Source organism: Equus przewalskii, chromosome 4 (genome assembly GCF_037783145.1).
Source record: "Equus przewalskii isolate Varuska chromosome 4, EquPr2, whole genome shotgun sequence".
NCBI lineage: Eukaryota > Metazoa > Chordata > Mammalia > Perissodactyla > Equidae > Equus > Equus przewalskii.
In genome coordinates this window covers 100828500-100899698 of record NC_091834.1, presented here as the reverse complement: position 1 = coordinate 100899698, position 71199 = coordinate 100828500, and the positions used below count along the sequence as shown (strand labels likewise).

Below are 71199 nucleotides of genomic sequence, written 5' to 3'. Positions count from 1 at the left end.
AAATATACACCAGTATAACTCCTCTGCTTAAAACCCTTCAATTTCCTCCCATTACACCTAAGATAAAACCCCAACTGCTTACCTTGGTCTCCAATGCCTGACCCAGTGGTTCAAAACTCTAGCTGCATTATTACAATCATCTACGGAGCTTCAAGAATTATTAATGCTTAGGCCCCATCCTGGACCTATTAAATCAGAATCTCTAGGTGTGATGCCCATCAAAATTTAAAAGCTCCCCAGATGAATCCTATGTACACCCAGGGCTGAAACACATTGCCCTAAACGATCTGCCTCCTGTTTACTCAGTGCACACAGCCGGCTGCCCTTCCTCCTTCCCCTCAGTGTCCCTAGTCCCTTTGAGCCTTCGGGACTTTGCACTAGGTATTCTTTCTGCCTAGAAAGCTCTTCCTCAGATCTTCTCACAGCTGGATCCTTCCTGTTATTTAGTCTCAGCCTAAATATTAGCTCCTTTATGAGAACTTCTCTGATAGCCAATCTAAAATAAATCATCAGATAGCACTTATATTTTTACCAAAGCGCTTAAATGGATTTTAATGTTATCTTTCTTTATCCACTAAAATTTAAGCTCCAAGGGAGCTTACATGAATTGTTCACTGCTGTGCCTTCAGGATGTAGACATCAAGCAAATAGTAAGTGTTCAAGAAATATTTGTTGAATGAAGGAATAAATAAGCAGGCATGCTTGGAAACTAGCTGGCTCGAGGCTGTCTTCCACAGTTGAGGAATAGTGTTTATTTCCCTTTTGTTTTATGGGCTATTCCCTCCAGAAAGGCTGGGCCCCAGCATTGCGGCACACTTCTGCAAAGGATGCTGACGGGCAGGATCTACGTCAGCCCCAGACCCACAGATGGTCCCAAACCCTTATGTTAACTATTTACTCTACCTCCCCTCCCTTGTCTTCCCTCTAACTTTTCACCAGAATTGACAACAAATTCAAATTGACTGATTTAAATGATATTTAGTTTCCACACCAAGATCGTGGCAGACAGGTTAACAAAGAGAAAAGTGACCGGGGGATAATGGGCAGGAGAAAGCAAAAGAGAAGAAAATCCATCTATCAGATAGCCAACTTTGGACTGGAAACAGTTTTCCAATGATCTCTGTATTAAACATGGAATGCTTCCCAAATAGAGAAACACAAAACAACTTCATAGTTCCTTCAGCCTAACTGACTGACCAAGATTATCCCTTACTACTAGGCTAAGGACTAGTGAGACCACTTTCCATCTAGAAGCGAAGGTATTACCTTTGGGATATCCCCTTTAATACCCGGGGGCAGCCGCAGGATCCAGAAGTTCCTGTTTCTCAGCAGATTCTCCAGGTTCTCCAGCCGCCTCTGCAGCAGCCCGTACTCCTGCAGCAGGGTCCCCAGCACGGCCCACTTGCCATCCAGCTGGTTCCCAAGATCGGCCACTGTCTTTTCACAGCTGGCCAGCTTCTTCTCTGCTGTCCCTGTCCGTCCTTCTAGATGCAGGAGTCGCCGGCTGTGGACCTCAACCTTTCTCTCTATAGCCTGCACGGCGGCCACCACTGTCCACAGGGAGATGGCTGCAGTCTGCAGGTGTGCCTCATTTGCTGCTGGGGGCGTGGGAAGAGGAAGGGGCTGCAGGGACGTAAGGCATTCGGAGTCCCATTCAGAAGTCTGTGCGCAGTGGAGAGATGAGACAAGACACTGAGTGTTAGAAGCAGCCCTAATCCAAAATAAAATCAGATAAGGACCGCTTAACTGGCCAACTGAGATTAATCTAAATACAGTTTTAGTACCACCTGTATAAGCCTCCTCTTTATGGAGCTCATCGACATCAGGAGCCAAGAGAGCTGCTTTGGTGGTTCAGGGATGGATTAGGCAAGACAGCGAATGAGTGAAGCTGGATCAAGAACCAGCCCGGCATACTCCCTGGGATGCAAAGCCCTAGAGCCAGCGTCCAGAGGCTCAACTGTTGCTGCATCCCCTCTCTCTAGAAAAGGCTAAATGCATCAGGATCTCTCCAGGTTTCACTGAGCTCAGTGCCCTCTGATAAACCTTTGATTGACTTATGCTGTGGCCCTGTCCACCACCCTGCTTACAAACCACAACCATACCATTCAGCAAACCTTGAATAAGCAGAGAATGTTGAGTCTGGAAAACACACAACTATTTGTGAACATTTAAGGGTTATAAAACAGAAAGCAAAACAGGCTTGTTTAATCTTACAGTGTTACTCTAGACGGCAGAACTAGAACCAACACGGAATTTTCAGGCAGGCAAACATTGGCCTATATAAATAATTTTTGAACTAGATCTTTCCAAGAAAATAATAGCTTGCCCCAACATTGAACGCACTTTGAAACAAAGAACATATTTTAAAAAAAAGAAATCTCTACCAAAAAAATAGGAGGTTTGACGACGATGACCCCTACAAAGCCTTCTGACTCTATGAATTTGATAACCTGCTCTCTGGCCACAAGCTCCCATCTCTCCAGCTCACCCATCACCTTATTCTCATTTCACTTGCTCTGCAATCCCACTAAACCCTTGCCCATTCTCTTTGCTCCTGGTTTGTCAGCCTGATCCAGGCTTTGCTTTCTTCCTTGATCATTTCAGCCATCTTTGACCCCTTTACTCATGTGTCTTTCTGCCTCACCTGCTCAGCTAACCTCTAGCTTTGAATCAGTCCGATGGTTCTCATTCTGATCCTGTAAACAGGCTAGTAAGCCCTGCTAAAGGAAGTCACACAACCGGGTAAACTGGTGTCACCACACACCAACGGTCTCTAAGCTCAGAGGGGGCTCAACACTGCCTGGTGCCCCCATGTCTCTTTTCCCTTTCCGTCCAGTGGCCACTACAACTCCCACGCCAGCACTCTCCTTAATCTTTTAGCACAGCACTTCTCAAACGAATGTGCATAAGGATCATCTGGAGATCTTGTTAAAATGCAGACTTTGATTCAGTAGGTCTGGAAGGAAAATTGAGATTCTGCATTTTTACAAGCTCCCAGGTGATGCTGATGCTGCTGGCTCAGGGAACACGCGCTGAGTAGTGAGATTCTTGTCCGCTGCAGGCCCCCTCTCCCTGAGAAGATGACATGGACTCCTACTTTGAGAAGAAAATTAGAGTACTTAGACCAAACGCTCTCAATTTTCTCCTCTTTTTCTTCACATTCCTTCCCACTTCAAACTGATCAGTAACTTAATCTTGCTTTTCTTCCTACAGGAAAAAGGTTCATCCTATTTAAAATTGATCTCTCCACTTAAGCTCTGAATGCCAACTCCTTCCACATTTTTAGGTACACTGTTCTTCTTTTATGGTCAATATTTCAATCTCTTGATTCTTCTCCATAAGATGAACCTGCACTGTTCAATATGGTGGTTACTGAGCACTTGAAATGCGGTTATTTTGATTGAGATGTGCCATGAGTATCAAACACACTCAAGATTCTGAAGACACAGTATGGGGAGAAAATGTAAAACTTCCTAATTTCTTAATATTGATTCCACATTGAAATATTTTGTACGCACTGAGTTAAATAAAATATTAAAATTAACGTTATTTCTATAAACTTTTTAAACACGACTACTAGAAAATTTAAAGTTATATGTGGCTTCCATTATGTTTCTACTGGGCAGGGCTAGCATAGACACATGATCTCTACCATATTTAAAAAAAAAAGATTGGAAAAGGAAGAATAGGTCCAAGGGTAGGGATGGCTTTCCCCTCTGCTCTATTCCCCACCCCTTGCCACTGCTTCCTCTTCGTCCTCCCCTTCCACCTTTCTCACTTTCATGTCACTCCTCCGTAGCAGTCTGGCTCCTGACCCACTAAAACGGCTCTCCTTGGGGTGACCAAAGGCTTCTCAAACCGGTAAATCCAAGGCATACTTTCCAGTCCTCTGTTACTGGACTGGTCCCTGCTCGTCCTACCCGGGTCTGGGCTCAGGGACTGCCCCGGTCGTCTCCGCAGCACTAGCAACTGGTGGAGCGCCCGGCACCCGCGGGCCCGCCGCCGACATCGGCTGAATGAACCCACACGAGACGGTGCTCCACCCTCGGAACCCGCACCGGTCACTCGGGCAGCAGCGCGGACGGAGGCCCTCCTGCGTGGCCGGCATTGTCAGCTACGGGCCCGGCGCTCCCGAGCCGCACGCAGTCCTTTGACACACCTAAGTGTCACCGTGGCCGCCGCACCTGCGGCTGTGCGCGGCCGGGCGCACGGCACCGAGGGCGATCTTGCGAGCACGGGGCCGCCGGGGCCGACGGGCACGCCAGCCCAGCGGCCTGCGCGTGGCGGGCTGCGGCGGGCGGACGCCGAGCCGAGGCGCCCCTCTTCACTCATTCCTCTTTCGGTAGCGTCCCAGACTCTCCCCGCTAGAAGCCTCCAGCAGGGCTGCGGAGCCCTGGGCCTCGCACCCGGCGCGGGACCTCTCGGGCGGAGGGAGCGAGCCTGCCAGCCCCGCGCCGGCGGCGTCCCGCCCGGCCATCGGGCCCGGGGGCCCCCGGGGCGCCCGTCTGCGCTCGGGCGCGCCCCGCTCGGGGCCCCGCGCCTGACACGCCGCCTTCCGCCCGCCTCCCTCGCTCGGGCCCGGTCGCGGAGCCCCAGGCGCCCCAACCCTCCCGGGCTCACAGCGCTCGTGCGCGGGCCGCCTTACCGGAGCCGGCGCTGCCTCGGCCATGGCCCCGCGCTGCCCGGCCCGGCCCGGCCGGAGTCGCCGCCGCCGCCGCGCGGCCCCACGCAGGCCGGCCCCCGGCCTCTCCGCAGGCGCGCCCGCCCGGCTCTCGCGCGGCCGTGGGCCCGGTGCTCGGGCGCGGGGGCGCGGCAGGGGCGCGGGGCGGCCGGCCGGAGGAGCTCGGGGGCGGGCAGGCTCAGCCGCGCTCGGCCGCAGCGGCCCCTCAGCTGGCGCTTTGTGGGCACCGAGCGCAGCCGGAACGGCTCGGGCCTAGACGCGCCGCAGGCCGCGGCAGCGCGCCCCCTGCCGGCCCCGGCGGCCACTTCCGCCCCGCGGCTAGGTCGGCTCGGCCCCGGCGGCGGGCTCGGTTCCACGGAGACCTGTCTCCTGGCACGCCCCGAGAACGCGCCCCAGATGGGAGCTCAGGGCCCCAAACCAGGGCTCGTCTGCGCAGTGGTCCTTCCTGGCGGCCCAGTTCGCAGGGACCGCCTGATGGGAGGCGCCCGGGCGGGAGGGCAGCCCGTTCTAGAAAGGTGGAAACGGCGGAGGGAGATCCGGGTGGCAGGCCGGACCCAAGGGAGCTGTGGGTTAGAGTGAGTGACCGAGAGGCACGCGTCTGGGATGGAGAAGACGTTCGTCGTTTGCAGAAATTGCACATGTGGCTGCCGAGGTGAAGCGGTTCACATCCCACGTGGCCCGTGTTAGGACCACAACTCTACAGTCCTCCTTATTTCTCGGATGATTGAGGTTACGGGAAAGAACCAAGTGTTATCTGTGGAGGTTGGCAGAGTGTGTATTCTGGTAAGACAACCGCATAACCCGGAGTTTCCAGCACAGTCCTCGTTTCGAGCATGTGATCATGAATCAAGGTCCTCCCAAACCTGTATTTCAACAAATGAATCAAGTCAATGTCCATAACAGTCAAAGTATCTATAAATCACAAAAGTATGAGAACCATCCTGTCGGGGCACCTGCTGTTGAGCATACAAGCTATTTTTAGACTGTAGCTACGCCTGCAGCATGTAATTTGAAGTCTACCTGAATGTATATTTTGGTCAAAGGGTGAATGTTTGATAGTTAAAAATTGCTATTCTCTGAATCAAAATATCGCCATAACAGAGTGATCTTCTGGAAAAAAATCTGAATTTTCTTGGAAAGGAAATTAATTTTTACAATTTTACTATTAAAAATGTAATAGTTAAAATTTTAGAGTTTGACCTTATAAGGCAAGAACAATAATTTCTCAGTCCTGTCAACTGTTGGTTGCTGCTAAGGCCATTAAACAGGGACATTTGCATTACTAAATGAGGTACTTTCAACTGAGCTCCGTAGAGAAGCAAGGCTAGCTCTGCCCTCATAATATGGTAATATTGCCACCGATTTATTAAATGTGCCTTTTCCTAATAGGAACTTATTAAGGTAAAGATTTGGGCCGCACCCGTAGCCAGGTGGTTAAGTTCGTGTGCTCAGCTTTGGCGGCCCAGGGTTTTGCGGGTTCGGATTCTGGGTGCAGACATGGTACCCACTCATCAGGCCATGCTGAGGTAGCGTCCCACATAGCACAACCAGAAGGACCTCAACTAGAATATACAGCTACCTACTGGGGGGCTTTGGGGAGAAGACGAGGAAAAAGAAAAAAAAAAGAAGATTGGCAACAGATGTTAGCTCAGGTGCCAATCTTTAAAAAAAAGGAAAAAAGGTAAAGACTTTTCTCCTTTTTAATTTTTGGCCTTGAAATTTTTTTGGATGATTGATGGCATTTCATTGAAGCAGTTTCACTGAGTGAAGTTTTGTGCACTGTTTCAAAAAGATGCACGATGTTTTCAGAAGCAGACTTAAGACGGCTGTCCTCCTTTATATTATTCGTAATTTCTAATATTTTTGTCTTTCCTTGCTGCTCTACACAATCACTACAGAAAAATTTGTCCTTAAAGTTTGGATCCAGAAATGTGAAAATGGAGCCATTTAATTGGTTTTCAAGTTAAGAAAATAATCGACGTTTCCACCTGCGTCTGAGCTTTCCTTTACGCACACCAATTTCAGCAGCTGCCCTGGAGTAGAATCAGAGGAAGGTCTTTTCGGCAGGAGCCGTGTAGGAAATATTTGCACTCTTAAGACACGCCAATTTATTCAGCAAGTTGCAGCAAACAACCTGCTTGCTGTGCAAGCAACCATTGGCTGTCAGTAAGTCTTCCTATGTTGCTAATGTTCTCTGGAAAATACAAAATTAAGGCCTTCTTGATTCTATCAGCCTTTGAAGGATGCAATAGCTGCTATTGCATCTAGTTTAAATATGTTGTGTATGTACATGACAAGACAATTTCAAAATCTCTTCTGTGTCACGTAATTTGTTATTGGCTGAAAAATATTGTAGAAGTGGTCTACAATCTTTCTGCCTGCACCCGGTCATTTTCTACCACATCTTTTTAAGCTATAACCATTTTCTGAATATAAAAATGAAAGGTGTAGACTAATTATATTATGTTTATGCTCATAGCCTTCACCATATTTGTTCCATGGTCTATGACAGTTTCATGCATTTCTCTTTACTGATTTTATATTCCATAAATATTTCTCAAAGTCAGATTCACTATGTGTGTGAAACCCAGGAATCTTTCATCAGGTAAGGAAAGAGGAAACATGGTTGAATTAATCATTAATTCTCTGTTTTTAAATCTGAAAAATTGAGGTTGATTCTTCATGTCCAAATGTCACATATGCCATATACTGTAGTAGAATATGTAATAATTTCATTAACTTTTTTGTGCACAGCAAAATCATAAATCAGGAAAAAGTTTTTAGGAACGTTTTCTAAAAGAAATCAGGATTTAGAATTCATAGCTTGGGCAAATCTCAAAAATCCTTTCTCTTCAACTGCTGAAAATGGTTATCAATCTATAGCAATTATTTCTACAAGCTTTAAAAAATATTAAGCTTCATAGATCCCAAACCATGAGGCATTGTCTTATTAGAAGCATTCTTGTAGAGTTTGTTGTCTAGAGAGAACAAATGTATTTTGGGTGCCCCGTTTAATCTAAACTTTCTGCTTTTTTTTCATGTTCTACATTTTTAATTGTCTCAATCAAAGTGATTTACATATATGTGTTGTATGCGGGTTTTTTCATCTTTGTGAAATTTTGAGGTAGCCACGGTTGACATTCTACTTTTAATTTATCCTCCTAATATGTGAAAAATTACCAAATAGGGCTTTTTTTTTAACATTCACAGACTAAATGGAGTTAAATAATTAAACGTTAGTCTAAAGGTTAGCTTATTTAGTGTTATGAATGCAATTGTACCAAATAATTCTATAGTAATTAGAACTATTATATAATCTAATCTTTATTATTTTGACCTGTGATAGTATTTATATTTTTATAAACATCTGTAGGCTCAAAAAGGATATAATGTTCTTTCTAAAGTTACCTGGATAACATTCTCTCAATATTCATATTAACTGTTAATACATTTGAGTATTTGAAAGTTCTTATTAGATAGATTCAACACCTTTCACAATCCTCAGTAATTATTGTAGCCTTTTACTTTTGCAATATTAAAAATAGATTCATATATAGTTCAACTGACTATTAGCGTTTCAACATATAAAGCACATTATCAAATTTTATACCTCAAGTTACATCTAGATTATAGAATACCTAAATTTGAAAGTAGAAATTCAGATGTTAAGAATAAATATGAGTGACCTGCCATGTTTATGTTAATGAAGACTGATCCACCGATGGGATCTGATGGAAATCTACCTAAATCACAGGTCGTTACTCACGTGCAGGTTAAGGATGCCAGAAATGACACTGAGTGAACATTCAGCTATTCCACTTTGCAGTGGCCAAGGTTGAAGCCACAGCTGAACAGCAGAATTTGGCCAAACAGTGAGCCTGAGGCCAAAGGTCAGCGCAGCCCCACTACATGTGCGTGTAGTTCTCATCTAGGCATATGCGAAAGACCTGACAATTCTGCAGTGGTCAGATCACAGTTTGTAGATGAAAATTCCCAAGTGATTATTATCCATATAGGCTGAAATTATGGATGTTATATTTAAATACCTTTTTTTTATATGATGTAAATAGGTTGAGATTATTTTGTGTTTTTACCATCAGTGGCCACCAAAATTCTGAGGTTGACACATTTACTCTCTTTTTGTCTTTCTCCATTCACATTTTTTATTTTTTTCTGTGCTTTGCAAAAAATTTGAAATATACAGGGATGTATAAAGAAGACAAAAGCCACCTATAGTACAGTACTATCCAGAGAGAATCACTCTTAGAATTTCTGTGTCTATCCTTCCAGGCTTCTTTTTTCTATGTATATTTGGGTTTTTTAAAACATAGCTGGAACCATAAATACTGTTGTGCAAGCTGCCTTTATTACTTAATATACTTGAATATCTTATATAGCATTAAATATTATTCTAAAACATAATTTAATGTGTACATATTATTTCATTGGACAGGTATTTAATAACTTACTTATACATTCAGGTTCTGGTTTTCCACCACTACATAAACTTAGGATGATTCTGCTTGTCCATAAATCTTTATATGTTTTTTAAATTTTTTCCTGAGACTCAGTTGCTAGGAATGGGAGATTACTGGGCAAGGCTATGATTATTTATTTAGATTTTGAGGCCTATGGCCAGATTACTATCCGGAGAAGTTATACCAATTTACATTCCCACCAGCAATATAACCCTCACTTCCATTTTTTTGTTACGTCTTTCAATGTTCCAAAGTTTCTTTTTATGTAGTCAGATCTTTCAGTGTTTCCCTTTATGCCTTCTAAGTTTTATGTTTTGCCTCCTTACTCCAAAACTATAAAAATATTCTTATATTTTTTCTAGTTCTGGAAAAAATATCTTAAAGTCTTTTCCCATTGCGTGATTTCTTTTTTTTTTTTTTAAGATTTTATTTTTTCCTTTTTCTTCCCAAAGCCCCCCGCTACATAGTTGTATATTTTTAGTTGTGGGTTCTTCTAGTTGAGGCATTTGGGATGCTGCCTCAGCATGGCCTAGATGAGTGGTGCCATGTCGCACCCAGGATCCGAACTGGCGAAACCCTGGGCCTCCGAAGAAGAGCACGTGAACTTAACCACTCGGCCAGGGGCCAGCCCCCATTGTGTGATTTCTTAACAGCAATAATCACTAACATTTATTGAGTACCAAATGCCAGGGACCATGCTATGCACTTTACATGTGTTATATGATCTAATCTTCTCAACTGTTCTGTAATGAAAATAACATGCTTTAAAGGTTAAATAATTTGCCCAAAGTCAGAGGACTAAAAAAAAGGTGAAGTCAGGATTCAAATGCAAGTTCCTTTGACTTCACAGTCCAAGCTCTTGACCACTCTGCTGTGCTACCTCCTTTGTGGCCTTTAAACCAAATGCTCATGTGAAATTGTTAACTAAATGAGATAAGACAAAGGGCCTGCAAATCAGAGATGTCTGAAGATGCTTATAGATTTTTCACTGAGAAGACATTACAATTTGGAATGTTCAATAATATGCAAAATTGTCTTTTCACTGTCAAGTATAAACTGATTAACAACTTTGGGTTTGGGAAAAGTCATCAATGATCATTGACACTATAGCATTTAAGTTTAACAATCATTTATGAGTGCCTACATGTGCCAGATGTTGTACTGGGGTTAACGAGTAGAATAAGACAAAGTTTCTTTCTTTACGGAGCTATTGGGGGTAGGAGATGGCAAGAAAGCAAATAATTTCAACTCAAGCATAATGTGTAATTATGGGATGTTGTATTTGTTTCCCAAGGCTGCCATAGCAAAATACAACAAACTAGGTGGCTCAAAAAACAGAAATTTATTCTCCCATGGTTCTGGAGGCTACAAGTCCAAAATCAAAGTGTCAGTAGGGCCATGCTCCCTCTGAGGCACCAGGGGAGCGTCCTTCCTTGCTCCATCCTAGCTTCTGGTGTCCGCTGGCAATCCTTGGCACTCCTCGGCTTGTAGACACATCACTCTAATCTCTGCCTCCGTCATCACACAGTGTCCTCTCTGTGTCTGCATCTCTTCTCTTCTTATAAGGAAACCAGACACATGGATTAGGGGCCCACCCTACTCCAGTATGACCTCATTTTAATTTACATCTTAATCACATCTGCAAGGACCTTATTTCTAAATAAGTCACATACACAGACATCCGGGGTTAGGACTTCAACACATCTTTTTGGGGGGACATAATTCAACCCATAACAGATATAAAAATGAAAGTAGCCATAGTAAGTAGCGTATAGGAAAGAAAATTTTTCTGTGTCCTGGGAGTTTCAGGGAAGGCTTCCTGGAGAAGGTGACATGGTAGCTAAGTCCTGAAGGAAAAATAGATGTTATCAGATGTCCTGGGAATGGGAGATAGTCATTCCAATCAGAGTGAACAGCAAGGCAGAGTCCCAGAGGTGTGCTCAGCATGAGATATGCAGAAAAGTACACGTAGGCCATTGCTGCTGGATCTGAAAACGTGGTAATGTGGGGAGTAGAGCTTAGATGCAGAAGAAGAGTAGAGAGGTTGGCAAGCTGAATGAATTCTTAGAAGCTTGACAAAAGAGGCTTGAAAAAATTAAAAACAGCAATTACCACATAGGTAAGGAAACCAACACTGAACTAGTGATTACTATTTTGGGGTCACTTTACACAATCGTCTAATTTGATCTTTACATCAAGTACATGAGGTAGATGTTACCGTTTGTTTTTACTCCAGAGTTTATCCAAACTTTTGGTGGGCAATTCTCAATGGCGTTTCTGCATGCCTTGTGGCAGCTTTCGTCCTGGACTAGCTTTTCAAGGATATTTGTATGGCAAACAACCTGGGAGGACAGAGGTAGTGTCTCCCTCTGGGGGAGAAGGCAGATTTGTTTCCTGACCAGGAAAATAAAGATATTGTCTTCCTCTAGGTGAGAGGTTGGACAAGTCTGCTAACATCCCCCTTATAAGACTGAGATAGGATTGACAGGTAAAATAGGGGATGTCTAGTAAAATTTGAATTTCAGATAAGCAACAAGTAATTTTTAGTACAAGTGTAACCTATGTAATGCTTATACTAAAAACTATTTTTTATTTATCTGAAATTCAAATTTAACAGGACATCTGTATTTTTACTTGCTAAATCTGGCAACCCTAGGTTGGGAGTTTCCTAAGCTCACTGTTCCTTGGCTGTGATGCAGGTTCATTGTGTGTGAGGTGGTCACCCGGGCCCTACTACATCACCCCCATGGGCAAATTGATGGGAACATGAAGCTCATGCTCCCTGGCTCTGTGAGCAGTAAAGCCCTTTGTCTCTGACCCAGGCATCTCCTGTCTTCTCCAGCATCTGTGGAAACCATGGCAGGCTAACTGTGAACTTGCAGTAGGGTAAAACCTCAGACCCTTCATAATTCCTTACTTGACACTAATATCCTATTGAGAGACACTTAGATTATTTCTAATCTAATTAGATAATATTGCTGTTATAAGTGATATTGCAACAAATATCCTGCAACATACTTCTCGGTGCATAGGTACAAAATCTGTTGGAAAAATTTCTAGAAATGGAATTGCTGGGTCAAGACGTATGTACACTTAAAATGTTGAAGTATATCAATAAATTGTTCTTCGCAGAGGTCGTATGATAAACTCTCACCAACGATGTACAACAGTATCTGTTTCTTTCCACGCTTGCAGCCCAGTATATTATGAACTTTTTTGATCTTTGCCAACTTGGTAAGTAAAAAGTGGGATCTCATTTAGTTTTACTTTGTTTTTCTCTTCTTATGAGTAACGTTAAACATCTTAAGCTTAAAAGCCTCGTGCATTTCCTTTTCTGTGAACTGTTCACATTTTAAAAATCATTTTTCTGTTGAGTTGTTGATACTTTCTTGTTGCGTTGCATGAAATCTTTATATAGTACACAAATTAGACAGTTGTTTTTCATATAATATATGTGCTTTTCCTAGTGTGACATCTCCCATTTGGCATCTTGCCAAACAGAAATTTTTAATTTTTATGTAATCAGCATTTTCAGTCTTTTATGACTTTTCGGTTTGCTGTCTTGCTTAGAAAGGCCCTCCCCTCTCTGAGTTTTTTGTGTTTTTTTTTTTAATTTCTCACATTTCTTGAAGACTTCATGAAAGAAACTGTGACTCAGACTTCAGCCTGGGTTTCGATGTGTTTTGCTATCATCTCTGGGATGCTTTTGGTTCATTGACATTTTCACAGCAAAAAGCACGTACCAAATTGGTACACTTGTGGGATTTCTCAGCACTGGCACAGAGAGGCTGCTCTGAGATTTACCAGAGGGAACTCTTGCCCATGTCTGGGGTGCTGCAAGTCCCAAAGGCACTCTCTCTGTCACTTCCAAAGTGACACTTTGATGCTGTGGATTTCTCCAAGTTTCGTTCGCAAAGAAATAGAAATTTTCACCACTACCAAAGCAAAGTGTAACTGGAATCACAAAAGTTTAATTTTGACAAGACGATGAGGAAACAGTGGGTTCCCAAGGCTTCCATATGACCAGCTCCTCCAAATCCACATTTTATAAATTCTTATATGCCTCTGGGAGAGTTATTTCTGGAACTCTTTATCTGTATTACTGCTACATTTTCTCCAATTCTTACATGTAGAGAGCCCTGAACTAATATATATTTTTTCCTATGTTCACTACAATTCATGCAAAAGTTTCCTCAATGTAAGACTACAAGTCCCAGATCTTTAGAAGGAAAGGGTAATTTGATTCCCAGGTGATGCATTTTGCCCCATATGGCAGGTAGGCATGGCTAAAGTGGTTCACAAACAAAAGACTATGACAGGGATCTGTTAATATGCAGTTGGGGACCAGACTGCCACATTTTCCCGAAATTCCTAGATTCACTACAGATTCCTCCATTCATTCCTGTTTGGAAAACAAGATCTGCTTCCTACTTATTAAAGAGAAAACTTCAGTGTTTGCCAGTAAATAGGGACTCAAATCAGAGTTCAAACCTGACACATGTAACGTTACAATTTTAGCTGCAGTGTAGGGTGTGTTTTCTCTTTGGAGGTTGACATACACCTACTTCCTTGTTCTAGCACCCTACCAGAAATAAGAACAGTGAATCCTACTAACTTAGACAGATCCTGGCTTAGCCAGACCCTGGAAAGAAAAAGTAAAAATAAAACATTAGAATATTAAAGGTAATTCTAAGTAAGGTTCCTCCTCCTTGTGTGTGTGTTTGTGTGTGTGCGTGTGTGTGTGTGTGTGTGTGTGATTTTTCAGAATCTTGGGTTTCTCCTAACCAGATATTTAAAAAGAACTGGTCATATATTTTCATTTAAGCATTTATGACGCTTCTCAGTGAAATGAGAAAGACAGTTCTACATCTGGTTCTGGGATCTTAGATCCTTTATCTGCTCCTTTTGAAAAAGATGATAAAAACAATCGCTGACTTATGTTGAATGCTTACTATCTGCCGAGGACTGCGTGAATAAGCACAAACATTGCAGCTGTTAGTCGTCACAGCACCCCCATGTGGCAGATCCTTCTCAAGGCACATCCTGGGTGCCTCTAGTAAGTGCTGACTGCAATAATTCTCTCACTAAACAAGTCTGTTGACCGTGTTAAGGTTATTGAGGTTAAATATTAACGTGCAATGTAGAGGACCAGTAGGCAAGCATTAACACTTTCAATTCCTCCATTCATTGCTTCACTACCTCCAGAGATTTGATGATTATCTTAGAGGCAGAATGGTTTGAATGTGTAGACAACTGTAAACGGACTTTGATTTTCTTCCTTCCTTTGGTCTAAGTCAGTGGTTCTGAAACAGTGTGTATAAGAATTACTGTACTGAGTTGTATAAAATCATGTATACTGTACTTTAGGAGCAAGTAAAGAGATGCTCAAGGTAATTCTGACTGTGTATGATTTTCGCCTACTATGCTGACTTTATGATGAATCCTTTGCAGGGAAATAATAACAAGAGATTCAGGCTAAGAGAGAAAGTAAGACTCAAGAGAAGAGAGCCAGGGAGACTTCCAGGTAGGGTGAAAGAGGCGCCTATCAGCATACTAGCCAATCTGAGATCAAGGGTGTAGGAACAGGACAAGGCCAGGAGGAATGAATGCCAGATTCTGTGGTAAAAATACTTTATTTATGTTATCTCACTTAATTATTATAGCAACCCTTCAGATATGGAAACTAAGGTTCCAAGTGTCTGAATAACTTGCCTGGTGTCACAAAGATGGCAGACAGCAGAGCCAATATCCAAACCCAGGTCTTTCTCACTCTAAAACTCAAGGCCTTTCCACCATAGCTGGCTTCCTTGTGGGTTAGGACTTCCTAACCACAGAGCCAGAAAGAACTCCAGGGAAAATGGAGATGTTTAAAGTTGGTTTAGGATGGCCTAAAGCTTGGGGCAAGATTCTTGTGAGGCCATGTAGGGAAAAATTCTCTTTACTCACGGAGAACAGAGGGACTCATCTGGTATGGATGGTTTAGGAAGCTAAAGAGAATCTTACAAAAGTAGCTGCATCCATGCCTAATCATGATTTCTTTCCTTCTGAAAGCTTGGAAAAGACATCCAGAGTCTGGGCTGTCATTTACACGTGGTGGACGTGTGGTGGTGTCCTTCAGGTGCTCACCTTTCTGGTCCCTTGGGAATATCATTTTAGCATCCCAGTAAAAGACATTGCAAACTCAGAAATCAGACCTTCATTAGGCTGGAAACTAATCACTTGAGAAAAAAACATGCCCCCAACTTTGAGGACCAGGTAGCAGCTTTAGGAGAAATAGCCACTGGCTACAACAGTGGCGACGTGGAGCTAACACTGACACACTCACTGGCAGTAAGAGAAGGGAGAGCCCTGGAGGAACTCCAAGAACCACTGAGGAAGTCGATGAGCCTCCAGACACTCATCGAGAGCAAGGAGCTCCAGTGGCTTTGAAGGCTCATGAACACTGTTAGTGAAGGGTGTAAAGTGAATTTCGTTTGACAGAACAAAGGTTGTCCAAGTAATACAACTGGATTCTAGAATAAGGAGAATGACTTTAGATTTACAGCTAACAGTATATTCCACCATCATTTTACACAGTGGAAGCGTTTACTGCAAGAAAATAAATTTGTATCTGCTACCCACTGTATATATAAATTCTAAATATTGAAGAAGTATACAATTCCATCAAAGACAAAAATGAGTGAATTTGAATATATACACTTTAAAAAATCTAATAAGTCAAGCTACCGAATAAGAAATATATGAAAAGCATCACTGGATTATGTGATGGGATATGAAACTTGTCGAAGTGTGTGAGATCATTTTCTAGGATCCACCAGTCAATTATCAAATAAGAAATGAGGAAACAGTTAAGAGGAGGAAAAACAAATGAATGCATAGAAAAGTCTACAGCCTCATACAACTTAATACACACACACAAATGAGTACAAGCAAAACATGGGACCTCTCTGTATTATTTCTTATAACTGCATATGAATCCACAAATATCTGAATAAATTTTTCAATGTTAAAAAAGTCTATAGCCTCAAAAGTAATTAAATAAATGCAAATTAAAACAAAATTAAGGTGGGATTACATATCATGTATATAAGAGGAACGAAAAAATAATGTTGGCAACAAGATGGGACACATTACACTCTTACATTGTAAATAACATTGCAAGTCAGTTCAGTCCGTTCTGGAACAATCAGACTTTTGAATTTTCTGCAGTTAGAATTTTAGATAGGTCCTCGTGCAGGTCTCTTTCCTTGGATTTTTTAATTTCAAAAATCTTGCACACTTGATTTAACTGAAGAAAACATATTTGTATAGAAGACAATTAACAATCTCCTTCCTTTCTCCACTTTTACACCTTTTTCCCTAGTAAAAAATGTTAATAGTTTAGAATTTCTCTTTCTACACCTTTCATTATTGCGCAGTGTCTTATAAATAAGGATGTTACAGTGTCCCGTTTTAATAGAGAAAGGGGAGATCTCAGCCATAAGAGCAACATGGGAAGCCCAGTGAGTGCATGACATTCTTCATATTTATGAAATCAGGATTAAAAAGAGAGAATCATACAGATTTGGGCAGGTTTCTTAACCTAGCACATACCTGTCCTTTATGCCAAAGTAATGACAGTGAATATCAGACTGGAAAAGAACAAATCTCAAAACTCAACATTAAAGAACAAACAATCCAATTAGAAATGGGAAAAAGACATGAAGAGCTATTTCACTGAGGAGAATACACGATGGAAAATAAGGATTTGAAAAGATGTTCAACATCACTAGCCATCAGGGAAATGCAAATCCAAACCACAGTGAGATATCACTACACACATATTCAAATAGCTAAAATAGGGGCCGGCCCCGTGGCTGAGTGGTTAAGTTCGTGCACTCTGCTGTGGCAGCCCAGGGTTTCACCAGTTTGGATCCTGGGCGCAGACATGGCACCACTCATCAGGCCATGCTGAGGCAGTGTCCCATGTGCCACAACTAGAAGGACCCACAACTAAAATATACAACTATGTACTGGGGGAATTTGGGGAGAAAATAAAGCAGGAAAAAAAAAAGATTGGCAACAGTTGTTACCTCAGGTGCCAATGTAAAAAGTAAAAAAATTTAAAAAATTAAAATGGCTAAAATAAAAAATAGGGACCACATCAAATTCTGATGAGGATGCGGAGAAACTGGATAATTCATACATTGTTGAGAACATGAAACGGGACAGCCACTCAGAAAAATTATAGAGTATTCAGTTCACGGTCATCTCCTTTTTAACTTGACTTTCAAACTTGGGATTGTCTTAAAAAACAGGTCAAAATTATTGGTTGAGAATTACTAAACAGAGATTTTAGAATTAATAATGAATAGTTTTTTAAACAACCAGAAATGACATGTGATTATAGCATATGTTCTCAGTAACACAGTGGTGAAAACTTTATCTAGGAGTAGATAAGGAAATATTTATAGCTCAGGTCCAAGTCTCCATTGCTCTGGTACTTACTACCTAGTCCCCTGACACACTTACGCATCCCGTGCTGAACAACCATACTGGTCTATTGTCTAAAATGGAACAGGCCCTTTACATTATAGCAAATATGCTAACTGCAATTTCTCAGTATCTCTGTCTCTACTGCTTAAATTTCAAACTTCAAAGAAGGAACTTCACTTACTGAATATCATTTTCTCTAGTTATTTATTGTCTTCATGACTAATTCCATATTCCTTTGCCCCCCTCCAGCTAAATACTGGATCTCAAGATCAGCTACCTGAAGACAGCAAGCAATGAGTAAGATCTTACATTTGGAAAATTATTAGCCAAGAAAACCAATCAATAAAAAGGAAAGATTGGGGTCTCCGGAGGTATTTCAAATCCAGATAAAAGAATAGCACTATTCCCCAAGTGCTGGAGTGGAGAGACGAAAGTAATTTAATAACCAAAAAACTTTGAAAGCAAAATCTCAAAAGAGAGAAAAAAATGATTGTAGTGAGTATGTCAGCAGGAAAAGAACAAAGAGAAACGACTTGAATCAAACCATGTGGTTGATATGAAAAATATGGCAATATAGAGGTACTGTAGGATTTATTAGATGTATTGGGGAAGAAAAATAGAAAATAGAAAAAATTTCCAAGGGCAGAAGGATGGGCAATTTATGTGAATGGACTGAGCTGAGCTTAAGCAACACCTCTGAGGTACTGACTGACTCCTGACTCAGCCATTGTAGACATCAAGAAGTGAGTACTGACAGCCACAAATGGCTGGCCCAGTCTAGTTTGGTAGCACTATCGAGGTGTCTCTCCTGGGTGTCTCAGAGGCACCCATAAAACCTGGCATTGCTCTCCAAGCCTTCCATAAACGGAAAATCACATGAGCCCCTGACATCAGGTGGCTCAAATCCTTCTAAGATCTAATTCCATCACATCTACCTGTTCTGAATGAAAGGTTCCCACAGCTCTCTCTCTAAGAATTACGCTACTTTTAGACCAAAGGGTGGAGAGGAGAACAGAAAATTGCTTATTTTGAATGCTGGATCCCAAATAAAAAGCCTTCTATTTGATAGGATAGCAAAACTAGTTAACCTGATCACCTGTATAAAATTTGGGAGATATTTAAAAATTTTAGCAAGTGTTGAGAATTCAGTTCTTTTTCCTGAATAATGATAATCTAGATGTAGGTATTTGTAATGGACACCAAAATGATGATGACCATATTTATAGAGTGACATTTTGGAGTCTTGAGATTGTTCTAACTTGAACTCCAAATTACATCTAGAGAAAGATCTTCCTCTTGCCTCTAGGCAACCCTCCTGCTTTTCTCCATAAGAAGGGGTGCTTTTATTTAGCGCTAAACTGGGTTTCCTGCATGTAACAAACTGACTCGAGGTATACTATTTAGGGTAATTAAACACTAGCTGCTGTAACAACCCTAAAATCTCAAAGGTTTAACACTATAGAAGTTTATCTCCTGCTCACACTATAGTCTATTTTGGGCTGGGTGGCTCCCCTCCATTCAGCGACTCAGGGATTCAGGCTCTTTCCATCTTCCAATTGCCAATTCCAATAAGGGTCACCAGGTCTCCTTTGAGGTGAAGAGAGGGCTTAAGGATCATATGGGATCTGCCCATAACATTTCCATCCACATTTCACTGGCCAGGCTTGGTGACACGTCCCTACATTAGCTGCAAAAGTGCCAGGGAATAGTCTTCATGTGTGCACAGGAAAAGGAGTGAACAGAGAACTCTCTATCACAGGTGGTTTAATCTTGCTGTTTCTACCCTACATTCCCTTTGTTTAGATATCCGTATCTACTGTAGCAGTGGATGCATGCTATTATACATTTGTCAAAACCCATAAAATATCCGACACAAAACGCAAACCTCAATGTAAATGATGGACTTTAGTTAATAATAATGTATGAATATTGGCTCATCAATTGTAACAAATGTACCACACTAATGCAAAATGCTAGTAATATGGGAAGTTGGGGAGGGGCTGGCCCCGTGGCCGAGTGGTTAAGTTCGCGCGCTCCGCTGCAGGCGGCCCAGTGTTTCGTTGGTTCGAATCCTGGGCGCGGACATGGCACTGCTCATCACACCACGCTGAGGCAGCGTCCCACATGCCACAACTAGAAGAACCCACAACGAAGAACACACAACTATGTACCGGGGGGCTTTGGGGAGAAAAAGGAAAAAATAAAATCTTAAAAAAAAAAAAAAAAAAAAAAAATATGGGAAGTTGGGGAAAGGTGAGGGAGTTATGCCAACTCTCCGTATTCACTACTCACTTTTCTGTAAATCTAAAACTTTTCAAAAAAATAAAGTCTATTAATTAAAAAGGAAAGAAAAAAGGAAGGAGCGTGAATATACTAAAATCCACTGAATTGTACACTTTAAATGGGGGAATTGTATGGGATAGTAATTAAATCCCAATACAGCTGCTTTTTTAAAATGTAAAAAAAAAAAAACTAAACATGTATTTTGTAGTCTCCAAAGCAACCACAAAATATAGAGATAGAGTATAAATTATATTAAATAAATTAAGATAAATTACTAAAATAGGTTCAAATAACCCAGAAGGGAAAATAGAGAAACGAAAAACAGAGGAAAAACAGAAAACTAATAAGAAAATGACAGATCTAAATCCAACTATATGAATAATTGCATTAAATGTGTCGACGAAAATAATCCATAACCAATCTATAAATGAAAAATTGGGTGAGTTTATTCTGAGCTTAAATTTTAGGATTATAACCCGGGAGAAAGGAACAGAGCACTCCAAAGAAGTGGGGGCATAAGGGTGGTTATATACCTTCAAAGAGGGTGTTTCCCATATGATTGAATTGTCCCTTCCACAACAGTCACAAGACTGCTCTGTCGGCACAGCGATTGATGGAAATAGCAGGTAGGTCTTCTGTCTCAGTGAACACAGCAGGGTGGCAGTCTGTTGTCTCCAGCTGAGTGGTCACAGGTGAGCTGGGTGGTCAAAGGTGAGTGCAGCAGTCAGTTCCTAGCCTAAGGAAAAATGCTTATCCCTAAGGAAATGCTAATGTAGGGGGAAGTTGCACCTTTATCTCAAGGGCCTTTGTTCTGGCCACAGGAAATGTCTAAGCAGATATGCAATGCGTGCTCAATAGCCACAGTCAGGCCCTTTTGAAAAAGAAAGCCAGGCCGAATTAGGTTTATACCAAATGGCTTCCTCATATACTCCAATATATCCTATTGCTTGCCATTTTTATTTGTCATTTACCCCTTTTGATCTCTAATCTTTCGAAAGAAAGCATTGATGATCAAAATATTGTCCCTCGGCGCCAGGGTGGTTGCTGCCTGCCCTGGGTCCATCATGTCCCTTGGTGCTAGGCTTTTATTTCATTTATTTGCTTAGTCATCCACGTTGGGGGAAATAGTGGACAAGCATAGAGTTATATATATATTAACAGAGGAAGCATTTCATAAGTCATGTAATTTCCAATTAATTTTAGATTGTTGCACAAACATTGTGATGCAGGGTCGGTGAGCCGAGGAGTCCAAAGAAAGATTTCTTAGACTCTTAAGATCTGGCAGTAGTGCTCTTTTATTTAGAGAATAGTGTAGCATGGGGACAGGACCCATGGGCAGTCAGAGCTTCTGCTGCCGCAGCTTCTGCTGACCCCGCTGGCATGGGGACAGGGCTCGGGGACAGGGCCCATGGGCAGGCAGAGCAGCTGCTGCTGCCCCCGCTGGCATGGGGACAGGACCCATGGGCAGGCAGAGCTGGTGCGTGGGGACAGGACCCACGGGCAGTCAGAGCTCCTGCTGCTGCCCCGAGTTGAGGGTTAGGGCTAAATTTAAGGCATAGGTATGTGAGTCATCTCTTTACGAAGACAAAGGAAAGAACATGGAAAAAAGTTAAAATGGTATCAGTGCAGGTGGGGTCTGGTCGTTGGGTGATCCCAGGACTTTTAGACAAGAATCAAATCGGATTAAGTAAAGGTTAGAAAGGTTAGATGCCACCACCCTAAACCAGTTACATGAGATTGCCAGACAGCAACCAACTTAAGTTCTTGCCTTCCCCATTAAGAGCTTCTAGGGACAAGGTCATCTCTCCTCTTCTTCCTGGTACAGAGAGGGAGGCACCTTTTACAGATAGAGATTTACCTTACAAATGTAAATGTGTCCCAACAAGGGCAAGTTCCATTCCCCAGAGCCTCCTTCCCTGTCCCAGTTTATCGAAAGCAATCAGCCCCAAACAATCCCAATGCCAAAGAGACATATCCTGGGGTGGCCAATTTCAGGTCCCTACAAGGTCATCCCCCCTTCCTTCACAAATGCAAATATCTCTCAAAGAGCAAGCAAATTCCAGTCCTCAGAGCTTGCTTCTCATCTTCAGTTTTTTAAAATTAACCAGCCTAAAATCCTCATCATAAACCGTTTTAAAATTAAGCAGCCTAAAAATCCTCATCACATTGTATATCTGCTTTTTTATGACACTTCACATTTACATTGTATATGATTATAGAACAAGAACAGTAACGATAACGCAGAATTTTAAAAGGATTAGTCTGAAATGAATTCTTAGTCATAGTCCCTATTAGAAAAGGAAATTTGTCCAGGGTTATAAGACAGATCAACCATCTCAAGCCGTCGAGCAATCATTACTCCAGTTTGTATGCTACTCTTACAACACTGAGTAAAGAAAACAACAATTAGTTTGAATACTATGACCAGCACAAGGATTCCAATAAATAATAGAAATAAGAATTCCATTCTGGATCGAAAAGGGAACTGATACTGAAAAGGGAACCAATCAAGAAAATCAAACTGGGTGTAGGATCACTTAAGGCATCCACTTGCTTCTTCATGTGCTTTAGCAGAGATGACACATTGGAAGACTCATCAGGTATAAAAGCACAGCATCCAGTCTGAATGACTGTATATGTACCACCTTGGGATGCAGTAAGAATATCTAAAGCCATTCTGTTTTGAAGGACAGCCCTTCTCATTAAAGGCATTTCAGTATTTAATGAGACTATTCCTGCTTCACTATCATTAAGGGCTTCTTGAGTAAATTTAGTCAGACCTTCCATATGTAATAATGACTTCTTTTAGCGCCAAAGAAGAAGCACATATAGCTGCAAATACAGCCATACCAGTGGAACACTGAACAAGCCCATCCGGCCTTAAAGAGAGGGAGATTGGCAAGAGGTTTTAACTCAGCCTGACTCCTTCCCTGCTTTTAAAGGAAACTCAGGGTGCAGTGTTTTAGCTATCCAGGCAGTAGCCAAGGCCAAAGATTTGTTCCACATAACCATTGAGTTCCATTAGGAGTCACTCGATAAATTCCTGGCCTTCAAGACCAGTCTGTTCCAAATTAATCACTTTCTTTAAGTATAATAATATTCCAAACAAATTATAAAATAGGTATACAGTTTAAGCATAACAAATGTTTAAATGAGGAGATACAAGGTTGGGAATACAGGCCTGGTCCGGAGTCTTGGGACAGCTGTCTGCAACAGATGTCGTCTTCTTCTCCTCCTGGTTTGGTCCTTTTCAAGAGGGCTGCAAACAGTCTTATTTGATGTCTCTTTCAATAAATAAATTCTTCAGGTTACAGTCCAAGATCCTTAAGTTCTGGGAGCTCTGTGAAAGAATCAGCTACCAATCTTTCATTTTACTTTAAGTACCTCAATAAGACCGTGACAACAATGTAATATATCCCTTAAGGAAAGCTCGTTCATATATTTCTTCATCTAATTCCATAGGCTGTTTTATTGTTATTTCAAGATGAGACAGCCGATGTTTACAAAAAGTATAGATCTAAGATTAAGGAGCACTAGCACAAGAGCTTTTGGCCGTGAGAGAGTAACTGCTTCTGAAAGCTTGCCAATTAAGTTCTAGTTGTGCCATTATTTTTACCAGTCTTGAGGATCGAGGATGGTAAGCACAGTGAAAATGCTGCAATATTGGCCAAACATTACAAACAGATTTGAGTTCCCCAGTCACTGCGTAACTCGCGAGGAATTCCTCAAATAGGAATTATTCTAATAGTAATTTACCTACTGTTAAAGCTGTTGCCCTTCTGCAAGGAAAGGCCTCAAAACAATGTGAGAACATACAGATCATTACAAGATATGTTTATCCTTGAGATGGTGGCATTTGGACAAAGTCCAATTGTCATACCTCAAAGGGTCCCTTAGGAAGGGAAAGCGGCCTTGTGACCCATGGAGTGGGTTTCTTATTGGGCCTGAACCACATCTGTGAGGGGGTGTCAAAAATTCCCCCTTTTGACTGCCATATCTGTTTCTCTTGTTCCGTGGCAATTTCTTGAGCCTGTAGAAGGAAATCTTTTACTGGGTTAGCAGAGTTAACAGAAAGTAGCAGGCATTCTTGAGGCTAGATAGTGTAACATCCTCACTTATCATTTAAGTAAGACTCATTTGTAAACCAAATTAAACAATAGAATGCAGTCGTGATTTTTTCCCCTTGCAATTGTGGGGACCTGGAATTGGCCACCCCAAGATATGTCTCTTTGGTATCAGGATTATTTGAGGCTCATTGCTTTTGATAAACTGGGACAGGGAAGGAGGAATGGAACGTGCCCTTTGTTAGGACATGTTTACATTTGTAAGGTAAATCTCTATTTGTAAAAGGTGCCTCCCTCTCTGTACCAGGAAGAATAAAGGAGATGACCTTCTCTCTAAAAACTCTTAATCAATACCAAAGGCAAGGACTTAAATCTGCATTTTATTGTGCTTGTCAGGTAACCTCCTGTAACTGACTTCCCTCCCCCTCCCAACTTTGGCATTTCTGTAAAGATTAAGCATCTTTCTTTAGGCTGGGAACCTATTGCAGTGCTCATCTGTGACCCCCCCACAGCCCGAGGCAACACACCTGCCAGCCCGCAGCGTTCACTGAGACAGCAGACCTATCTGACGTTTCCATCAAGCGCTGTGCTGACAGAGCAGCCTCGTGACTATTGTAAAAGGGACTTTTCAATCATATGTGAAACACCCCGTTTGGGGGCTATATAACCACTCTGTGCACCCCACTTCTTCGGTGCCCTTTCTTCCTTCGGGAAGAAAGGCCCCGGGCCATGGTTCCTCATAAAGCTTTGTTTAATTTTTTCTTGCTATTCTGTCTCATGTGAATTTAATTCGTTCTCCAGCCAGAGGAACCCCCATTTGGGGAGAGGAAATGTCCTCCTCCCCTACACAATGTTGGAAGCAAGGTAGCGAGGTTAATGGTTGGAGCAAATTATAAACTAGTTCCTGCGTCCAGGGGGCAGGCAGTCAAGAAGACTTCTAGATGTCAGAGTCAAAGCATCTTTTTGCAGCGTGAAAGGTCTCTGATGATGTCATCGCGCATTCAGGTATCTTTTTGAGCGGCTTACAGCTCACACAGCAACAGATAGGAATCTCTCTTAAGTTTCTATCAAGTTGTTCAGCTTCAGTTTGCAAGGTTTCAGGAAAAAGAGCATGTTCAATTCTCAATGATTCCAAATGAAAATGAGGTAAAAATTGAAAACATTAGTTTGGAGGTTTGTAACCAGATATTTCAGTAGAAGAATTCAGGATCCAGTCCAGCTCACAGGTAGAAAAAGCCTCAAAGACAATTAACAGAACCAGGATCTAATATCCACAAATGCGTATTATAATTTTTCACTGAAACAATTCTTCTCTCTAAAATCACCCTCATTTTTACCAAAGATAGTCAAGTTAAGACTAATTGGTTTGCCAAAATAAGTTTAGTTTCAAGAAACTTGGCCCGATTATTTACATAAGTGAAGCAAGAATAGCAATTGATCATATAGGCTCTTAAATCTGCTTTGCTGGAATTTTTTATGAGGAATCTCAGATTGAACTTTAAAGACTTCTTGAGGCCAGAAAAGCCAAGCCAAGGATTTGTGCCATGAGGCCTTGCCTGCAATACCTTAGATTTGGGTGACTTTCTCTCCTTTCTTGAGATTCCCCAGAATATTTTGAGGTTCATTGCACCTGCCAGATAAGCAAGCTTCCTTACTTACCAGGTAAGATTGCTGGAATCTCTCTCTGTAAAGCAAGGTACCAGGCCCATATTTCCAAGTGGCTTTATTTCCAGAAAGTCAACCTTATTCCTCAAAGGCAGTGTTGTCATATCTGAGTCTGTATCTTTCTCTCAAACATGACATTCCAGTCAAAGTTTTGGTAAGATAACAATGTGTCCTGTTACAAGGAGAACAGATTCTTATTGAACTTACGCAAATAACTATATTGCCGTGAAATAACCATACTCACTCACAAAGAGTTTCCAAATTCTGGAGGGATCAGGTAGGGAGAAAAAGACAAATGTTTCAGTTTTGCTCACAAAGGTATAATTTCACTGATTGCTATAAGACATGGTTAGCATAAGAGAAAAGATTTCCTTAAATCTGAGAAAACAAAACAACACATCAAAAACAATATTTCAAACAAAAGTCGTAAAAAAAAATTGTAATCATCCTGAGTTCATTCAGTCCTGTATAACCAGTACTGGATCTTAATCTCTGTTAGCAGTTTTGTTTTTTAACATTAAAACTCATTTGCTTAATTGGATTTACTTTAATCTTAGTGTGCTTCACCAGGCATAAAACTCCTTTCACAATTTCTCCTTCACAAACCTACAACTTTCTTTTTGCCTTCAGAATTTGTCCCATGCTTTCTTTCTTCCCTTCTAGTACATTAGGACAAATTTATCTTTCTTAACCAACCAAACAAAATATTTCCATTCTTTATACCCTTTTTACTGAAAACATACATTTTGACTTTCCTTGAATACAGAGCTGTTTTCCTTATTAATTTCCAATAGCTTTAATTACATGTTAATTAGAACTTTTAACCATTAACAGACCCTAGTAAACACTAAAAGGTAAGCAATTACAAATTGTCTTTTATATCAGCATTCTAAACACTTCATAATTTCTAGGAACACATCACTTTATAGTAAAAGACCCAAAGACTTTAGCATCTCTGCAATAAAAACCAAAAGCAGATAAACTTAGATGTTTAGCAACGTTTGTTCTATCCAATTGAAAAATTACCCAGATACTCAGATTTTTATCACTTAACTTAACTTGGCCAAACTCAAGATTGTTACCAAAAAGAATTTTGAAGGTGTTTTTTTTTCCCAAGTATACAGACCATAAAACAATTATTGTACCCACTTTTATCTATTTAAACCGTTTGTTTCCAACACTTATGTTCAGATTACCTACAAAAACCTCATGAGATGATGCGGGATCGGTGAGCCGAGGAGTCGAAAGAAAGATTTCTTGGACTCTCAAGATTTGGCAGTAGTGCTCTTTTATTTAGAAAATAGTGTGGAATAGCATGGGGACAGGACCCATGGGCAGTCAGAGCTTCTGCTGCCGCCGCTTCTGCTGACCCCGCTGGCATGGGGACAGAGCCCATGGGCAGGCAGAGCTGCTGCTGCTGCCCCCGCTGGCATGGGGACAGGACCCACGGGCAGTCAGAGCTCCTGCTGCTGCCCCGAGTTGAGGGTTAGGGCTAAATTTAAGGAATAGGTATGTGAGTCATCTCTTTACGAAGACAAAGGAAAGAACAAAAAAAAAAAGTTAAAATGGTATCAGTGCAGGTGGGGTCTGGTTGTTGGGTGATCCCATGACTTTTAGACAAGAATCAAATCGGATTAAGTAAAGGTCAGAAGCCACCACCCTAAACCAGTTACATGAGATTGCCAGACAGCAACCAACTTAAGTTCTTGCCTCTGGCATTGACCAAGAGCCTCTAGAGATAAGACCATCCCCCCTTCTTCCTGGCACAGAGAGGGAGGCATCTTCACAGATAGAGGTTTCCCTTAGAAATGTAAATGTTTCCCAACAAAGGGGCAAACAAATTCCACTCCTTGGAGCCTGAATCTCATCTGTAGTTTTAAAACTAACCAGCCTCAAAATCCTCATCATAAGCCATTTTAAAATTAAGCAGCATACAAATCCTCATCATGAGACATTAGACAAAACTGGTCCTCATTTAAAGCTATTATTTTGCTGAGGAATTTCTAACAGACAACATGAAGTTATTTGACTAGTAAACCCAGGCTGCATGCCTGCATCGTATGCAAATACCGACAACTCTGACAAGACTATTTTCAATCAAACCAACAAACTTAAACAAGCTTTCATTTACCAAAGATTAATTCACAAGACGTTAACTTTGAAAGACACTGGGTTCATTTCTACTACATTTAGAATTTATGTAAGCACTTACTTTAAGCCAAAACTCTTGATTTCTCAGAAACTGGGTTTTAACTCAAATTACATTCCAGGTTGATCTACCTGTCCAACTGCATCACAAAGGCACAGAGAAACCCAAGTTTTCGATTTACAGAAGGTCCAGGTTCTGGTCAGGTCCAGCCTGAACTTAACCTCGACTTGGTGACAACAGAAGAGATGATGAGCAAAACAGACAAAGAAAAGAAGAGATGAGATCAGACCTCGCCCTCATGGCCTCTTCCAGAGGGTTATCAAGATAAGAGTCACACAACAGTTCCTATGCTGGGCACACAACCCCAGCAGGACAGTTCACAGAATAAATCACAGGTCTCCTACCCTTATAACTGACTCAGTAGGTGACTAAAATACTCAATGAGTCAACTGTCAAGAGAGGGCACCCCACTTAGGGTTGCTGGGGTGATCAGGCCCAGAAACCCAAAGTTGGGGCTCCCAGGGGTGGAGCCTTTGACTCTAAAGATTTCTTTGTTTCCCAGTTGCAAAGCTCAAAAGGAGACGAAAATGGCCATTGTAACTCTAAGAGAGATGAAGACATTTGGGTTAGTTCTATTCAGAAAAACCTTTTGTAAGCGCTTACTTTAAGTCAATGGAATAGAGCTCTTTAGAAAAGAAGAAGGAGATGAGCTCGGATTCCAAAGGCAGCTGCAGAGGAGATGGAAGGGATAAGCGGGCTGGGACGGTTTCTGACTTCTTATCCTTTTTTTTTTTTTAATTAATGTTATGATAGATTACAACCTTGTGAGATTTCAGTTGTACATTACTGTTAGTCATGTTGTGGGTACACCACTTCCCCCTCTGTGCCCTCCCCCCAACCCCCCCCATTTCCCTGGTAACCACCGATCAGATCTCCTTGTCAATATGTTAACTTCCACCTATGAGTGGAGTCATATAGAGTTCGTCTTTCTCTGACTGGCTTATTTCGCTTAACATAATACCCTCGAGGTCCATCCACGTTGCTGCAAATGGGCCAATTTTGTCTTTTTTTATGGCTGAGTAGTATTCCATTGTGTATATATACCATATCTTCTTTATCCAATCATCAGTTTCTGGGCATGTAGGTTGGTTCCACGTCTTGGCTACTGTAAATAATGCTGCGAGGAACATAGGGGTGCAAGGGACTCTTGGGATTTCTGATTTCAGGTTCTTAGGATAGATACTCAGTAATGGGATGGCTGGGTCATAGGGTATTTCTATTTTTAACTTTTTGAGAAATCTCCATACTGTTTTCCATAGTGGCTGTACCAGTTTGCATTCCCACCAACAGTGTATGAGGGTTCCTTTTTCTCCACAACCTCTCCAACATTTGTCGCTCTTGGTTTTGGGTGTTTTTGCCAATCTAACGGGGGTAAGGTGATATCTTAGTGTAGTTTTGATTTGCATTTCCCTGATGATTAGCGATGATGAACATCTTTTCATGTGTCTATTGGCCATATTTATATCTTCTTTTGAGAAATGTCTGTTCATGTCCTCTGCCCATTTTTTGATCGGGTTGTTTGTTTTTTTGTTGTTAAGCCATGTGAGTTCTTTGTATATTATGGAGATTAACCCTTTGTCAGATAAGTGGCTTGTAAATATTTTTTCCCAATTAGTGGGCTGTTTTTTTGTTTCAATCTGTTTTCCCTTGCCTTGAAGAAGCTCTTTAGTCTGATGAAGTCCCATTTGTTTATTCTTTCTATTGTTTCCCTCAACTGAGGAGTTATAGTGTCTGAAAAGATTCTTTTGAAACTGATGTCAAAGAGTGTACTGCCTATATTCTCTTCTAGAAGACTTATTGTTTCCGGCCTAATCTTTAGGTCTTTGATCCATTTTGAGTTTATTTTGGTGTGTGGTGAAAAAGAATGGTCAATTTTCAATCTTTTGCATGTGGCTGTCCAGTTTTCCCAGCACCATTTGTCGAAGAGACTTTCTTTTCTCCATTGTAGGCCCTCTGCTCCTTTGTCAAAGATTAGCTGTCCACAGATGTGTTATCCTTTTTTTTAATTCAGATACAGTCTTTGCCAATTTATGGTTAGTCTCCTGTAAAGAATTCAGTTTATCATTATTATCTTTTGAAGCCTCTAAATGCCAATCATAATAAGCTTCCCATTCTTTTGCTTTAGTTTTACAGCCGGCTCTTTCTACTTGTGTGCGCAAATATAGTAGCTTTGAGAAATTGAAGGTTCCCCACTTTGGCCACTTAAGTCATTCTCAGTTAATCCTTCCCATTCTGTTAGATACTTGCAAGCATTGTTTCCATACAGGAAACCAGCTGGAGTTCCGTTGGGAGGTCGTCCATCCGGGAGCTGGCCGGCTTTAAAAAGCACGGTTTTCCCGTTTTCTTTTTGCTTGTCTGTTTTTTTTTTTTTAATAAAGTCTGAACAACTTCTAAGGACAGTGTAGTGGGTCAGAACTGTGCTGCTTGTGAGTGTTACTCCCTATAGAAAGGTCATAAACACTCTCTTACATGCCTCGGTTTTTCCCTCCGGCTGCCTAATACAGCCGTGGGAGCTCGGAGCTTGGGGTGACCAGCCCTTATGTGCGCGTCCCCGGACGAGCCTGTAATTAATTACAGTGAATGAGAGTGGAGTTCCCTATGGGACCGCTGCACGTCTCGAGGATTGATCCTCTGACACTCCCACTGAGGTCCTTAGTCACCTAAGGGCGCCTTTTGGTAAAGGCTGGGAGGAGCAAGTGTCCCTTTTCTTCGGAGCTGAACATGGTCAGTCTCTCATTTCTCTATCAGGCAGTTTGTTCAGACTCTATAAACACAATTCTTTCCAATTCAAAGCCAAATTAAAAGGACAACCAACCCAGCTCACTCCAAGCTCCTCTAAGCCCCTGAGGCTTAGGAATTCTCTCTAGGTTTTTCTCCACCTAGGAACTGTACCAGTACCCCTCAAAACCTCTAGTCTTAAGACCTTACCCAGCTCATATAAACTCTTGGACCGTCAACTTAAAGTAAGGAGGTCCAGGTTTCAGGCGAACTCACCAAGGTCACCTGAAGAATGCAGTGATCCCGGGGGCTCAATGGGCCCTTATTGGTACCGAATGCCGGTTCAGTGTAGATTCCAGGTGGCCTCCGGTGGGTTTCTCTGAAATCCTGCCGCGACTACGCCAAGAACTGTCGACGAAAATAATCCATAACCAATCTATAAATGAAAAATTGGGTGAGTTTATTCTGAGCTTAAATTTTAGGATTATAACCCGGGAGAGTCTTTCCACAAAGGAACAGAGCACTCCAAAGAAGTGGGGGCATAAGGGTGGTTATATACCCTCAAAGAGGGTGTTTCCCATATGATTGAATTGTCCCTTCCACAACAGTCACAAGACTGCTCTGTCGGCACAGCGATTGATGGAAATAGCAGGTAGGTCTTCTGTCTCAGTGAACACAGCAGGGTGGCAGTCTGTTGTCTCCAGCTGAGTGGTCACGGGTGAGCTGGGTGGTCAAAGGTGAGTGCAGCAGTCAGTTCCTAGCCTAAGGAAAAATGCTTATCCCTAAGGAAATGCTAATGTAGGGGGAAGTTGCACCTTTATCTCAAGGGCCTTTGTTCTGGCCACAGGAAATGTCTAAGCAGATATGCAATGCGTGCTCAATAGCCACAGTCAGGCCCTTTTGAAAAAGAAAGCCAGGCCGAATTAGGTTTATACCAAGTGTAAATGATCTAAACACAAAATAAAAGACAGATATTATCAGAATAGTTGACCAAGTTTGCTGGCAACCCTCTTGTAAGAGTGGGAGTTCCCAGGTTTGGGGTCCTCACTTGTGTGACGTGAAACCATCGTGTGTGCAGCATCCACGTGGGCCACCCCATATCACTCTCATGGAACTTGTGGGCAGCGGACTGATGTGAATATAAAGCTCAGCTGCCTGTGCTCCACGAGTCTTGTGTCTTTTCCCAACATCTATGAAATTATGGCAGGCTAAGATGGGCACAATTTCAGACCCTCCACAGTTCTTTACTATGAGGTTTATGGCAGGAACGCAATGCTGGTTCAATATTCAGAAATGAATGCATCTAATCAACCATATTAATTGCTTAAGGGAAAAAACTACACAATATCAATTGATGCAGAAAAAGCATTTTCCAAAACAAAACATCCACTCACAATAGAAACTCTCAGCAAAGTAGGAATAGAAGGAAACTTTCTCAACCTGGGATAAGAGGATCTACAAAAACGTACAGTAAATAACAGCTTGGCCTGTGTCTCGGGTAGACCAGAAGCGCCTTGACCGATGAGGGACAGGACTTGGTGGATGATTACTGTTTTTGACAACGAGACAATCAAGTCTCACCTCCCTAGCTATTCCTGGGATCGCCTCACAGATCAAGCTAGTCGTTGACTGGGGTCAGCGCTGGGGAGGAACCAAACCCCGCACTCCCCCTCTCCTTTTCCATCTCACTGAGGGGCGAGTTTCCTGTCCATCCACTTCCAGCTGACTCTCCGTTTCCCCTCTCCGTCTCCCTCCCTTGGAGAAAGGAGAGCGCGAGGATCCTCCCGCACCCGCCGCGGGGGCTCGGGCCCTCCCCGCCCCACAGCGCAGGCGGCTCCCGGGGGCGGCGCCCGCTCCTCCCGGCCGCAGGGGGCGCTGTGGGGGCGGAGCGGCCCCGGGCCCGGGCGGGCGGCGAGACCCAGCATGCGCCGCGCCCGGACAGGGCCTGTGGGCGGGGCGGGAGGCCGGGGCGGGGCGGGACGCCGTGCGGCGGGGGCGGGGCCGGAGGCCGCTGGGTGGTCAGTGCGCGGCGTCTCTTTTTCCTGAGTCGGGACCCGGCGGGACCACGAGGCGCCATGGGCGAGCTGGCTCCGGTAAGAGGGGCTGTAGAGGCTGCGGGCCCTGCCGAGACTCGTCCCTGTCGCGGTCTGGAGTTGCGTGCCGGTGCAGGGAGTGAGGCGGTGAGAACCCGGGGGGACTGTCCGTGGCCGGGACTGAGTCCGAGCCCAGGCCCGGGCCGGGACGGCGCGGTTGTGGTGCTCGAGTTGCTCTGCAGCCGGCCTGGGAGAAAGGTGCCGCGTGGCTAACTGCGCGCTCTCGGCCGCTGTCCCCGCGCCCTGTCGGCCCTCGGAACGTCGTGGTTTCTCCGGGGCCGCGCGCTGGGCTTGGCTGTGCTGTGGATGCAGCCCCAGAGACGCTCTATATGAGCAGATGAGAAAAAGTTAGGGGAAGGCAGGCAAGAAACGAGAGGAACTGGAGGCGGCACCCTCTGGGAAAGGACAGAAAATTTGAAACCAGTTGGGTGTTTATTCTAAGTCACATTTACCGCGAATACTCTAGTGTTGTTATGGAAAATTCGAATACTGGTTTTAGAGTTTGAAAGTCTTAGCCTGAGCTTAACCCAGGAAACTCTGCACATTCAGTTAAGTATACCTTGCCTAAATATGCAAGTTTTCCTTGTACCCCCACTGAGATTTCATATCTAACCATCTACTAATGTAATGCATTTTCTTCCTTCTGCTTCTGACCCGCCGCCCCCAACACCCCTTGGCAGGTACCAGTTTTGTTCAGATTTCTGCAAGCGGTGTCTTTTCAGCCAGACTTCATTTTTTTGCTCTTTTTATAAGTGCTCAGAAACCTCCTGGAATATCCACCTCTATTCTGTAAAAGTTGATGGTTTCTGTTAGTTCTTTGGCTGTAAGCTTGAGTCCAGAGAAAAAGTTTAAGTGATGACAGCTTCTTGGCTATTGTCTTATTTGGGATAGGCAAAAAGAAATCAGCATTTTCTGGTTGATTTTCCTTTTCTCCGGAGCGGTTCAGTGCTAATTGTCAGCATGCTCATACAAGAGTCTTGTAGGCGGAAATCACATGAGTGAGGTGCAAGAAAATGGCTGAGGAATTTCTTTGAAAGTCCACCTTCTAAAAACAACACTAAGTTTGTTTGTTTTTTTCCGCTTTTTCTCCCCAAATCCCCCCAGTATGTAGTTGTATATTTTAATTGTGGGCCCTTCTAGTTGTGGCATGTGGGATGCTGCCTCAGCATGGCCTGATGAGCAGTGCCATGTCTGCGCCCAGAATCTGAACCCGAGAAACCCTGGGCCCACTGAAGCGGAGCGTGAGAACTTAACCACTTGGACATGGGGCCTGCCCCAGCAACACCAAGTTTAAACGTGTTTGTTATAACATCTGATACTTCAGCTTGGGGGCCTGTAATAGCTTTGATGATGGAATTTTCTCTCTGCACCTTTTCTCTCCAAAATCCTGTCAAGTGGCCCTGGTTGTCAGGTCTCCTAAATCCTTTATTGGGAGAATTTACTTTGTAGTATTTGTGACCAACATCTTTCATACACTTGGGAAGAGCCCTAGCTGTCTTGCAAGATGTCCAGCATTTTCATGGTAGACCCCCATGTACCTTTGTAGCACAGAATCTGACAGGAGTGAAATGGAGTTTTCTTTTTTTTTTTTTAAAGATTTTATTTTTCCTTTTTCTCCCCAAAGTCCCCCAGTACATAGTTGTATATTTTCAGTTGTGGGTCCTTCTAGTTGTGGCATGTGGGATGCCACCTCAGCATGGCTTGATGAGCGGTGCCATGACTGCGCTCAGGATCCGAACCGGCGAAACCCTGGGCCGCCTAAGCAGACCACGTGAACTTAACCACTCAGCCACGGGGCTGGCGCTGAAATAGAGTTATCAAAAGTTAAATTATATATGTTGTCTTCATTCCCTGTTGTCACAGTGGATCTGTCCTTGGAACCTCCAGGAAGAGAATCCTAGTTAGTCCATACCAGAGAGTATAGATTAATAGTCTATGAGCCAATCATGGCTTGCCGACATGGCTCTTTTTTTTTTTTTTTACCATCCCTTATAAAAATTGTGAATTTTAGTTGCCAAAATATAAAAATCAGGAGAGTTCATATAATATGTGAACATTTCCAGTTTTTCTTTAAAAACTGTCACATCCAAATGTAAAACGTTAAGCTATACAACCTATAGAAGACGATATATGAGAAAATCTTTGGGATCTAAGGTTTGGTGAAAAGTTCTTAGATGTGGCACCAAAAGCACACTCTATAAAAGAAAAAAATGATAAATTGGATGTCATCAAAATTAAAAACTTGCTCTGTGAAGATGGTGAAAAGACAAGCTACCAACTAGGGGAAAATATTTGCAAACCACATACCTGACAAAGGACCTATATCTAGAATATATAAAGAACTCTCAAGACTCAACAGTAAAAAAAAAAATCCAATTAGAAAATAGGCAAAAGACATAAAGAGACATTTTACCAAAGAGGATATATGGATGGGAGATAAGCACATGAAAAGATGCTCAACATTATTATTCATTAGGGATATGAAAACTAAAACCACAATGAGATAATTGTACATCTATTAGAACAGTTAAAATAAATAAAGTGACATTACCAAATGCTAGTTATGCTAAGAAACTGGATCTCTCATACATTGCTTGGTAGGAATGTAAAAGAGTTCAGCTGCTCTGGAAAATAGTTTCTTAAAAAATTAAATATATACTTCCTATATATTGGGAAGTTGTACCAGCAGCAGTTGTAGTCCTGGGCATTTATCGTAGGAAAATTAAAATGTGGGTCCACCCAAAAACCTGTACATGATTGTTCATAGCAGCTTTTTTTCTAATAGCCCAAAACTAGAAACAGCCAAAATAGGTGAATGGTTAACCAACCAAACTGGTACATCCATGCCCTTAAATAGCACTCAGCAATAAATAGAAATGAAATCTTGATAAACACAACTTCAGTGGATCTCAAGAGCATTATGCTGACTGAAAAAAGTCAATCTCAAAGGTGATATACTGTATGACTTCATTTTTATAACATTCTTGAAATGACAAAGTTATAGAGATGATAATAGATTAGTGGGTATGATTATAAAGGGGTAGTGTAAGGGAGATCTCTGGTGATGGAATAGTTTTGTTTCTTGGTTGGTGGTGGTTACATGAATCAGCACATGTGATGAAATCATATAGAATTATACACACTAGACCAATGTCAATTTCATGGTTTTGATCTTGTACTATAATGTGTGATGGGACCACTGGGGTAAACTGGGCAAAGGGTATCGGGAACCTATCTGTGCTATCTTTGCAACTTCCTATGAATCTATAATTATTTCAGAATAAAAAGTTTTTTAAAAAATGGGCATATCCAGCAAGAGTGGCCCAGTCTTACATACCAATAATTGTTGCTGCTAAGTAAAGGATGCCCCCTTTAGATGGTGCATCTGCTCAAAGGCCTGCTATTCATTTGTTCGCTTTACTTGGTTCCAGTAGACATCTGTGACAGCTTTATTATGTTGTTCATGGCCCCATCCGGAGATAACTACTTGAATATCATTTCTTCCTGTCTCTTAAAGACATTGAAAAACGAAGTAGCCTTAAAGTGAAAACGTATGTATGTACTGTTTGTGATTCCAGGTAACCGTGTTATTTGACGATGTGGCCTTATATTTTTCGGAAGAAGAGTGGGAGATCCTGGAGAAGTGGCAGAAGGAAATGTATCAGCAAGTGATGAAGACCAATTATGAGACCTTGGATTCCCTAGGTACGTGGGGCTTCTAAGGAATCACTTTTTAGGAACCAACCTCATGCTAATAGGCTCTCCTCCCCTTTACCAGCTATTGGCTGGTTGAATGTGATACCATGCCCAGCTTACATTCAGAAAGAGAGAGACCAGCCAAGAGGCTTGGCATTGCTGGTAAGACTGGCAGCTGAACCAGGTGGGTAATAAAGACAGGGAGAGGTAGGTGGTCTCCAGATATGTTTGGAGGTAGCGTCACAGATTTTCCTGGTGGATTGGACATGGAGTCTAAGGGTGAAAGAAGAATCAACTCGTAGATACTTTGGCTTGAGTATCTTAATGGCAGCGGCTTTATTAACTGACATGAAGAAGGCTTGGGAGAGAGCAGGTTTTGGCCACATTGAGTTTGAAATGCTTATTAGACATTTGTATGCAATATAAAGTAGATAATTGGGTATGCAAGACTGGAATTCCAGTGAAGATCAGGACAGGATTCACAAATTTGGGAGTCAATATATAGACAGTATTGAAACCACAGGGCTAGTTGAGATCACCCAGGGAGAATATGTAGACAGGACAGAGGCCCAGGACACCTCAGCATTTAGAGGTCAAGCTAAGGACACTAAGGCCATTAGGGTAGGAGAAACTAGAGCACTGTCCTGCTCCAGTGTTGTGTTTTGCGTTATCACAATTAGCGTCCTTGGGCTTAGAAAATCCTGTCTGATTTTTTTCACATTTTAAAAACTAAACAGTATTATTTGCAAATGATTTTCTTTACAGCACCAGATCCTAGCTTCAGAGATTAGGATTTAGCAGGTCTAAGCTCAGGCCCAGGAATCTACATTTTAATAAGCACTTCAGGTGCTGCTAATGCTGATGGTACACACTTCACTTTGAGAAACACTGATGCGAGGGCTGAGCTGTGGGTGACACCACTGTAGTGTATCTGCTACATCTTCTAAAATCCCTCCACTGCGTTATAACAACCCATCTTCCCTCAGGCTTATGTTCTTAGGCACATCTCTCTCTACCTCTTTATCACTGTCATTTAACAACCTCCCGGTTCCTTCACTGTGTTGACAAGAATGTCAGCACCTCAGCAGTTAGTTTCCTTGGATGTATGGAGTCTAATCAGAAAAGTTTAATGATTGGGGTTCCCTCCTTGACCCCCTGTGATTTTACTTTTTATTCTGCTCACATTATTCTCATAATGATCAGTTTTGAATACTTTCTGCCTGGATCTGTCAGCCTTTTAAAAATCCTCATCATCCTTAACTTCTCTGTTTCCTTTAAATTTGTGAAGTATTGCAGAGAACATTTAAGTTAAACAGTCTGATTAGTCTGTATTTTATTGTCATTCATGTAATTTCAAGGTTTCCTTTCTTTTAAATTTTTTTTTTATTAAGGTTACGTTGGTTTATAACATCATATAAATTTCAAGTGTACATCATTGTATTTCAGATTCTGTATAGACTGCATCGTGTTCACCACCAGAAGTCTAGTTGCTATCCATCACTATACAAATGTCCCCTTCACCCCTTTTGCCCTTCCCCACCCCATTCCCCTCTGGGAACCATCAGTCTGGTCTCTATGTCTATCTATTAGTTTATCTTCCACATATTAGTGAAATCATATGGTATTTGACTTTCTCTGTCGGACTTACTTGGCTTAGTATAATATCCTCAAGGTCCATCAATGTTGTTGCAAATGGCAAGATTCGTCCTTTTATATGGCTGAATAGTATTCCATTGTGTATGTATACCACATCTTCTTTATCCATTCATCCATCAATGGACACTTAGGTTGCTTGCAAGTCATGGCTATTGTGAATAATGCCTCAATAAACATACGGGTGCATATATCTTTTCGAATTAGTATTTTCATGTTCTTTGGATAAATATCCAGAAGTGGAATGGCTGGATCATGTGGTATTTCTATTTTTAATTTTTTGAGGTATCTCCTTACTGTTTTACATAGTAGCTGCACCAATTTACATTCCCACCAGCAGTGTACAAGGGTGCCCTTTTCTCCATATCCTCTCCAACGCTTATTTCTTGTCTTTTTAATAACAGCCATTCTGATGGGTGTGAGGTGATATCTTACTGTAGTTTTGATTTGCATTTAAGGGTTTCCTTTTTTTTTTAACCTGATTTTGATGTCATGTCTCCAGGAATCAAAGTCAGCTGTGAAAATTGTTTTTAGCCAAGTACTCAGGAACTCCATACTGAGTCTTTGTGGACTCTCTTTGCAGGCTGGGTTTTTTCCAAGCCAGATCTGATCACCTGGATGGAGCAAGGGAGAATGCTATTCACCAGAGACCAGGGACACTTAGAGAAAACAAGAATAACACTTAGCCCTTCTGCTGATGAGTGGTTGGACTTGAAGAATACTGGAAAGTTGCCACGTGTTGGTGAGTACGACGGGTTTAGGGTCATGACTCTTTTCATTTTCCTAGCTTTGTTTCCTGACTCTTTCTAGATAGTTAGCAGGATGTAATGAATGAAAAACATTGTTTTGATGGAGAATGTTATGTTTTTTTACTCAAGTGGGTAGCAAATATAAGAATGTATTATTTTTATAAAGAGGAAAGTTGTGTATATGTCAATAAAAAAAGTACAAGCCAGAAGAAGATGAGAATCTCCTGTAAGAGAGCAAGTAAAGGATCCACTTGTCAAGTCCTGAGGAGAAACCACTTTCCCCGTGAAATCATCATGTCTGTTTGAGTGCAATATAGAGAAATGGAAAACCTTCGATGTTGTACAATATTTTTTTATTGTGCAGATTTTTAGATCTTGGGATTTTTTTTTAATTCCTTTTGAAGGAATACTTTTTAAATTCGTTGTATCCTAAGGAAAATATTTGAAACATCTTAACATTTTAAATATTTGAGGGAATATGTCATTTTTTAGAGTATGTTAATAATGCTTTACTAAATGGAGATCTCCTAAGTCCCTGTGAGTCAAATGACTCCCCTGAAGAAGAGGGGATTTGAAACCAGGGCATGTGTGGGTAGCTCCCTCAAGAGGATAAAAGAATTCCCAAGGGCTTTATTTCATTGCCACTTTCTATTCATTCATTCATCTAACCAGGATTGAGTCCCTACCATTTTCATAGGACTGTGGACTATGTTAGGTATTACTTAGACTGGAGGGATCTATATATATATATATATATATGTATACATATAAACAGTCATTCCACTCGAGGAGGTTATTGTCTCACTGACCTACTGACATGGCAGTTAAGTTAATCTGTTATATTGAACTACTGGATTAGTCAACTATAAAATAAGACGGCATACAATTGAATAAAATAATAAGTGGCAGTGGTAGTAAGTGCTATAGGGGTTTAGAGAAGAAAGAGCAGAGAGAGAGCAACATCCCAGCAGGACTTCTAAAGGAACTAGGATTTAAATAGCGAAGAATGGGCAGATTTGGTTAGGCAAAGATTCACTAGGGGTTTTACGTGAGCTGAAGCTCAGAGCTGGGCACAAGTCTGTCATATGTAGAAAGTGGAAGACACTGCGTGTAGCTGAATGTGGTTCTTGGGACACAGTGGGAGATGGGGGGGGTCATTAATTATCAGATTATCTGAGGCCAGGGATGCCAAGGTGAAAGTTTGAGTTCATCCTATAGAAAGGGAGGAGCTGGACAGGTTTTTGAGTACCAAAGAATGAACAACTTTGATGGCTATCCCTAAAAACAGATGTTCCCTTTGTACCAGGGGGTATGCACCCAATAATCACACCTGCTCCTCTGCTTGAGGTAAATAGTGATGAGAAATAGGAATTAAGGAGACAGGTAAGTGTGCTCTTGTGATGATCCAGGCAAAAGCTGTGGAATGCTAACTCACTAAATGATGTCATCCAGTTGGAAGCATAACCTGTGTTGTTGTTAAGATGACCACACAGATTCTCCAAGGGCACTTCCATCCTTCCTCATAGGTGAGGTTTCTCTTGTGTTGAGAGATTAAAATAAAGAGAGCCCTGTGACTCAGTTCAATTGGATGTGGGGGAGAAAGCTGTTCTGAAATACGGTGCTCAGGTGAGCATCTGAAATTGTCCTCTCCAGATGTACTGGGTGAGAATACGGGGCTGGCTCAGCTCCCTGTTTCCTGTCATCATGGCTTTTACTTTGGGAACAGCAGTGACTATGATTATATCAATATCTTTCTTATAATTTGGAGTTCTTTGGAAAAGGGAATTATTTATACAGTGCTCTTTGTGAATTCAGTAAATTGCCATTTTGACATTCCTGAGAAAGATACTTCCTATTAGCATTTCTTCCAGAAAACTTTTCCTGAAATCTATGGTAGAAGGGGGTGAGAATATGACCCAAAGCCTTCCTACTTAAATATTGCGCTATTTATTTCACAGATTTAAGGAAATATAATGGAACAGTCAAATTCTCAGAGTAACTCTTAATTTTCGTCCAACTTCTGCTCACCCTCTTAGGGTCATCCATAGGTTCGCAAGATGTATTTGCCTGCCATTTTTTTCATGCTAAGCCGTTTCCTCACACATGATTAAAGGACTTGCATATCAAAGTTAAACTTAAATATAAATTACCTGTGGCAGGCAGATTCACAGAGTCATCAAGATCATTCTTAGTGACATGAAGGTGGTCCTTGAACCCCACCATGGTGCAGACACATCACTGATGAAGTTGGGCCCTCTTTTTTTCTCTCCAGGTGACCAAGGAACTCTGAAGGCAGAAGAGGAGGAATGCCATTTAAATGGTCTCCAAAAGCAGGGGTCATGTGCTACCTTATCAGGGGAGGAAAGAAAGATTTTATCAAATCAAAGAGTCGCCTTGCAACATCCAAGTCTCCCAGAAACAGAGATTGTAAATAAAAACCTCGACGTCACAGCATCTAATCAGGATAAGAATGATCCGTGGTATAAGCCGATGGGTACCCCAGGTCACCTGGAACTTCCACCAGGGCCAAGACTTTACTCCTGCTTTGTCTGTAGGAAGGTCTTCCATGTAAAGAGAGACTTGGTAAAGCACAAAAGGAACCACTCCAACAGCCAGCCCTGTAAATATGCAAAGTACAAAAACCAATCCCGAGGGCACTCTGGACTCAGGTGGACCCGGACAATCCTGTGTAAGAGGAAGCGTTTCCAGTGCACTAAGTGTGAGAAGAGCTACTCTTTCAAGTGCAGCCTGCTCATCCACCAGGTTGTTCACACGGGGCAGAGGCCCTTCCAGTGCTCTGAATGTGACAAGACCTTCCAGTATAAAGCCACTTTGAAGAAGCATCTCTGTTTGCACAAAGGGGAGAGGCCGTTTTCCTGCAAGGAGTGTGGCAGGGGTTTCATCCAGCAGTACAAGCTGACCGAGCACCTCAGGGTGCACACTGGGGAGAAGCCTTTCCAGTGTCCAGAGTGCGACAGAAGCTTCCGCCTGCAGAGAAGTCTGAAGGCCCATCTTTGTCAGCACAGTGGGAAGAAGCCCTTCCATTGTCCAGAGTGTGGCAGGAGCTTTTCCCGGAAGACCGCCCTGCAGGTCCACCAGAGAATACACAGTGGAGAGAAGCCATTTTCTTGTGATGAATGTGGCAGGAAATTTACCCGCAAGACTAAACTCACTGAGCATATCAGAGTTCACACGGGAGAGAAGCCCTTCCAGTGTCCTGAGTGTGATAAAAATTTCCGCCTAAAGAAAAGCCTAAAAGCCCATCTGTTTCAGCACAGCGGGAAGAAGCCCTTCCAGTGTCCAGAGTGTGACAAGAGCTTCTCTTGGAAGAACGCCATGAAGGCCCACCAGCGTTTACATAACGAGGAGAAGCCGTTCGCCTGTGCGGAGTGCGGCAAGAGGTTTACCCAGCCCTCTAAGCTCGCTCGCCATGGCAGAGTCCACAACAGGCAAAAGGAATTCTCCTGTGGCCAGTGCGAAAAGACCTTTCCTCGGCAGTCGAGGCTCACGGAGCATCTCAGGGTCCACACCAAAGAAAGGCCGTTCTCCTGTGCGGAGTGCGGCCGGAGCTTCAGCCGACACTCGCACCTCACTGAGCACATGAGACTTCACGGTGAGGAGGAGCCTTTCCAGTGTCCTGAGTGTGACAAGAGCTTCTTCTGGAAGGCCTCCATGAAGTTGCATCAGCGGACACACAGGGGCGAGAAGCCCTTCGAGTGTAGTGAATGCAGTAAGACCTACACTCATCAGTCTCAGCTCACTGAACACATGAGGATCCACAGTGGAGAGAAACCCTTCCAGTGCCCCGAGTGCAGTAAGAGTTTCCGTCTCAAAGGAAACCTGAAAAGCCACCTGCTCCAGCACAGCGGCAAAAAGCCATTCTCTTGTGTTTGGTGTGGCAAAAGTTTCACTCAGCAGTACAGGCTCACAGAACACATTCGAGTTCACAGTGGTGAGAAGCCCTTCCAATGTCCGGAGTGTGACAAGAGCTACTGCATAAGGGGGAGTTTGAAGGCCCACTTGCATACGCACAGTGGAGACAAGCCCTTCAGGTGTCCTGAGTGTGGCAAAGGCTTCCTCCAGAAGAGAAGCTTGAAGACCCACCTGCACCATCACCGAGAGGAGAGGCCTTTCTCCTGCGATGAGTGTGGAAGGAGCTTTACATACCTGGGGGCACTCAACACCCACATTGCAGTACATGCCAGGGAAAAGCCCTTCAGTCTCTAGGTGAAGCCACACACAAAGTAAGCAGTGACAGCTTTTAGGTGGAGCCAGCAGCCCTGTCGGCTCTGGCTGAGGCAGGATAAAGAACTTCACAGAACACTGGCTTCAGACACTGGCCACATACATAGCAGGCAGGGTGTGATGGCTCCTTAACAAAGGTTCCAAACAGTCCAGGCATAAGATAGTCAAAGGGGCATCTCCCCTCTGTAGTCCTCATGGGCAAGGCCGGTCAATCATGGAAGAACATTGTTTTGTTCTGTGATTTCATCAGTTTTTTCACTGTCATCCAAGAGTGGGATAATCCCTTCATTAAATTCTGAAACCACAGGCTGATTGAAGAAATGTTTCTCCCCAAAACACCTCAGTCTGCTTTCCATTACCAGGCCTCCTTATTTGAATTTGTATTTTCTCAAATGGTGAGAGGGCATCTCTGTTTGGAGGACTTTCTCCATATTGCAAAAAATAAATGTCGTCTGCCATCTTATTTGGTAAAATGGTGGCCCATATTAGTGTTATTTCCTTCTGGGTTAATTTCAATCACCAAAATATTCAGGATTGTGAGTAGCAAGCAATGTTATTTATCTGAGTTCTCTGCTTTTTCAACAGTGTGTCAATTTTCAAATATAGTTGCCTTAACATTAGCGTCTCTGAGGTAAATACCAAAGGAAAAACTACTGTCCATGACATCACTCCATTTTTTGCTCTATGGCCTAATCTTTCATTATAAGGTAATTTTCCAGCCCATTATAGCAAACCTTCATCTGTCTCTTGGACTGTAATCTCTAACATTATTCCTACAAAAACCTAAAGGTTTCCTTCCTTAATGAATCTTTGGAGGCTATGTAAATTTTTTGTCTTTGTAGCACAACATGTGATCCCAGATTACCTGAATCAGAATCAGCTAGGATGAAGGGCGCTCCATGAATCACAGTGTCTATACAAAAAGGAGAGGTGCCACCTCTGGTTGGTACAGTCCTGTGGGTGTAGGCCTCTTGCTGAGTTGATGGTGCCCTTGTGCAAAGAAAAGGACACTTTCCCGTGGCCTGTGCCAGGCATGTTGGGCTGGATATCAGTGTTGGCTGGCCTCTTACCAGTGTACCTCAGGACAACTCTGTGCCTTTGCCTGGGATTCATCTTAAAAATGCAGACACTTGGGACCCTCCCCAGATGTACTGAGATACAATCTTCCTCGGTGATCTCGTGCCAACTGAAGTTTCAGAACATGGTCTAGTGAGTGGAGAGACGAGGAAGGAAAACCATGTTTGAAAGGCATTCTAGCCATCATGCTGTGAGATTCAGGTTAGAACTCTTCCTTCAGCCTTTTCCTCCTCCCTGTTGTAATAAAGCTTCTTGTGATAAACTTTCTTACATTATGGGTATATTAGTCTGCCCGGGCTGCCATAACAAAATGCCACAGACCAGATGGCTTAAACCACAGAAATTTATTTTCTTACAGTTCTAGGGGCTGGAAGTCCAAGATCAAGGTGGCAGCAGGTTGGTGTCTGGTGAGGGCTCTTCCTGGCTTGCAGGTGTCATTTTCTCTGTCCTCACATGGCCTTTTCTCTGTGCGCTGGGTGGGGATCTCTGGTGTTTCTTCCTCTTATAAGGACATCGGTCCTATTGTATTAGGACCTCAACCCTCATGACCTCATTTAACTTTAATTAATATTGGAGAACCCAGTTGTGTGCATTAGACCTGAGCAAAGTGAAGGAGGAGGCAGAGAGACTAGGAGTGCTGTGCTAATGGAGCCTCCCCTAAATGGAAAGAAGTATCAAGAATGGGGAAGCAGCATGCTCCTGCCCTGAAACCAACAGCAGGCTGTATCTATCTGTCCGTCTGTCTGTTTTGCTCTCCTGAGCCACAGCTTGTGAGGCAATTTCTTCTCTTATCTCTTACAGGTTAATGACGTTCAAATGTATAAATCCATATCAGTATTTCCAACTTCCTCCTGAGTACTGCTGACTTCCACAGGCATCTCCAACACAAAATGCCCAAAATAAGACCCCTCAACCACACGGACCCCCACTCTACATGTCTTTTCTTTACATTCTCCTCTATTGCCCACCTTTAAAGTTGCAACCAATCTCCAAAGCTGGAACTCTGATAATGGTCCTAGATTTTTCTACACCCAATCTCCTAAATTTCTCAAATAAAAGCCCTTCTCTATCTCTGCTGCCACCAGCTTGATTTAAGCCAACTTTTTAATTTTTTTAGTGTTTTTCTTAACAGATTTCCCTGCTTTTTCCTGCAATGCATTCTTCACCTTTGTGACAGATTGGTTTTTCTAAAGTGCAACTCTAATGCTGTTCTCAAAAATATTTTTTAGAAGTTCCCAATTTTATAAATACAAACTCCTTAACGTGATGTAAAAGAACCTCTGAGTGGCCCAGACCTGCCTTTCCAGCTTATTCTTTTTACGTGTTCACAATATGCACTTCACTCATATCAAACGACTTTTATGTTTTCCAGATGCATCATATCCTCCTGTCTGCTGCCCCTCTGTCTGAAATGCCTTTCTCCCCTCATCTTCCTAACTCCTTCACATTCCATGACGCAGGCTCGACACCGGGAATGTGCAGGTGTGTGCTCGTCTGTCATAGCATCCTCTAAAAACCTCTCTGATAGCACTCTTCACATTCAACTGTAACCTGCCTGCCTCCCCTACCTGCCCCTTGGAGATTTGATCTTGTTTTTGCATTTTCTCCCTCCAAACCAGACCATTCTCTGGTTTAATACCTGGATCTGTGATATACCCATAACATTGTGAGGAGGGAAGCACCGAATCACTGACAATAGGACTTGATTATGGACTTGAGGGTCCCAGGGAACCAGGGAGAGGCAAGTGCAAAACAGCTAGACAGGACCAGCTGAACGTGTGCACATTCTCACACGTACATGGAGGCCCTGCTCCCCGCCCCCTCCATTCCAAAAGATTCTGTAAACCATAATTCCAAAACCCATGAAGAGATCTAAGTCTAAGCAGGCCAACAAAACAAAATCAGAAGATGATTTCACTCCAGATAAAGTTAAAATAATAGATCAAAAATGTCTTAAAATCAGTATTTTTGATTCACCAAAATATAAATGAATTATAACATTTTAAAACATTAGGAAATAATCAAACAATAACAAGCGGAAGTGATATACAAACAGGTGGATATGAAGAAGAACCTTGGAAATGAGAAAGTAAAGTTACTGAACTAAAATCCTTAATAGATGGAATAAGCTTTAGGAATTTACCCAGAATGAAGTGGAGAGATAAATATAAATGCCAAAAGTATGAAAGCAGTGAAGATACATAGAGAATTGACTGAGAGCTTTCAATATATGACAATTCCAGAATAGAGAGAAAGAAAGGGAATGGCTGAGTAACAACCCTTGAAAAGGGCTGAGGGGCTGGCCCTGTGGCCAAGTGGTTAAGTTCACGCACTCCGCTTCGGGCCCAGGGTTTCGCTGGTTCGGATCCTGGGTGCCCACATGGCACCGCTCATCAAGCCATGCTAAGGCAGCGTCCCACATGCCACAACTAGAAGGACCCACAACTAAAATATACACCTATGTACTGGGGGGATTTGGGGAGAAAAAGCAGAAGATTGGCAACAGTTGTTAGCTCAGGTGCCAATCTTTAAAAAAAGAGAAAAAGAAAATGGCTGAGAGGTTCCCAGAGTTCTCAGATGAAAAGTGTACTTCTTTACTGAGCAGGATGGTAAAAATTACACCTAGCAATGACAGTGAAACTAGCATCAAGAATAAGGCGAAATACTCAAAGGAGGGCATGAAGAATTTTGAGGGATGATGAGTATGTTTGTTATCTTGAGTTTGAGGATGGTTTCATGAATGTACAGTGTCGGGGAAGTGGGAAAATTCCCCTCTCCCTTCTCCTTAAGGTTCTTATGGCTGGTCAAATAATTAAAAAGGCAGGTTAGCAGGAGGAAATCAAAGTTTAATAGCATGTATACATGGGAGAAACTCAGGAGAAACTGAGTAACTCAGCCAACTGGCTGAGGCTGCCTGTTTACGGATCTTTAGCTACAGACAAGGAGGACATTTGGGGTAGTGATTTCGGGCTTCAAAGGGGAGGAAGGCAACCCACATGGAAATGGAAAGGCAAATGTTTGGTAAATAGAACTTTGATAAGAGTGGGCTTAGCAAGGATCCTCCCAGTTTACTGATACCCAGAGTTATCTATGGTGAGGGCCTGTCCTGGGGACAGCCCTTTATTTTAAATTTGTTTTAGGCAGTTGGGGGGAAAGGTCGAATGTTCTTCTTCCTCAGTCTGAGCTTTTATTGTCTTCAGCTTGAAATAATCCACATACCAGAGTAGCGCATCTTGGGGCGGCTTGCTCTGAACCCCATCAACACAAATGTCAAAACATCAAATTATAAATTTTAAATGTATACAGTTTATGGTATGTCAATTATACCTCAATAAAGATGTTAAAAAATCAAGAGCAATCACTAGTATAATGTTAATATAACATAATATATACTATAGTGTTAATATAACAGTTTCTAAAACAGCTGAAGAAAAAAGAAGGAATATAGAAAACTTCCGGTCCCACTGAAGGCAGGAAAAGAAGAAAAAGAATCATTTCCAGGGTGGTAAAAACAACAAAGTAAAACAATGAATTAAGTACACTTATCAAAAGACAGTTTCAGATATTTTAAAAATTCATACTATATGCAGTTTATAAGAGACGGCTACTAACAATAAAGAATGAAAATAAAATGACGGAAAGAGATTGATCAAATGAAGGCTAATGAGACAAACTTTACATGAGAACAAGTAAGAATTTATGGCAAAATCCATAAAAATGATCCACTAAGAAAATTTCAGAATCATGAACATGTAAACACTTAAAAATATGTACTTCTAATATGAAAAGCAAAAGTTAAAATGACCAAAATGAATATAGTTTTAGTTGGATAGTCAACATACCTCTTTCATAAGTGTATGCATCAAGCAGACAATAATAAGCATTAATAATCTTCTGAGATAAACAGCAAAAAATTTGCAAGTTTTACCCAATAGAAAGCCCAGTATAGGAAATAACACTGGTTTTAAACACATACAGAGCACTTAAAAAAATTACGTGATAGGTCACAATGAAGTCTCAACAAATTTTTAATCCATTTCATCATGATCAAATTCCTCCTACCATCATGTGTTAACTTAGAAATAAACAAGAAAATAAAACTTTAAACTACAAACAAAACTTCCTAAGCTTGGAAACTTTAAAAATATACTCCTAAGGAACTCATAGGTTAAAGAGGAAATCACAATGCAATTTTGGGGCTGAACAACACTGAAAGTTCTATTTATCAAATTTGTGAGATGACGTTAGAATGACACTTAGTGGTAAATCATATCTATGCGTATACACATATATATTTAAAAATATATAGTGAAAAAATTAGTTTCATAGTCAACTCAGAAAGCTAGGACAAAGGAGTTTTTCATTGAACTCATCCTCTAGACAGAGCTCGCTAACCCCTTCTCTCACGCTTCCATAGCACTTTGTACTTTCCTCTGTAATAGCAGTTACTGAATATTATTTTGACATTTTTTTTACAAGCCTGTGTCCCTCCCCACGAGACAGCAAATACTGAGTGGAGACTTGATTAATTTATTTAAATTTATCTTTCAATATTCAAAAGGTGGAAAGAACGTTCACTGGTGTGCCCTCAGCTCAGCTTGAGTAACAAGGCATCAGCCATGCTGATGGAGCCCTTGTCTATCTGGCCCTGGTTTCAATCATGCCTCCCCTACCCCAGTTCCCAGTGATAACCACTAGCGCCAATTGGGTGTTGATTCTCGTACATGTCATCATACTTTTCCTACATACGTGTTAGTCCTAAATAATATGCAGTGCTATTTTATATGTTCTAAAGTTTCTATAAATGGTACCATACTGTATACAATCTGCAACATGCTTTTTCACTCAACAGAATGTTAATGCTAGTCATTCATGCTCTTTTTAGCTATAATTCATTAGTTTTTGCTGCTAGTTTTCAATGTATGGAGGAAAAACCCGCAGACATTTAAATTACTTTCCTATTTTTACTGTTAAAACAATGCTGCTACATTCTTGAATGTCTGTGTAAATATGCAAAAATGCAAAAGTAGCTCCAAGGTAAGAATTGCTGGATAAGGTATGCATGTCTTCCTAAGCAGATATTGCATTTCCCTGACCAGCAATGAGATGGAACATTTTTGTATTTATCGCCTATTCATTTTTTCCCCCTTTCTGTGAATTCACTGTTCATAATTTGCACATTTTTGTCTTACGCAGTCTTTGCTTTTTACAAGTCGTTTATATTCTCTGGATGCAATTCCTTGTTATAAATATATTTTCCCAATCTGTGACCTACCTTTGGCTATTCTATCATGTTTTTTGATGGAAAATGTGTATTTGATGGGAAAAAAAAGTTTTAAATCTTAATCTAATTTAATTTATTGATCTGTCCTTTGCACTTTGTACTTTTCATATCTTAAGACTATGTGTGTTAAAGTGTTGGGGATGTGGCAGAATTCACCCCCACTCCTCGCTTTTACCTAAGGTTCGTATGGCTGGTCAAATATTTAAAGAGGCAGGTTAGCAGGAGAAAATCAAACAAATAAACCCAGAAGAAACTGAGTAACTCAGCCAACTGGCTGAGGTTGCCTGTTTAAATGGCTTCAGCTACAGACAAAGATGACATTGGGGGTAGTGTTTTGGGATTTCAGGGGAGAAGACAATTTACATAGAGGTGGAATGCAAATGTTTGTTAAACAGGTTTTGCTGGGCCAAAAAAATGGGTTTGTTGGTGTCCTTTTGTCACGCCTATTTTACATCATACTATAGCTATCATATGGTAAGAGCTCCTTCCTGGAACAGGCCTTCTGTGTTAAATTCTTTTCAGGAGTTTGGTTGGGGGGGGTGGTGGGGGGGTGCTGGATGTCAGATGCTGTTCCTGAGTCTTCTGAGCCTTTACTGTCTTCAGCTCAAAATAATCCGCATACCAGAGTGGCCCATCTTGGGGCGGCCTGCCCTGAACCCCATCAGTTAACCGTAGGGTAGGAAGACATTTCGTCTACCCACTCTAGGTCCTTCTCACCGGACAATGGATCAAATTCACACGAGGCAGAATAACAGGAGAAAATCAAACAAAGTTTTCTAACATGTATACATGGGAGACACTCAGGCAAACTGAGCAAGTCGCCAAAATGGTGGAAGCTCTCACCTTAAGTACCATCTTCAGCTAAAGACAAAGGAGGATGTTGTGGTTGGGGAGAGTCAGTTATGGGAGATGACCAGAAAAGCACAGTAAACAAGAGTAAGGTTATTATGCAGATTTAAGTCCTTGCCTCCTGTATTGATAAGAGTTTCTAGAGATAAAGTCATCCCCCCTTCTTCCCCGTACAGAGGAGATACCTTTGCAGATGGAGATTTCCTTTACAAATGTAAGTATCTCTTACAAAGGGTAACTTCTGCTTTTCAGAGTTTCTCTCATGTCTGCAGTTTTTAAAAGTAACCAGCCCAAAATAGTCCTCATGCCAAAGAGACATATCTTGGGGTAGCCAATTCCAATCCCCCACATATTCAAGCAGCATTATTTATGGCCACAATCTTTTTCTAATTGCCCTTAAATATTCACACCACCCTCCTGTTGTTATGGGCTGAACTGTGTTCTCCCAAAATACATATGTTGAAGTCCTAACCCCCAGTACCTCAGAATGTGACTGTATTTGGAGACGGGGCCTTTACAGAGATAACTAAGGTAAAATGAGGTCATATGAGTGGCCCTAATCCAATATGACTGGTGTCCTTATAAGAAGAGATTAGGACACAGAACACCCAGACCAAGGGATGACCATGGGAGGACACAGGAAGAAGCTGACCATCTGCAAGCCAAGGAGAGTCCTCAGAGGAAACCAAGCCTGCTGACACCTTGATCTCAGGCTTCTGGCCTCTAGAACTGTGACACCATTAATTTGTCACTTAACCTGCCCAGTTTGTGGTACTTTGTTATGGCAGCTCTAGCTGCTTAATACAGTACCTTGAATTACAACATTTAAGTGTATAATTATGAGATTATGAGAAACATGGAAAACTTTGATGTGGTAAGTGAAAAACAAAAGAAAAAACAAAATGATATGTCTCAGAACCATATAAAAAGTACATGTCTGTGGACAGAGACTGGAAGTTCATATGAAAAAACAGCATTTACATTAGAGTACCAGAATTATGGACAACTTTTACTTCTTTTAAAATTTGCTCTATTGTTAATATATGTTGTATATATTGTTTACATAGGGTTTTTTCCCAAGAAAACCTTTAAGGTAGGGATAGCAATTACATACATCTAAGCAGTTCAACCACAATAGCTGCCTAAGCATGAAAGGCAGAGTAAATCTAAGAACCATTTCATATTTAGGTTATAAAACCATTTTTTGGATTTTATAGACTATGAGTCGCGTTCCTAATTTGAGTCCATGGGGACTCAAATGAGATGCCTGTCTCTGCATGACTTCCTGAGGATGAACACGCAGTCGCCTGCCATTGGCGGGACAGTCCTGCACTGTCAGAGGAGTGGCCTGTACGTTCTGAATCCCCCCAGTTGCCCACAGTGGGGATCTGCTCGTTAATGGCACTTGATCTTCTCACCTCCCTCGCTTGATTCCTGGGATCGCCTCACAGATGAAGCTAGTCGTTGACTGGGGTCAGCGCTGGGGAGGAACCAAACCCCGCACTCCCCCTCTCCGTCTCCATCTCAGTGAGGGGCGAGTCTCCTGTCCATCCACTTCCAGCTGACTCTCCGTTTCCCCTCTCCGTCTCCCTCCCTTGGAGACCCCAGGAGAGCGCGAGGATCCTCCCGCACCGGCCGCGGGGGCTCGGGCCCTCCCCGCCCCACAGCGCAGGCGGCTCCCGGGGGCGGCGCCCGCTCCTCCCGGCCGCAGGGGGCGCTGTGGGGGCCGCCCGAGCGGACCCGGGCCCAGGCGGGCGGCGAGACCCAGCGTGCACCGCGCCCGGGCTGGGCCTGCGGGCGGGGCCGGAGGCCGCGTGGTAGCCGGGGCGGTTGGTATCGCCCGGGCCCGAGTCGGGGCCTCCCGGACTGCACAGGGCCATGGCCGAGCCGGCTAGGGTAAGAAGGGTTTCCTCGCGCGGATGCCGGGATCGGGGCTCGAGGGTCTTCCGGTTCCGGCTTGGCGGGCCGCCTCCTGGGATCCTAGCGGGGCGGGGGCGTGTGTGGAGTCGCTTTAGGCTCGGGTATAGGGTCCGCGCCCCGTACGGACCGGTGGCCGCGCTCTTGGGGCTCGTGCGTGGCCAAACCCCTGAGCAAAGCCTAGTGTGGACCACGCTGACCAGCAGTGGGCCGATCCTGGGCTGGTGGCGTACTCAGGAAAGGATCCAAATGTGTCTGGGGCCGGCGATGGTGTTATAGTGCAACCAGTTTTACGTCATTGTTACTGAAGTCAGAACTAGTGTTTTAGACGACTTAAGATTCTGATTGGTTGAAATGATGTTTGGCAGGGGCTTATATGTTAGAATTGAGCCGCCAACTGTTAAAGTTTGTTGAGTGTAGGAAGGAAGGAAGACAACGTTGGAAGGAATAGAAAAGGGTATAAAAACCTAAGAGTACACAGTATTTGGCTTTTTAGTGTTTTGTTGAAATTGAGGTTTAGAGGGAGTGGCTATTATTTTTATTATGTTTTTCTATATTTTGTTAACTTGCATATTGAGCATTTTTGCAGATTACTGAACGAATTCATGAGATCATTAATTTTAAAATATCATTAACAATCTCAACATAAAATATAATTCCTAGGATTAAATATAAAAGATACGCAACATCTGAATATAGAAATTATAAATAAATGGGAGATAGACCATGCCCATAGATGGGAAGACTAAATACAGTAAAGATGATACTTTTCTTCCAGGTTAATATGTAAATTTACTGCAGGTTCATCAAAATGGCTGTAAGATTTTTGTGAATTTAGATAAACAGTTTATAAGTTTCATTTGGAAAAATAAAGGTCAAAAATATAGTTCTCGGGGCCTGCCTGGTGGCTGAGTGGCTAAGTCCACGTGCTCCCCTTAGGCCGCGTGGTTCTCTGGTCTGGATCCCAGGCGCCGGCCTATGAACTGCTTATCAAGCCTGCTCTGGCGGTGTCCCACATGTGAAATACTGGAAGATGGGCACAGGTGTTAGCTCAGGGCTAATATTCCTCACCAAAAAAAAATAATAATAATAACAGGGGCCGGCCCCATGGCGGAATGGTTAAGTTCGCGCGCTCTGCCTCTGCGGCCCAGGGTTTCACTGGTTCAGATCCTGGGCCCGGAAGTGCTGCCGCTAGTCAGGCCACCCTGAGGCGGTGTCCCACATGCCACAACTAGGAGGACCGGCAGCTAGAATATACAGCTATGTACTGGGGAATTTGGGGAGAAAAAGCAGGGAAAAAAAAAGATTGGCAAGAGTTGTTAACTTGGGCGCCAATCTTATTTTTTTTAAGATTTTAGTTTTCCTTTTTCTCCCCAAAGTCCCCCTGCACATAGTTGTGTATTTTTGGTTGTGGGTCCTTCTCGTTGTGGCATGTGAGACAGCATGGCTTGTTGAGCGGTGCCATGTCTGTGCCTAGCATCGGAACCAGTGAAACCCGGGCTGGGGAAGCGGAGCACCGGAACTTAACCACTTAGCCATGGGTCCGCCCTTCAGGTGCCAATCTTTAAAAAAAAAACAAGGTAATCTGAAGAAAAAACATTATGTTGTTAAATCAGTGGTAAATACTAGAATGCTTGTTATAATGTTCTCTGTAATTTTTCTGGATTTTTTTAAACTTCTGAAAATTAAAGTAATAATGAAGGCTTTCTGAGCATTTTTAGAAAACATTTAAAAGTAAGGAATTAATCAGAGCGAAGAGGAGAATAAGGATATTTAACACAGAAATTAAAATATTCAGTTCTGCTATAATACATCGTGCATTCTTAAAAATCGTAGTGCAATGCAAAATCATGCGGTGAAAACCACAGCTTATGGGAAAAATGGTGTTAAGCACACAACGTGCATAAAGTTTGTCAGTAACATGTAAAAAGATAGGAACCTAGTAAAAACACAGTTTTATGTACGTTAAATGATTAAGAAATAATCACTACCTGAAATTTGCTTATGGAAGTGAATGTAAGGAGTAGAGCTTGTGAGTTCTTGCAAAGTAGTGGAAGGAACCGTATCTGGCATCAGAGGGAACATAGTAACACAGGTGTGGATAGTAAGGCTCATAACACAGGGTAATCTTGGTAGCTGGAAGATGCTTGAAGGGTGTGCCTGTGGATGTTGTTTATTCCTACTCAGCTGAGTTCTCTTCGTTCACCCAGTGAAACGTCTCACCCATGCCACTACTGACATTTTATACTGGATGATTTTGTGTTGTGGGGGGCTGTCTTGTGCATTGCAGGATCTTTATCAGCATCCTTGGCCTCTACCCACTAGATGCCAGTAGCAACGCCCACCCAGTCAAGATGGAAACGTTCTCCAGGGGGTAAAATTGCCCTGGTTTAGAACTGAACTAGTGTTTCTCATGGACAAAATTGCATATAGGCAAATGTGAAAGTTTTTGATATATTATTCCCTAACATATCAATCACATTGGAACAAATTCACGTTTTAAAAATGTTATACCAGAAATGACTGCTTAAACTTAAAATAATGGATTTCTGATTTAAATATAAAGGAATCAGAGTTTTAAAAACTTGACTCCAGAGGCCAGCCCAGTCGCACAGCAGTTAATTTCACATGCTCCTTTTGGTGGCCCAGGGTTTGCCACTTTGGATCCTGGGTGCGGACATGTGCACTGCTGATCAAGCCATGCTGTGGCAGGCATCCCACATATAAAATAGAGGAAGATGGGCACAGATGTTAGCTCAGGGCCAGTCTTCCTCAAGGAAAAAAAAAGGAAAAAAGCCCTTAACTCTAAGTTTCATATTGAGTACAACAAAAAGATGAATATAAATTAAAGTTGAAACAAGCTGTCCTTTTACCCATAGGAAATAATTGGAGTTAAAACTGATTTAAAGAAAATATTTCCATAAAGGTAGAATGTATACTTAATGTAATTAGAGTGTTTTAAACTAACTTATTTTTAGTTATGAATTTATTTCTAGTTATGAACCTCAAAGTGTTCAATTTATCCAAGTCAACCACGATAATAAACAAAAATGTTAAACAATTTAAACACATTTGCATGTGTTATTTTTTTCTAACATAAATTTTTTAACAGCAGTGAAATTCAAAACCAATTCTTGATAAATTAGTATCCTCTGGATAGGAGGCATCTTGATTAATAATAGAAACCAACAAATATTACTTGTAAAGGTAAACCACTGGGAGCATTTCATTTAAAGAATAAGACAGATGCATTCTCCATCACTGTTACTCAACATCATTCCAGCCAGTGCAATAAGATAAGAAATGGGAGACTTAAATAGTTGTGTTATTTGCAGATTTCATTGTTTACATAGAAACTCCACGGTAACCAACTGAAAGTGTTAGCCAACAAGGGAATTCATTTACAGGATAAACATAAAAATCAGTTTCCCACGGCTTTCATAACTAGAAAATTTAATGGGGAAAAAAGTCCCTCAAACATAGTAGCAACTGAACCTCTAAAATCCATAGGAATGAACCTATCGAGAATTATATGAGATCTACATGAAGAAAACTATAAATTTTTACTAACGCCATAAAAATATCTAGATAAATGAAAGAGATTTTTCTGGGTGAGAAGATCCCATATTTTAGAAATCCAGTTCTCCCAAAATTCATATATTCAGTATATTCCTATCAGAATCCCAAAAGAATTTGTATAAATTCGACAAAATATTTTTCCTATTATAGAAGAAAAAATAGACAAGAAAAGTCAAGACAGGGGCTGGCCCCGTGGCCGAGTGGTTGGGTTCGCGCGTTCCGCTGCAGGCGGCCCAGTGTTTCGTTGGTTCGAATCCTGGGCGCGGACATGGCACTGCTCATCAAACCACGCTGAGGCAGCGTCCCACATGCCACAACTAGAAGGACCCACAGCGAAGAATATACAACTATGTACTGGGGAGCTTTGGGGAGAAAAAGGAAAAATAAAATCTTTAAAAAAAAAAAAAAAACTTACAAAAAAAAAAAAAAAGTCAAGACAATTTCCTGTAAAAAATCAGGGAGGTGGGTAGTGAATGGCCATGCTCTCTTAAATAACAAAACATTTGATAAAAGTATAAGAATTAAACAATGCAGTATTGGAACAAGAATAGGCAAATTCACCAGTGGAACAAAAATATACCCGAGTATAAATGGAAAACTAGTTTATGAGAAAACAATCCCAAATCAATGGTAAAAAACAGACTTCAATAAGTTTTGTGCCAGTTGAATATCTATTTGGAAAAAGAATTATGTCCTTTCTTATGATACACAGAAATAAGTTAAAATGGAAAAAGGTCTCATTCTAATAAACAAAGCTATAAAAATGTTACGAAGAATTCAGAATATTTTTTATAATCTTAGAATAGGAAAAGTCTTCCAAATCAAGATACTAAACCCTGAAGCCACAAAAGAGGTTCTGATAAGTATAACAATGCAAGAAAAAAGCAGTGTACTTTGAGAAAAGATGGGGAAATTATCTTTATTTGAAAAATATGATTGTATCCCACCAAAATCTTAATACTATTATAATTGATAAGCAAATATGGTATTTTACTTGGATACAAAATAAGTTTAAAAAAATCAATAACTTCTTTTTCACATAGCAGTACTAATGAAGTGGCAGGGGTGGTCCCATTTACAATTGTTAGAAAAACCACAGAATACCAGAAATAAAGTTAATAAAAAAGATTCAGAACATTTATGAAGAAAATCATTGTTTACTAAAGGATAGCAAGCAAGACCAAATAAATGGAGTGGTAGAACATGCTCCTAGATGAGGTCCTTCTTTCCTAAATACATATATAAATTTAATGCAATTCAAACTAGATCCCAATGCAGTTTTTTTTTTATTGCACAAAATGATTTTGGAGTTTATAAGGAAGGATAAATATCCAAGGATTCACAACATTAGCTTGGAAAAGAATGGGGGGACGGAGGAAGACTTGCCCTCCAGTATTACAGTATAGGTACGGTAATCAGGTACAGGTAGATAATGTAGCAGAATTATCTGTTATAGTGTAGCAGATAATGTACAGATTCAGATATATATGAAAATCTAATATATGCAAAGGTTGAAGGTTGGCATTTCATTCTAAGGAGAAACAATGGTCTATTTAGTAGTGTGTGTCATTGGCTGTCCATATGTATGTAAGTAAAGATGCCAGTCTCATCTGCAGAATTAAATTGCAAATCTAAAGGTAAAAAAAAATTTGGAATATTTGTGTAACTTTTTGATTTGGAGAACACTTAAAATGAAAGGAAAAGGTGGAAACATGGAAAAGACTGATAGATTAAATAAAAAGGTCAAAATGCTCTTTTTGGCAGAAGTTAAAGTCAAAATACAATTGATAAACTGGGAGAAAACGTTTGCTGGTCAGTTAAAGGATTATAAACCCTAATATAAGAAAGTTCATTCAAATTATGAGAGCCCACTAGAACACTGAGGAAAGGATGTGAACAGGCATGCAGAAAGATATGTGGGAACACCTCCTCCCAAAAAGAGTATGAAAAGGATGCTAAGCCTCACAAATTAATGCAAATTAAAACAATGAAATATCATTTTTTTACCCAAACAAAGTTTAAAAACATACTGTGCTGGCAAAGGTGTAAAGAAATAAGAAGTGTCATCTTAGGAAAGGTTAAAGTGCTGGATTCTTTCTGGAGGCAATCTGGTGGTATCTGCTAAACTGGCGAGGTTTACACCCTTTGAGTTAGTAGTTCTTTTTAGACTTTATCCTGCAGAAGTAAAACTGCTAATATAGAAGGAAGCATTTCAGAGCATTGTTTGTAATTTATAAAGGAAATAGAAACAATGTATGTCCCGTCAGTGAGGTATATCTACCATGGAATATGATGCAACTTAACAAAAAAAGATTTTGCCTATATTATATTGACCTGGAAAGATGTCCATGACATACTAAGTGAATGAATCTACATAGTGATTTGTTCCCTTTTTGTTTAAGAAAGAAAGAAAGAAAAGGTTCCATACTGTACAAGTGCACATGCATATATAGTTTGAACAAGTAAAGAAACGTGGGAAGGGTTGTAGTGGGTAATCACAGAACCACGTGATTGGAGTGGAGGAAGGAGCAGTTCCCAAGGAAGAAGCTGCTGAACAGACGAGAACCGTGTCCGCTGCAAGAATCTTTTAAATTGATGAGAAGGAGCTGGAGTCATTTTGAAGCAATCTTGACTGTAAATATATGTTATGTCTGTAATTGCAGTTACCTCTGACTTTTGAGGATGTTGCCATTTATTTCTCGGAGCAAGAATGGCAGAAGCTAGAGGCGTGGCAGAAGGAGCTTTACAAGCATGTGATGAGAACCACTTACGACATTTTTGTTTCTCTAGGTAAGAAGTATTCGCATTGTGGGTACATCATGGAACTGGGTGCTAGACGAGGTCTCAGTCACTTGCTCCTGTTTGTCAGGTGGCCAGATTTCTCAGACCTTAACACAGAAAGGCATTCGTACCCCATATTCTTTTGTTAATACTTCTGTAAGCATTGCTAATTATTACTCAAGGGTGGGCACTGTTACAGGAGAATATTTGAGACAGCTTGTAATATAAGGTGGTCGAGGTGATGTCAGGCCTTTTGGTCACTACATACTCTCAGGTGGCCACGATTTCCCACACAGGCACAAGCCTAGCTCCTATCCATAAATTACGCTGTATGTCTTTGACCTGGGATGTCCCTGCCTGTCACCTTTTCCATTGGTGTCCATATGCCTCAGAAAGCTGACGTTCTTTTTCCCTGGGGTGAGATTTTGCAAGGCCACACACGGAGGCCTTTAAAGCAGCTGTCTCTGTGTGGTTATGGTAGTAGGTGTTCTCTTCAGTCTTTTTGCTTACCTAGTCTTTACAGTTCTTTTTCTTACCATGTATGGTCTTAAAAAACCAGTCCATTCAGAGAAGCATCAAATGAGTGATAGGGGCAGCCCCATGGCCGAGTGGTTAAGTTTATGCGCTCCACTGCGGCGGCCCAGGGTTTTGCTGGTTCAGATGCTGGGCGCGGACATGGCACCACTTGTCAGGCCACTTTGAGGTGGCGTCCCACATGCCACAACTAGAAGGAGCCACAACTAAAATATATACAACTATATACTGGGGGGATTTGGGGAGAAAAAGCAGGAAAAAAAAAAAAAAAAGATTGGCAACAGTTGTTCGCTCAGGTGCCAGTCTTTAAAAAAAAAAAAAATGAGTGATAAAAGTCTCTTTTTTCCGGGGCTGGCCCCATGGCCGAGTGGTTAAGTTTGCGCGCTCCGCTGCAGGCGGCCCACTGTTTCGTTGGTTCCTTGGTTCGAGTCCTGGGCGCGGATGTGGCACTGCTCATCGGGCCACGCTGGGGCAGTGTTCCACATGCCACAACTGGAAGGACCACAGTAGGGAATATACAACTATGTACTGGGAGGCTTTGGGGAGAAAAAGGAAAAAAAAAATAAAATAAAATCTTTAAAAAAAAAAGTCTCTTTTTTCCTTCTCCCCCCCTCACTCAGTTAATTCCCCAAAGACGACCACTTTTAACCATTTCTGTTTTCGTTCTTACTGTGATTTCCTCCAATCTAACTATAATGCTTACGCTTCTGTTTCTTGACTTACTAAGTTTAGTTAGCATTAATTAACTCATTACTATCAAAAATGAGGCAGTGGCTCACTTATGCTATCCCCGTTCTGTCTCCTTTTTTCCCTCCTCCCAAAATTTTGATAGTTATTTTCAGGCCTCTGTTGGCTACCTTTATAATTTAAACAATCAACTTGTAGATCGTGTTCCATCACCTTTGTAGTGTGTCTCTTGACTCCTTCGGCATATAAAGAGGAGGTAATGAGTTCTGCTGTACTTCCCTCCACCTCCTGCCAGCTCCTACAGCCGTACCAATTCCTTTATATTGCAGGGTTTCTAATACCTAGATTCTGTTCCATTACCATAATTAAGTTTTCCAGGCTCTATCTATAGAGTGTTTCTAAAACGTGTAATCCAAGACATTACGCTATTTTCATTGTTACTGAAGAACCAATTAAAGTAATTGAATCTATAGAGAAAGAAATATAATCCTATGTCATTAACCCTGTGCCACCCAAAAAGAATGTTCCAAGCATCAAGATGGAATGGATGTGGAGTGGTATATCCTTATGGTTTTGATTTGCATTTCCTTATTGGCTAATCACATTGAGCATCTTTTCATTTGTATATCTTCTTTGGAGAAATGTCTTTCCAGATACTTTGCCCATTTTTAAATTGGGCTATTGGTCTTTTTATTGTTGAGCTATAACAGTTCTCGATTTATTCTGGGTACTGGACCCTTACAAAATCAGATATATGATTTGCAGATATTTTCTCCCATTCTGTGTGTTGTCTGTTCCCTTTCTTAAGGGGTCCTTTGAAGCACAAAAGGTTTTAATTTTGATGAAGTCTGATTTATTTTTTCTTTTGTTGCTTGAGCTTTTGGTGTCATATTTAGGAAACCATTGCCTAATTTGTAGTCACAAAAATTCACTCCTATGTTTTCTTCTAAGAGTTTTATAATTTTAGCACTTACATTTAGGTCTTTGATCCATTTTGAGTTAATTTTTGTATATTGTGTGAGGTAGGGATCCAGCTTCTTTTGCATATGGGTGTCCAGTTGTCCCAACACCATTTGTTGAAAAGACTATTCTTTTCTTGGCGCCCTTTTGGAAAATCAGTTGATCGTCAATTAAGAGTTTATTTCTGGATTCTCAATTCTATTTCATTGATCTATACCACACTGTTTGATTACCATTGCTTTTACGATCAGTTCATCAGTTTCTGCACACAAAAAAAGCAGATGGGATTTAGGGAATATTGTCATCCTAACAATATTAAGTGTTCTAATGCATGAGCATGGGCTATCTTTCCATTTATTTAAGACTTTTATATTTTCTGTCAACAATATTTTATAGTTTTTATTGTAGAAGTCTTGCAATTTCTTTTATTAAATGTATTCCTATTTTATTCTTTTTGATGTAATTGTAAATGGGATTGTTTTCTTAACTTTGTGTAAAAATACTTCTATTTTAAAAGATGCTAGGAGTTCAACTCAGATGAAGATTAAGAGTAGATGTATGGATTTAAATAAAATATGGTGATTCCTTTTTTTCACAAGAGCAGCTTTACAGTTCTTTGGGGGTTGAAGTCAGACTTCAGAGGGCCAAGAAGGAATCTGGAACAGTGTGATCAGTGCACATGTTATGCACCACTCTGACATTTAAGCCCCAAGGCATTGCCCAGCTTATCTCCTTTCTCCAATCTAGACCATCCACTAATCTCCCTTTAGCAGTCACTGATGCATACTTTGGGTTCAGTTAAATATATGTATCATTGAAAGAAAGTTTTGCTTGGAAATACACAAAGTAAACATTTCTAACAGGGGAACGGGGTCACGTCTTAGAGAATCTTGTTACTGTTTGCACTAGTGTCTTTCATTCATTGCAGCCCCGTCTGTTCTAGCAGAACTCAGCCGGGTTTTAGGTTGGGATTAGCACTGTCACCAGAAGTCCTTTGGAGAATATTTTAGCTGGAGCCACCTTCTTTGAAATTTCCTAGGACAGTCGTTTCAGTTCTTATTTTTGTGCACCCTGTCTTCCTAGGGTCGTCTCAAGGTTGCCCCACCATTCTCAAAGTGCACAACTAGTGAGTTTTATGAAGCTCATGACAGAATACAGCATTGTTAGATATAGGGGATGAAGACAGAATTAAAACAGCACAACTGATCCTACAGGCCTAGACACGTTAGGAAGCACTGCTATGATGTGTGGGCAGTTTTGCTCCTCTCTGTATAAACCTATTTTTTGATAGGTTTTATATAATCTGTTTTTTGATATCTCTTCTCATACATTGTCCCAGGAGTAAACTTTGAGAAATTTAAAAACAACTCAGTGTGCTTTAAATTTAGTGCTCAAGGAAACCAACTGCCCTGTCTGGCTTCTCTGTGCAGATGATGGAATTCCCAAACCAGAACTAATATCCTGGATTGAACAGGGGAGAGAGCTCTTCAGGAATTGGGGAGAATCACAGAAATCAGGAAACATAATTTGCTTTTCTGCTGATTTGCATTTTGATCCAGTTATTGAGAGACAGCCCTTCTGGGGTAAGTATTAAGAAATCAGGGTCCTGTCCTTAAGACATCACATTTAGGTTTCTTCATTCCAGTTCTCTGATCTTGTCTTCCTGTTTGGCTGGGGTGAGGCTTGACGTCTGGTATATTATAGAGAAAGGCAGCAGAGCCTCGTGGTCAGGAGTGTAGGTTCTGGAGCCTGAGTCTGGATCTTGCCTCTTCTAGCTGACCATGGGCAAGTTATTCAATCTCTCAGTATTTCAATTTCCCGAACTATAAAACGAAGATAATGAAGGTACCTACATTATAGGATTCAACAGGTTAACATATGTAAAGTGTTAAAATGATCCCTGGCCCACAGGAAGAGCTCAGCAAATGTGAGTTATTCTTAGTAGTAGGCAGGGGGAAATCGGAGCCTTCTTATCCAAATCCTTGTCACCAAAATCGCTTCCTTCCCCTCTGGAGACTCATCTCTATTTGAATGCCTAACACTTAGCTCTCTTTTGTTTGTGGTCATGATGGCAGAGTCTGAGATTTATGGATTCTTAAACGTCAACATAAAAATATGGAATGAGAAAGTCGAATGGGAGCATCATTCCAAGAAATCTTGCCAATAGCTTGTTTAGTTTTTAGCTGCTTCTTTCTGGAGATAAAAGGAGTTTTTCCACAAATTATTTCACTTTTTAGCATCTGTTATTAATTCTTCGAGGAGACCTCTTTAAAAGGTTGGTGGGCCTAGGGGTGCAGAGGGAGGAACAGAGCGCGAGCCCGCTGCCTGGTCTTAGGGACAGCTCACGACTGCGCAGAACCAGGGTATCCATCAGGGTCTGTCAGGACCACTGTGCTCATCACCTCTTGATCAGGAAGTTCTGCATGTCCAAATGAGCTAAGTCTGAGGGTCCTGAAGCCATCATCGTGGAGAATATTCACAGAGTGCATGCACTGTGCTAGGCCCACGCTCAGCACTCCACACACGTCAACTCATGTGATTCTCACAGCAGTCTTAGGCACTGCTGTCTCCCTGTTTGTCCAGAAGGAACTGAAGCCAAGAGAAGTTGCCTTGACAGAGGTTGCACAGTGGAGAGGTGGGATTCGAACCCAGACAATCGGATTCCAGAGCGTCGGCCCCACATTTGTGATGTATATTTTCCTCTTTTCAATATTATTCCAAGATATGTCTGTTCAGTTTAGTTTCAGCAGACTCTCTCCAAACTCCTGATCACAAGATAGAACCACACTGAAATGTCCCTGGTTGTGTAGCTCAGTGTAAGCTGGGTTCCTAGGCCACCGCAGATCACCGTTACGGATCACTTTACTGGCAACCTAAGCCTTTAGCCATGCCATAGACAGGAATGCTCACTGAATTTTTGTTTTCAGTTTCAGGAAGCCAGCAAGCTGTGAATTCAGGAGAAACTCAATGCCATTTCCAGGTGGATCCTCTTCAGAGCCACTGTTCCTCTGAACCATTATTAGGAAAAAGTGAAGATATTTCCTTCAGGCCTGACCAAGGCATCACCCTCATGAACCCACACAGACATGACACACGCGCTCTAATTCCAGTGGTTCACAGCGTCAGGGAACCGACCCAAAGAGGAAGAATCCAGAGTCCCAAAACTCTGGGTCTCCCTGGCTCCCAGGAAGTTCCCTCCTGGGAGGCCCCCCAGCACCATTGCCCTGTCTGTGGGAAAAGCTTTTGGAAGAAGAACCACTTGGAGAAGCACCAGACGAGCCACTCGAAGGACCAGCCACATAGGGCCTGGAAGAAATTTAACGGACAAGCTGATCCACAGCCTCAGCGGAGCAGCCCTCGGGGACGGGGACGGAGGCGCTTCCGATGTCAGGAATGTGGGAGGAGCTTCCGCCTGAAGCGGTATTTCCTTAGACATCTGGCCACACATGCAGGGAAGAGCGCCCCTCAGGGCCCTGAATGTAAAGTGTGCTTCTGTCACAAGCGGACCCTTCTCAGTGACCACTTCCTGCACAAGGGGGAGACGGCTCCCCAGTGTCCCACGTGTGACAAGAGCTTTCTCCTGAAGAACAGCATGCCAGCTCACCAGGGCCAGCCCAGAGGAGAGGGGCCTGTCTCCCGTAGAGTAGGTGACAAGGAGTCCAAGCTCACCAGTGTGCACTCAGGAGAGAAGCCAGACCTGCGCCCGGCGGCGTGTGGGGAGCACTGCCTCCTGAAGGGGGATGGAGATGCTCTCCAGCACGGCCCGGCCGGGGAGAGACCACACTGTTGCACGGAGTGTGGCCAGCACTTCCCTACCAGGTCCAAGCTCGCCAGCCATATCAGGGTGCACACAGGAGAAAAGCCTTTCCAGTGCCTGCAGTGTGACAAGAGCTTCCAGGTGAGCAGCCTGCTGCAGGTGCACCTGCGTATGCACCGTGGGGAGAGGCCCTTCTCCTGCAGCCAGTGTGGCAGAGGCTTCACCCACCACTGCAAGCTCCGTGACCACCTGCGAGTGCACAGTGGGGAGAGGCCCTTCCAGTGCCCCGAGTGTAACAGGAGCTTCCGCCTGAAGGGCATGCTGAAGGTCCACCAGCACACCCACAGCCAGGAGAGGCCGTTCTCATGTGGGGAGTGTGGCAAGGGCTTCACCAGGCAGTGCAGGCTCGCCGAGCACTTCCGCCTGCACAGCGGGGAGAAGCCCTTCCAGTGCTCCAACTGCGACAGGAGTTTCCGCTTGAAGGAGCAGCTGCTCAGTCACCAGCGCCTGCACACGGGAAAGAGGCCCTTCCAGTGCCCGGAGTGTGACAAGAGCTATTCCGTGAAGGCCGACATGAAGGCGCACCAGCTGCTGCACAGCGGGGAGATGCCCTTCTCCTGTAAGTGTGGCAAAGGCTTTACTAAGCAGTATAAGCTCGTCGAACACATCAGGATACACACGGGGGAGAAGCCTTTTCAGTGTCCCAAATGCGACAAGAGTTTCCGCTTGAAGGCACAGCTGCTCAGCCACCAAGGCCTGCACACAGGGGAGAGACCTTTCCGCTGCCCCGAGTGTGATAAAAACTTCCGGGAAAAGGGACATATGCTTAGGCACCAGCTCATACACAGGCCTGACAGGCCCTTTACCTGTGGAGACTGTGGTAAGGGCTTCCTTTATAGGTGTAAACTGGCCCAGCACCGCAGAGTGCACAAAAAATCCGATAATGCTCCAGACAAGCCTGACGTTAAGAAAAGGCTTAGTCAGCTGTTGGCAATGATCGAGGCCGACTGGAGTTGAGGCCTGGGAATCCACAGCTGTAGCCAAACCCACTTGGAGACAGATTTTAGGAACAGGGGCCCTTTTTTGAGCAAGAATGTTATACAGGTTAGGAATATGAGGAACCACAAAGGACTTTCTCATTTAAAACATCGCCAGTTATATTTCCTATCCATTGATAAAAAGATATATTTGTTCTTCCTACCGTCTTACGTGGTCTTTTTCCTCTAGATGCTAAGCTAGCTCGGATATCCCAGCTTAGATTCAGACAGCGGGAAATCCCTCCAGTACTGTTCCCAAAGCTAAAAGGATGGAGTGGCTGTTAAATATCAATTCTACTTTCCTTTTTTTTTTCTTTTAAGATTTTATTTTTCCTTTTTCTCCCCAAAGCCCCCCAGTACATAGTTGTATATTTTAGTTGTGGGTCCTTCTAGTTGTGGCACATGGGACTCCGCTTCAGCGTGGCCTGGTGAGCGGTGATAGGTCCGTGCCCAGGATTCGAGCTGGTGAAACCCTGGGCCACCAAAGCAGAGCATGCGAACTTAACCACTTGGCCACGGGGTGGCGCCTCTACTTTCCTTTTTTTCATAGTGTGATTCTAAACTGTGGGTTTAAATCCAGTAAATTTTGTTGCAGGCCTGATGTGATACTGGTTTTGATTCATTTCTTTTGAAACTGATAGCAATAAAACGAGTTGTCTGAATTGTAGTTTGTTTATGTGAATGCTGAAGTTTCACAGCAGGCTCCATAGTGATTATGCGTAGTTCCCCCCAAGGAAAAGCTGATAATTTGAGCAAAATTTGGCTAATCTGAGTTGAAGAAACATAAAACTGAAGGTGCTAAAACGTATGGGACTAGAATTTAGATAGAAGATTGGAACAGGAGGTATAGATTTGGGAGTTCCAGAACAGAGATGCTGTTTGAAGCTGAGAGAGTGAATGGGGTTCCCAAGAGTGACTCTGGAAGCAGATGACTAAAATCTGAGTTAAGACAAAATAACAAAGCTATGCAGCTTTCTCAGGGAGTGTTACAGGCAACAACGGTTCAGAGAAGAGAGTTGTCAAGCACATGTTAAATGTAACACAAGTAGAAGTCCCCATTTGTTACATCAGGTGAAGGTGGTATGAGCACAGAATGCTTACACTTCAGGGCAGGGCTGTACTCCATAAAAAGAATTCCTGGCTTTCAGAGAGTTCATGTTTCGTGTAAAAGAATGACTCACCTGCAATCTGAGGGATGACAGAAGATACCGTCAGTAAACTATAATAGACATTACTGTCAAACAATATTTCACAGGTGAGTTTCTCTGGAACACTAGCTCCAAAGATATTCTGAAAAGAAAAAATTACATGAGAATTAGTTTGAATAAAGTTAAACAATTCTGCTCCCCCCACACCTAGAATCCATGACTCCCAAGAGGAAGTGGGAAGGAAACCTCCCAGAAAATAGAACCAAGACCAAACAGGTAGAAAATAAGAAAGTAAGTGGAAGAAAATGAATTGTGTAAATATTAGCCTTTTGTCCATTTTTCTATAGAGTTTTGGTCCTTTTGATCCCTTTGATTTTTAAGGGAGGCCCTAGCCTTCAGTCTTCCTCAAAACCTCTGCTTGGTTCATTGTCACATCTCCTTCAGGTCCCCACCCCACAGGTACTCATCTGTAGCAGGGCCACTGGCCCATCTTTGTGTTGAGTCCATCTACATGCTTTGTGAGGTTGGCTACCCTGTGAACACAACAGAAGTTTTAAAATGAAATGGGAACAAACCAATCGCTGTCATGGAAACCAGAGGGGTTTTAAAATGCGACCCTACTCCATGAGAATAGCCCCAGGGAGCCCAGAGTGATTATATCCTGATGAGCATCACCTGGTAAAACGTACAGACAAGGATGGGCTCACCAAACTTAAACAAAATAAGTTGTTGAGGGAAAGGGAACAATTTCCATCAGGATAAACCATGCCTGTTTGGTGTATTGAGGGAATGAAAGGATAGCGTCTCACCGTGTCCACTTGGATGTCTAACAGACTTCTCAAAGCCAACATTCCCAAAACCAGACTCCCAATTTTCTGCCCTTAACCTGTTCCTTCTGTAGTCTTCCCCATCTCAGTAAATGGAAACTCCATCTTCTAGTTTCTTGGGTCACAAATCTTGATGCTACCTTGGCTTATCTCTTTCAAAAATCTCACCTAATCCATCAACATATCCTGACAATTGCACCTAGCATCTTATGTCTTCTCACCACTTCCTCCCAAGACCTCCTGGTTCAAGGCACCATCACCTCCTGCCTGATTATCTCAAAAGCCTTCTCACTGATCTTGTCTCCACCCTTGCCTGCCCAGTCTGTTCAGACAGTAGCCAGAGTGATCCTTTAAAAGTAAAAGTCATATCATGTCACTTTCTTGCTCAAAACCTACAGCTTTATTCAAAGGCAAAGCCAAAGATGCAACTGGATATCTTTAACAGATTAGTGAGTCTGGAGTGCAAAGGACAGGTCTGGACTAGATTGATTAACTTGGTCATCAGCATTAAGTATTTAAATTCATTGGCATTGAGATCACCCAGAGATCAAGGAAGACGAGAATGGGGAACCAAGTCTTAAGTAATCCCAATAACTCGAGGGTTGACAGACTTGGAGAAAAAGCAAAGGAGACCAAGAAGAGAACAGTGAAGTGGAAGGGATCCCATGAGACTATGGTATCTCGTTAGCCAAGGAAGGAGAGTGTTCCAAGAAGCAGGTCAACAGAGATGAGTGCTGCTAAGAAGTTAAGTGCAATGAGAACAGAGAAATGGCCGGTAGATCTGGCAGTATTGAGGTGAATGTGGACCTAGGCAAGAACACTTTGATTGGGAGCTGTTAGGACAGAAAGGCAGACCTTGGTTGATTGGGGCAGGCATGTGAATAAGGAATTTGAGACAGGCTATATAGAAAACTCAAGAAGTTTAGTTTAAAGGGTTGCAGAGAAATTGTTAGTAGCTGGAAAAGGTGTCATTGATACTAGAGCATGTTTGCATGCTAATGGGGAAGGATTCTGAAAAAGGAGGAAATTGATGATGTAATAGAGAGGAAAGATAACAGTCAGTGGAGGAATTGGCCTTTGATGAGGGGACATTTCCCACTGTAACTGGAGGAGAGGAGGAAAGGGTTCCTACTAGAAAGGATGGTTTGGTTGTAGGAGAAGGGGGAGTTCACATATGATGGCTTCTCTTTTCTTGATAATAGATGAAGCAAGGTCATTAGTTAAGACAGTATAGGGGAAGTTTGAGGAGAAAAGTGAAAATATGAAAGAGTCACCTGAATCCTTGTGAAGTTTATCCCTGGAGAGTAACTTATCCCCAGTAACATTTAGTAGGATATCTTGCACAGAGCAAACTCAGCGAGTCTTGCTGAGCATATGAAGGAAATCTAGAAATGTATGACTGGTGTGGAAAGCTTGAACAGAATTTGCACAGCAAATCTCCAAAATTTATGACAGAAGGAGGATAGTTAGAAACTTTAGTGAGAATATTAAGGACAAATAAGAAAGTACTTTTTATAGAATTCATTACCTTAGAGGTATAAGCAAAAAATATACATGGAAATTTATTTGGCTGAATTTATGAATGTCACAGTAGAAGACTTCTAAGAGAAACTAGGATATGCCTAACTTCCGAAGTTGGTGACAGGTCATATGAAGTGCTCCTTGAATGAGTCCTTTCTGTTGCTCCATGTTTCCTTAGCATTTCTCAGGAAACTCTAAATTTTAGGTTGCGCCTAAGTTTTCTATCAGCTGGATAGTATACGGTTTAAGTTTCTCTTTCCCCACTTCCCACCTTTAGCACAAAATCCCTTTACTGTAACCAGTATGGGCTCTGGGGAGAGATGTTAAGAGCACGGAGAGCTAGGATATTTCTACTTTGTTTTCAAGTAAGTGAGAGTGTCCACACTACTCCTTTAACTTATCAACGCTCCTGTTAGCGCGTGCTAGCTGGGTCATCTGTGGCAGAGGGGTGCTGACCGTTGAAGGGAGCAGAAGCTGCCGCCTCAACATGTGCCACTTTGACATGATGACTATTTTGAGCGGAAGCCAACTGAGAGGGAGCAGACGCAAGAAGAGCTCCTTGCCCTCCCCCGTTTGCCTAACAGCAGAGACGTGCAATCTCAAAGGTGTGCCTCTGAAACCAGGCATTGGTTCCCACCGGTGCCTCTCTCCCAGGAAGGGCAGTAGTTTATCACCAGAGATATCTTCAGACCCTGTCAGCCTGGAGACAGCACCAGCGGAGTCTACGCAACACACGATACTAACTACCCTCCCCAGTCAGCCGCCTCTGTCACGCCCGCCCCGGGCCCCCAAGTTCCTCGCTGGAGGAGCTGCTCTGAGCCCACGGTAGCCCAAATGTTTCCCGAAATGCTGAGTAGGTGCACGGCGGAGAGGGCGATAGAGTAGTGAGCGTGGTGTGCAACGACACGCACAATTTCATTTTCAGGAGGGGCAGCTTGGAGTAGCAAACATTGAGGCAGAAAAAGGCAACGTTACACATGATCCAGTTCCCTGACTTATATGCCGATCCATTTTCGCCCCGGCCTGGTGTAACGCTACAGGGAGGACGGCTCAGAGCGGTGGCAAGCCTCGAACTGTTGCAGTCCTCCAGGCCCAGAGGGCGGGCGGGTCCGGGCCGGCGCCGGACGCGCGGGGCGGAGGGGCGGCGGGGCGGCGGGGGCTCTGCGCTCCTCCGGCCGGCGGGCGGCGCTGTGGGAGCCGGTCCGAAGCGGCCGTCCCGGCATGCCGCGCGGGCCCCCGGGGCCATGGCGGCCGCGTCTCGCGCAAGCAGTGTGACGAATATGCAGCCCTGGCGCAGCCGTCTGACCCGGGCTCGCGCCGGGACCCCACAGGGCCGAGCGGGGAGGTCTGCGCGCACGGGACACTGAGGTCCTGGAAGCAGAGACTGACTTTTAGTCTTGCTGCCCGTCCAGTGTGTCGCCCCAGTGGACGCTCCGTGAACACGTGTGGAATCAAAGAATTGATGAATGAAAGAGTCCTGCACAGAGCCACTGATTTTGCCGTCACCCCAGGGCTGTCTGAGTGTTCCCGTTTCCCCGAAGTTCAGCTTGTGTGCTGGGAGGACGTCGGAGAGGCGCCGAATGGGCCAAAGGACAGGAAATTATGGCTGAGAAAAGGAAAGGAGTCCCATAGGGGGACATATGATAGCACAACACTAAATTGCGGTGACAGGGACTGTCACTTTAATAACAATTTCTTATTGCCTTTTTCACGAACAAAAAAAAAAGGTATTCAGAATAGAATCCTTCGAGATCATAATCCAACTCTCGTTTTATAGATGAGTGAAGTGAGTTACAGAGGAGTTGGAGTGACTTGCTCCGGGTCATACAGCTGGTGACTGAGAATGCAGCCTAGCTTTCTTGAGTTCCAGTTCTATGCTCTCCTTCCTTCCTTTCAACAATATTGATTAGACCTTCTTTCCTTTAATGTTCATTTTCACAGTATTGTTTCTCTTGGATTTTGGCTGCTTAATCAAGCTTCTGTTCCACATTTTTCAAGTTATCAGGAAGCTATAGGGTGTTTTCCTTGTTCCCCTTTGTCTTCTCCGGAAAGTGATGCTTGGATTTTCCAGTGCAAAGGGTTTTGAAGAAGATAATTGATTATCTATTATTTCTTTCCAACATTTGTAATGTGTTCTTGGGGCAAATAGTTTTTCGTTTAAATTTCATTTTAGTGGAGCAAAACTATGAATGAAGTCTGCAGATGTAACACTGTATTTCTTATAAACACATG

The 71199-nt window shown here is 42.5% G+C and overlaps 3 protein-coding genes and 1 long non-coding RNA gene across 7 annotated transcripts in view; 2 read left to right on the top strand and 2 right to left on the bottom strand.

Moving 5' to 3' along the window:
• Window positions 1-4919, bottom strand: part of ZNF398 (zinc finger protein 398) — a 26161-nt gene extending 21242 nt beyond the window's left edge. Inside the window, exons 1-2 of the mRNA XM_070618055.1 lie at window positions 4646-4919; window positions 1267-1662 (exon numbers count right to left, since the gene is read on the bottom strand). Coding sequence (XP_070474156.1) covers window positions 1267-1662; window positions 4646-4669 — 420 coding nt within the window. The 5' untranslated portion in view covers window positions 4670-4919. The remainder of the gene's footprint in view (window positions 1-1266; window positions 1663-4645) is intronic.
• Window positions 4920-10478: 5559 nt separating this feature from the next.
• On the bottom strand, window positions 10479-51928 carry LOC139083088 (uncharacterized). Of its 2 annotated transcripts, XR_011539648.1 has the most exons (3): window positions 51638-51928; window positions 40915-41050; window positions 10479-10714 (listed from the first exon to the last, which is right to left on the bottom strand). It is a non-coding gene; the product is annotated as an uncharacterized lncRNA (long non-coding RNA). The 2 variants fall into 2 exon arrangements; XR_011539647.1 differs by lacking the exon at window positions 10479-10714 and having other exon boundaries at window positions 40526-41050.
• Window positions 32545-44356, top strand: ZNF425 (zinc finger protein 425). Of its 2 annotated transcripts, none has more exons than XM_070618015.1 (4): window positions 32545-32666; window positions 36245-36371; window positions 38599-38757; window positions 41037-44356. In XM_070618015.1, exons 1-4 carry the CDS (start codon window positions 32649-32651, stop codon window positions 42989-42991), a joined length of 2259 nt encoding a protein of 752 aa, XP_070474116.1. In that variant the 5' UTR covers window positions 32545-32648; the 3' UTR covers window positions 42992-44356. The 2 variants fall into 2 exon arrangements, with proteins under 2 accessions (XP_070474116.1, XP_070474115.1); XM_070618014.1 differs by having other exon boundaries at window positions 32555-32753.
• Window positions 51929-51940: 12 nt separating the features above from the next.
• Window positions 51941-66133, top strand: ZNF786 (zinc finger protein 786). 2 transcript variants are annotated; one of them, XM_070618046.1, is made up of 4 exons: window positions 51941-52115; window positions 58379-58505; window positions 62108-62260; window positions 63605-66133. In XM_070618046.1, exons 1-4 carry the CDS (start codon window positions 52098-52100, stop codon window positions 65449-65451), a joined length of 2145 nt encoding a protein of 714 aa, XP_070474147.1. In that variant the 5' UTR covers window positions 51941-52097; the 3' UTR covers window positions 65452-66133. The 2 variants fall into 2 exon arrangements, with proteins under 2 accessions (XP_070474147.1, XP_070474148.1); XM_070618047.1 differs by lacking the exon at window positions 62108-62260 and having other exon boundaries at window positions 51964-52115.
• The last annotated feature ends 5066 nt before the right edge of the window (window positions 66134-71199 follow it).

Bases quoted from the DNA above. Each gene is read 5' to 3' on its own strand.
- ZNF425 (XM_070618014.1), top strand. From the start codon at position 32,649: ATGGGCGAGCTGGCTCCGGTAAGAGGGGCTGTAGAGGCTGCGGGCCCT. The intron at 32,754-36,244 runs GTGAGAACCCGG...TTGTGATTCCAG, and splicing joins CCGGTGCAGGGAGTGAGGCG to GTAACCGTGTTATTTGACGA. The intron at 38,758-41,036 runs GTGAGTACGACG...TTTTCTCTCCAG, and splicing joins TGGAAAGTTGCCACGTGTTG to GTGACCAAGGAACTCTGAAG.
- ZNF786 (XM_070618046.1), top strand. The intron at 58,506-62,107 runs GTAAGAAGTATT...TTCTCTGTGCAG, and splicing joins CGACATTTTTGTTTCTCTAG to ATGATGGAATTCCCAAACCA. The intron at 62,261-63,604 runs GTAAGTATTAAG...TTTTGTTTTCAG, and splicing joins TGAGAGACAGCCCTTCTGGG to TTTCAGGAAGCCAGCAAGCT.